The sequence below is a fragment of the Danio rerio genome, chromosome 8 (assembly GCF_052040795.2).
Source record: "Danio rerio strain M-AB ecotype USA chromosome 8, GRCz13ab, whole genome shotgun sequence".
In the NCBI taxonomy this organism is placed as follows: Eukaryota; Metazoa; Chordata; class Actinopteri; order Cypriniformes; family Danionidae; genus Danio; species Danio rerio.
The window spans coordinates 37,875,987-37,945,658 of record NC_141028.1 but is presented as its reverse complement, the minus strand read 5'-3'; the positions used below and the strand labels follow the sequence as shown (position 1 = coordinate 37,945,658).

Below are 69,672 nucleotides of genomic sequence, written 5' to 3'. Positions count from 1 at the left end.
CAGTCCAGCCTGTGCTACTACTCCAGCAGGTGAGCGTTCAGACACTGACAGGTTTGCTTTGTGAGAGATGTCTGAGCTGATTCTCATGGTTCTGATGTTCACTAGTGAGGCCATGAGGCTGCTTGGGATCCCGGGACACCACATTAGGCACTGCCCCACTAATGTGGTAACTGGGTTTTCCAAGCTCACGGTTGCTGTGAACTTGAGCTCTTGTCCTCATCAGTCAGATTGTTTGCTCCGAGTTTGACTGTCACTCCTCAATTCACAGGGCAGCCGCTCCGCGCCGCACAAGCGCATCCGGAAGAGCACAGGGATTCCCCGCAGCTTCCTGTTGGAGGTGGACGACCCAGACCGAAAGGGAGTCATGATAGACGGCAGCGGCAGATACGTCATTCCCATCATAGACCCGTGAGTAAACTGTACTTGGCATAGCCGCATGTTCTAGTGTTTGTCCAAATCTCACATGATGTCTGCTTGTGTGTGTTTGCGCTCGATCTGTTCAGTGAGGCCTATGCTGCTGAGAAGAGAAAGAGGCCGTCCTTCTCCTGCCAGACCGAGCCTTTGCCCTCCTCGTCCTCAGCAGGTGCGGCATCTTCGGTCCGGGACGCCGGAGGGAAACGGTCCCGCTCCCCATCTTCACCAGAGACGCGCGGCGACCAGAAGAGACCACGTCGCTGAGAGACCTTCATCCAAGAGACCTGGAGCCGACGTGTAAATATTGTACATAGTTTATTAATAAAAGATAATAAAGATTATAGCCGCATGAACTGTGTGGACTGGTTAACCTTCACTCCAGCAGTGCAACACACACATACACACACACACACACACACACACACACGAATGAATTCATAAACACAATATCATGAAGTTTTGCTTTAATTTAGGAAAAGAGAAACTCTTCTGGGCTAAAATCTGATGGGTTTTTTTCAGCGTTCTTACTTCAGTCTTTAATGTCAGGTGATCCTTCAAATGTCAGTGTAAAGTGTTGAGTACACTATTAGTACTCAGTCGTGTTTTTCATAGTTACCAGTGCCGATGGAGTTTTTTGAAGCGTCATATTCTGCTGGAAACGTTTCATTTGAATGGTAATGTCCCATAAGCGGAGGTCTTGTGAGTAACTTCACAAGTCGGTCAAAGTCTACACCGGTGACAAGCTCATCTACTCCCAGAACCTGCTACTCTCTACCTACACGTTGTCAGCTGATGTTTCAAAACCTCAACACTCGCATACAGAACAGCCTCAGCGTCTGCACCTCTTATCGGCACTAGCTGCAAGTCTACACCCCCTCTGTCCAGAAGTGAGCACAGCCTCTTGGTACCATCCCAGCAAGCATTTTTTTGGGGTGTTTAAAGGTGCCAACTGACCATCAAAAGTAAAAATGACTCATTTTATCTCATCCCAACAGGGAAACCACCAACAATAAAGAATGAGTTACTATCTTGTGTCATGGCTTTGCAATTAAAACAAGTTTAGTTATAATGGAGGTCATTGGGGGCAAAAACAGCCACTTGAACAATATGAACAATACATAAGGGTTAAAAGTCTAATAGACGGCTTGGTTAAAACCAGGCTAAATCTAGGCTGTCAGTGAGTGTGCACCCCTAACCCCGCCTCTCACAGTGACCTCACTAGCTCCGCTGAGTGCTTTGTGTCTCAGATTGCATGCAAGTCTGCAGCCAGATACTGCTGGAAGCTAGTCATCAAATACACAGGAACGAATGACTACACGTGTCAATCTGTCTATTAAACTATCTAATCTGTCTAGTCAGTCTTTTATTATCTTTTATATGCAAAAATATTCATTCATAAAAACATATGTATATATGAACACTGGGTCAAATAGGGTCCGTGCATTTTAAATCTAATAACAAAAATAACCCAATGTTGGTTTTGTCCATATTTAAATGAACGTGTGTAAACGCACGCTTTGATCAAACCTTTTATTCCCCTTGATGATATTGTGCTTTTTTTTCCCCTCAATGCCCTCCAAAGTTTCAATGTTTGGCCGTGTCTGCCATATCTGTTTTGTTTAAAAAAAAAAAAGGAAAAAAAAGGAATGCATCGGTTCCTGCATGTAGAATTCAGAAATCTCATGGCATTAAAAGAAAACTGGCAGCAGTTGAGTGCCGAGGTCAAAGGTCAGATGAGCAGGCATCACACCTGATAAACACCTGGGGCAACTGTACAGTAAAAAAAACCAAACAAAAAAAAAAAACAACAAGATTAAGAAATATTGCTTTAATTTGAGAGAGACAAAAAAAACTCTTCCGTGTTAAAATTTGATGTTCCTCCAGCGTTCTTACGTTGTGGTGTTTTTCAGTTTAAATATAATTTTGATATGTTTTCCTTGCATAAGAAGTCTTTAATGATTGATCCATAGGGTGTTGGTTACTATGAAATCGTCTGAAGGGTTAACAGCCATATTGTGAGCACGGTATAGACCAGTGTTACATCCTGTTATTGAATATAGGTGCGAGTTCTAAGAATGACAGGATGTATGAGCCATGTGTGTGCTAAGAGGAGACATTTGCCTTAAAAGGTTAACTCTTAAGAGAAGATGCACGGAAGACAACTGTGGTATAAAAGGATGTGTCTCTGAAGGAGAGTTTTGAGAACTGTACCTCTCCTGCGCAGTGTATTGCTTTTGGTTTCTTTCCTGCTTGAGCAAATAAAACTTATAATTTTTGACAGATTGACTCCGAACCCATTTTTGAACATGCACTGGACCCTTTGAAGTCCAACAATTTTGGTGACCCACGACGTGATGGGAAAAGGAGGAATTTTGCTGGACAGAGGGATGAACTGAATTCAACACAAAGGCGCGCCTAAAAAATAAGGTAAGCAGAAACCTTTTAAATAAATTCTGCGATTGAATACTTCAAATTAAGTGTTGAATTCAGCATAATCCTGATGTAAGTAAAAAACAGAGAAACCAAAAGTAATATTTAACATTTTTGACATTTTTGAAGAGTTATTGTGAGACGTCTGAGAGAGGATATCAGGGTAAATTGCTAGAATTTAAAGAGAAAGTCCTTGTCCCTGCAAGGCGAGAATGAACTAGGGTGAATTACTAGAATTCAGGTAAATCCTTGTCCCTACAAGGTATAAGGGCGAATTTTCGCGCAAGAGAATTCGGGGAAAATCCTCGTCCCTTAGGAGGTAAAAAATTAAAGGTGACCTTACTCTTGACGAAGGTAAGAAGCTTTTAATACCAGGGACAAAGACCGAAAGTCAGGTCTTTGTAAAAGTGGAAGTCCTCCTCCCTGTGGAGGCATTTTGGAAGCCACTCCTGTTTTGACGGAAACTGGAAACTTTCGAATACAAATTTTATTTTATGAGATTGTGATTATTCCTGAAAAATTTGGCTAAGGTATCAGGAAAAGACAGAGTAGGGAACAAAATAAAAAATAAATAAATAATAAAAAAATAATAAAATAAAAATAAAAAATTCTGAAAAGACGTAGGGACAGCTTAGGTAGCCCCGGGCGTGGGTGACGCCATATACTGAGGGTCAGAGTAGGGAAAAGAGCTCAAAACATCTAACGCGCGAATACAGGAAAGACGTCGTGGAAGAAGAATACGAGAGGGAGTGTTAAAAGAAAAATAAATGAGATAAAAAGTTAATATTGCAATTTAAGGAACATAAAGAAAATATGATATACTGTATATATATGAACTACTATAGAAAATATGAAATATACTGTAGAATAGGGACTAGAAGAAAAGGTTCTAGAGAACCAGGATTAGGACAGTGTAGGGAAAAGCACTGACCTGACGAGGTCATGTGTTGGTATGAAGTGTGAGGATGAGTGACAACATAGCCTGAAAACAATGTTAATGTGAAAGTTAAAAGTATATGTGTAGTTGTGTCTTAAACAGGAACTAGCTAAGTCTCTTGGGTCCAAGAAAGGGAGGCAACCAGGAAGGAGACCACTGCAGAAGGAGGTGACACACTAACACATAAACATATACTGTAGGAAAAGACCAAAAAGAAAATTTCCATCCATCACAAAGTGTTCTACAAGATTTGCAATTGGTCCACAAAAGGCAGGCATAGCGACAAATTCAGACAAAGATACGGGGTTGACAAGGTAAAGGCAGACAGGGTTAGACAGACACGAAAAAAAAAAGGAAGTTAACTGGAGCCATGCCTTTTCATGAGGAAGAAACAGTTAGGCAGAATATAGTAAAAGAAAATATAAAAAATAAATATATATATTTGATCAAATACTGATAAATGTTGACATAATAATTAGAGATATATAAGGTACTAAATAAACAGATCTATTATAATGCAGGATAAAAAAAGACAAGTGAAATTAAAAATAATGGGAGATATACTTAATATAGTTATAATAATTGAAATGGACCTTGAAGCTATGTGAATAAATAAATAAATAAATAATGATAATAATAAATAATAAAGAGAAAATAAAATACAACACAAAGACCAGCTACTAAAGAAACATTAGAATAGATACATTAGAAGAAAATGAAGAACTGAAATAAGAAATAGAAAATAAGCTGTTAAACAGCAAAGAGATAAAATTGAGGAGTCTTCGGCCGATGGAGAGGAAAATTAGAAAAGAACATTTGACTGGTTGAAAATGGTTAACTGAAGTGTTACTGGCCAAATAAATAAGGAAGATAATAATATAATAAAAAAAAAAATAAGGAAAAATTAAAAGCAGAAAAACAGACTCCTAATTATTGTTTAATAGAAAGAAATGTCAAAAAGATTATAGTTTAAAATATGTCTAAAATATATATATATAAAAAAAAAGAGAGATATTAAACAGATGAGATAGAAACTAGAAAAAGCTATAACTCTTTAAGGAAGTAACTAGTTGAGGAACTAAGACTTGATATTAGAGGATGAAATTGTGTTTAGGTGCAAAAAAAATAATAATAATAATAATTAAAGAAGATTATAATAATAATAATAAAAGTTTGTTGTTATTCTAAGATTACTAATGGAGAATTGTGACAATTTTAACAGGTAGCTAATACAAATTAATGTAAATCAGACACTCCTTTTGGCAAAGTAGCAACTGCGTGGGGCACAGTAATAAGGAGAAAATTTTCTGCACCACCTCGTGCTATACATAACATAAAGTCCACCCCTAAGGCAGATGAAACATCAGCAGCATATGTATTGAGATGTAAACTGGAGTGAGAAGCCCAGACTGGGACACATATTCAGGCTAACCAATTCATAAAGGAGTGGTTGAGGATACTTCAAGCTGTGTTAAATGACTAAAATAATAATAATAATAAAATAAAAATACATAAATAATAACCCCTGACATACCAGGAAGTGCTTCGGCCACCTGGGAGAGACACTTGCTCCATTACATCAATAGAGCTAAAGATAAAGCTGATGAGAGTCAGTCTGAGATTGAGGAACTGAAAAACCAGTTAGTGAAATTACAAATGAACAAAGCCAGACAAGAAGTCAATGATCAAATGAGAAAGATAAAGGCAAACAATTGGTGCAGTCGCCTGACCCTGAACAATCTTACATGGCACCTGTGTACAAACAGCCATCAAACCAAACACCTAAATGCCAACCTCAATTTAGAAGACAGAATAGGGGAGGCATTAGGGTCAAGGGGGTCCCGGGGGCTTACAGAGAGTGTGGATTTGGAGAGGGTTGTTTCAGGTGTGGCCGCCTAAGTCAGCTACATCGCAACTGCCAGGCTAGTCAATGCTACACGTGCAGTCAGCTGGGACACATTTCGACAAGATATCGCAATGGAAAAAAGAGAGGGGGCGTGCAAGGAGGCAAAGGCTTTGTGGCACCACTTGCAGGGCAAGCTCCAAACCCTGGAGGACAGAACCCAGGGCAGGGTGGAACACTATCCACTCTGGGGAAGATGGGAGCATTTCTGAGGAGGCCCACAGGGAGACCCAAGCGAGGCTAAGGTGGAGCCACTGTTCTCTATGGAGGTCATAAAGACTGCCTGGACTTTTTTGGTCAACACGGGTGCGACCTATTCAACATTGATTAACCCCGTCAATCAGGACTTGATTTCACAAAAAACTGTGGAAGTAATGGGTTTCACTGAGGAATGTGAAAGACTGTCTTTAACTGAGCTAATACCAGTGTCTGTTGATGGACAACAACTGAAACATCACTTTCTGTTGTCAGACAGAGCCCACACGAACTTATGGGGCAGAGACTTGCTGATAAAGCTTGATGAATCATTCTATGGTGTGATGATGGTGTTATGGTGAGATTTCCTACAGGGACGACTAAGAACTGTTCACTGGGCACACCTCACCTGGGAGGACAATAGTTGCTGTCATCGATGCGAGAGCCTGTAGGAGCTGACATTTACTGGGGCAAACTGTAGCCTGAAACCATTCCGGGAGACGGCCTTCTCTCACTTTATGCTCAATGGAGACCTTGGGTAACTCTTATTGCACCATACATGCCTCCCACCAACCCACCGCATATGACTTTAATCTGTGACCAAAACTAAACTGAAAGAAAAAAAATTAATTAGAAGGGTGTGGTTGGCAGATTAACTAAACATATATGGGTCACAAGGTGGCATGGAAGAGAAAGAACGGATAATGAGGTGACGGCACCAATGCTGTACAGTTTACCAAGCCAATTATGGTCTACAGGACCAGCAGATGTGGGTTTTTTGCTCCTCACTCTCAGACATAAATTAAAGTTTAATAATGGAGTTAAATAATGAAAGGCCGATATGGCAGCTACAGTATCCTCACAAACCCAAAGCTAAAGCCGGCATTGCAGACACAATTAAAGAATGGTTGACTATAGTTGTGTTAGAGCCATCGACCTCACACCCAAACACTCCAATTTTACCTGTAGAAAAACAAAATACAGGAAAATACAGAATGGCTCATGATTTAAGAAAAGTTAATGCAGTAGTGAAAAACGCCACAATACCAGTTCCAAATTGATTCACTGCATTACCAGCTTTACACCAAGAGAATAAGTGATTTTAATGTCTAGACTTAGCCAATGAATTTTTTCTCTTTAACACTGGCACCAAATTTGAAGGATGTGTTTTCATTTACCTTTAGGGGGCAGCAATACAGGTACACCAGAGTACCACAAGAATTAATATTGTCTCCAGGGTTGTTAAATCATGCCCTGCGAGGCCCGCTGAGTGATTGCCACTTGACAGAGGGAGTGTTACTCTATATACGATATTTACGATATATTTTACTAGCTAAAAAATAGTGGACACCTAATTGATTGGAAGCAAGCAGGTGTTATGACACTTATAGGGAACCAGATTTAAAGAAAGTAAATTAAAATATAATTGAATTGATAACACGCCACAATATTGGGACAAATGGTGTCTAGGATAGGTGATAGGTGGAGTCAGATCGCAAAATAAATACGTCATTTCAAATAACCGTAAACTGGTGACTGTAAAAGACGTTAATAGGACTAATACAGATTATAGACTAAAATCATATTTAGAGGTATTAGAAACTGCAGGAGAAGAATGAGGTTAAGGTTATAATTGATTATAGAGATATGGGAGAACAGGTGAATAAAAAGATATCTGCTCGTCATGATTGACAGCTATACTGGATGGCTGGAGGACTGGTCAGCAAGCAAAGAGTACAGTCAGACAGTGATTAAGTGTTTAATGAATAACAATCTAGAAATAAATAGATGTTGTGGGAAAATTAGATTAGATAATGATAAACACTGGAATAAGGAATATTTTAAATTAGTGGAGTAGGCACTGGGCCTGAAACATGATTTTAGAAATGGTGTAAAAAATAATAATTACAGGGAAATGTCAAGAGAATTAATAGAAATTTGAAAACAAAACTGGCAAAAATCTGTACACAGACTAAAAGGAAATAAAATAAAAATCATATTAAGGGATATTAGTTAATTATGGAACAAAATGATGGAATTAATGATTTTTGAACTGTTTACAGGACTGCAGTTTCAGGGACCTGGTGCAGCTTTGATGTGCACTGAATCACTTATGTAGAGATTATGTTATGACAAATTAACAACATTATTCACAATTGTTTCTGAACAGGTTGCTGAAGGTGTGAAGCTGGCCGGATTAACTTGACAGTCAACATAGGGGTGTAAAAGCGGCCTGGACCTAGCTCCAGGCCGAAAGGGGGAGATTAATTAACAGAGGACTAATTGGGGACAATTGACTAACTGGAGTGTGTAAGCATGTATTGGTGTAGGAGATGAACATGCTGCAACACCAATGCATGAGGCCAACTGTATATTAGATACAGGCCAACACAAAAAGGGGAAACAAATACAATGTTAAATTTTAAAATAGAAAGAAAAAAAAAGACTGACTTACTAACACAAGACAATCTGACAAAGTGTGTGAGTGACAATTGTAAGGAAAACAACATCAAAAGCATCTCGATGCCAAAAATTGTAAAGAAAGAATGAAAAAAAAAAGGGAAATGAATGGGACAGGGTGTCAATAAATTGGACAGTGTTCTTCCAGATACTCCTGTTTCCCCCACAAATCCAAAAATTGGGTATGCTAAATTGGGCGTAGTGTATGTGTGTGATTGAGTGTGTATGGATGTTTCCCAGTGATAGGTTGCAGCTGGAAGGGCATCCGCTGTGTAAAAATATGCTGGATAAGTTGGCGATTAATTCCACTGGGGCGACCCCAGATTTAAAAAGGGACTAAGCCTTAAAGAAAATGAATGAATTAATTACACAAATTAGATTGAAAAAATTTTAGAAAAAATAAAATAATAACGGGTCTATAACCAGGGCCCTAGAAGAATTAAAATACTCTCAAAAGCGATGGCAGAACACTTTGGTATAGATAACCTTTTTGATGAATGGATGACCCGTGTGTTTTAAAATATAAAACTATGATAACTTTAGTTTTCATCTCAATTGCTACCTTTGTAGCTATAATGGTGACATGTGGATGTTGTTGTGTCCCATGCATCAGGTCATTGTGTAACAGGGTGATAGTAACAGCAATTGAAAAGAAAGATGGACCACCACCCCCTTACACAATGCCATTACTAATATCTGCTGAGGAGGAGGAAGAGGAGGAAAGCCGTGTGTAAATGTCTCTCTACTAACTGTGCTTCCTTGCAGATACTGATTCATCATATATTTTGTGTTATAAGAAATGTTAAGTAGATATTTTGAGTCTAAAAGGAATCTATCGAAAAGTTTAGCTTAGATTTTTTTTTTTTGTTGTTTTGTTTTGTTTTTTGTTTTGTGTGATTGACTCAGCTGACTTGTTGTGGTCGCCCACATGTCAATTAGGGGACCGACTGGGTGTCTTTCCCCACAGGGGTTTTCGGCCCAGTCCTGTCTGAGCACACTGGTTTAAAGGGCATTTATAGGGATTTTTATTTTTGAATTTTATGTGTGTACAATGTAGACAAGGGTGAAATGTTGATCTACAATAATAGTCTGATATGATGCCTCAGATGAACATGTGGTGGCTGCCCATAAGTCAACTAGGGGGTCGCATGGGTGTCTTTCCTCAGAGGTTTTCGACCCAGGCTCATCTGGAAATATTTGCTGAAAAGAGTTTTTAAAAATTTTATTTAACATATAGACCTAATTGTGGTAGTTTAAAGATTTATTGAATACAATAGGGTGTGGCCTCTTTCAGAGGCCAAGAGAGGGATTTGTGGTGTTTTTCAGTTTAAATATAATTTTGATATGTTTTCCTTGCATAAGAAGTCTTTAATGATTGATCCATAGGGTGTTGGTTACTATGAAATCGTCTGAAGGGTTAACAGCCATATTGTGAGCACGGTATAGACCAGTGTTACATCCTGTTATTGAATATAGGTGCGAGTTCTAAGAATGACAGGATGTATGAGCCATGTGTGTGCTAAGAGGAGACATTTGCCTTAAAAGGTTAACTCTTAAGAGAAGATGCACGGAAGACAACTGTGGTATAAAAGGATGTGTCTCTGAAGGAGAGTTTTGAGAACTGTACCTCTCCTGCGCAGTGTATTGCTTTTGGTTTCTTTCCTGCTTGAGCAAATAAAACTTGTAATTTTTGACAGATTGACTCCGAACCCATTTTTGAACATGCACTGGACCCTTTGAAGTCCAACAACGTCAGTCTTTAATGTCAGGTGATCCTTCAAATGTCAGTGTAAATTGTTGAGTGTACCATTAGTGCTCAGTCGTGTTTTTCATAGTTACCAGTGCCGATGGAGTTTTTTTTTTTAGAGCGTCATATTCTGCTGGAAAAGTTTCATTTTAATGGTAATATGCCATGAGCGGAGGTGTATGAGTAACTTCACAAGTTGACCATAGTCTAGACCGATGACATGCTCATCTACTCCCAGAACCTGGCAGAACGAAATGTTGCAGCTCGTCCGGTCTTCAATGATGAGCCCAAAAGAGGCCACTTCACAGAGCCGGCCCAAGGCTTAAGAGAACTGAGAGGCAGGACAAGATGGCGGGCTGGACTTGGTTAACTTTAGATTTTACACAAATCTCATTGTTTTGTTTTTCACCTAAAATAGTAATTAAAACATCCAAGATGTGTTTTGCCTCATCAAAATGTGGAATTTGATCAGCAAACTACTCATTCTAAGACAACTATGCCTTGGGCTAAATGACTTGGCTTCAAGTACGATGCCACACGATTCAGAAATGAAGGTACAGACTGCACAAACAGATAAACGACATGATGCATCTCATTTCACCACAACTAAAGGCAGCGACAAAAAAAAAGTCAAGCTCTCACGATGATGACATTTCTCATGCAACCCTTTAGCAAGCCTACATAGTATTTATGCCTAAAAGTCACTGCATGGGTAAATAAGAAACAAGCAACACACACACACATATATATATATATATATATATATATATATATATATATATATATATATATATCCATGGGCCACTGTAAAGTAATATGGTTCTGTCATAACGTTTTGAATGAAAATCTGCATTTGGATAAGACACCTTTAGTATAGTTTTGATTTTAAGGCATAATAAAGATCAAATGCAAGTACGAGTGGATTTACATTGAAAATTTAAAACGCATCAAGAAAACCATGTGCTAAGGAAATTTCAAACCATTTGGAACGCACAGAGACGAGCTTTTGTGCAAAAATGAACTTAAAGGTGCCTTTAAAAAAGTGTCAAAGTACTTTTGAAAACAAAAAAGCAAACCCCCAATAGGTGGCAGCAAGAGGCCGCTTTATTTGAGTAAAGCATTGAACGATTCATTCAGCCAAAGAAGCCAATAGGATGAACGGACAGTTGAATCAATCCCTGAATCATCGACTCACCCGAGTCTTCTTGGCGAAGGCCTGAATCGTTCGTGCAGGGAAACGTCGCTGTGTATTATTCAGAGATGGCCAACTGTTCTGCTGTTTATTTTATTATACTTATCGCAATGATTTTACTACTACTATCAATAAAATTAATATTAATAATGATAATATTGCCGGAAGTTGTACAGCGCATGCGTCACGTGTTCATCATCAGCATCCATGACAACCGTCCTGTGGGTGTTGTTTGAATCTCGCTGTGTCGATTGGCATCTGATCTCTGCGTCCTCCGTGACAATTTTTCCAGATTATCGATATTATTGATCGTTGGATACGTCGATTGATCGCCTGCTGTTCCCATCACTCAGGTTTGACCCTTTTTATTACGCTGTGCTTTGTGTTTGTGTTCAGTATGTCTTGTGTTCACTACAGGTTCCAGAGTCGACTCACCTACGACTCGCTCCAGTTTGAAGGCCTCAACATCAGCGCGGGGGAGCTGAAGCGGCAGATCATGAGGAGCAAGAGGCTGAAGTTCTGCCAGCTGAAGATCAGCAACGCCCAGACTGATGAAGGTGAGTTGAGGAAAAGACACTTCAACTGTTCTACGCTAACATTAGATGCGTTACATCAGACACTTCTGGAAGCTGTAAGGTGGTGCTGATGCTGACATGTAGGGATGTTTTGGCTGTTTTAAAAGGCTAATGGCTCTCAAAGTATACCGTGCTCCATAATTATGTGCTGATTCTGATTTTATTTTGCTGTCAGAATACACAGATGATGCTCTCATCCCTAAAAACACGTCGGTCATCATCAGACGGATCCCTGCGGCGGGACTGAAGTCCTCAAACAGAAGATTTGTTGGGTAAGTGCTGTGAAATGAGCACACGCGTCCTCTGTTAGATGTTATATGAAGACTCCTGGTCTGTCCCTGGTGTTTTAGTCACACAAGCTCCTTTGTTTTGCAGACATCAAGCTGGACGCTGGCGTGAACCTTCACCTAGAGCTGATCCTTCACTCCTCTCACTGGAGCAGTTGTTGAAGGTATTGAACAAATGAATAGCACAATAGCAAAACGCAATGTAAAGCACACAATATACGCACGCACTCAGCTTCTTAGGGAGATTTGAGATTGTTTAAAGGGTTGAGGGTGAAAAAGATTCAAATGTGCAAATGCCTGTGAAACAGACTGAGAATCTGGCTGAGGCAAAGGCGTCAGAGGAGGACAAGCTGAAAGCGGTGATGTACCAGTCCAGCCTGTGCTACTACTCCAGCAGGTGAGCGTTCAGACACTGACAGGTTTGCTTTGTGAGAGATGTCTGAGCTGATTCTCATGGTTCTGATGTTCACTAGTGAGGCCATGAGGCTGCTTGGGATCCCGGGACACCACATTAGGCACTGCCCCACTAATGTGGTAACTGGGTTTTCCAAGCTCACGGTTGCTGTGAACTTGAGCTCTTGTCCTCATCAGTCAGATTGTTTGCTCAGAGTTTGACTGTCACTCCTCAATTCACAGGGCAGCCGCTCCGCGCCGCACAAGCGCATCCGGAAGAGCACAGGGATTCCCCGCAGCTTCCTGTTGGAGGTGGACGACCCAGACCGAAAGGGAGTCATGATAGACGGCAGCGGCAGATACGTCATTCCCATCATAGACGCGTGAGTAAACTGTACTTGGCATAGCCGCATGTTCTAGTGTTTGTCCAAATCTCACATGATGTCTGCTTGTGTGTGTTTGCGCTCGATCTGTTCAGTGAGGCCTATGCTGCTGAGAAGAGAAAGAGGCCGTCCTTCTCCTGCCAGACCGAGCCTTTGCCCTCCTCGTCCTCAGCAGGTGCGGCATCTTCGGTCCGGGACGCCGGAGGGAAACGGTCCCGCTCCCCATCTTCACCAGAGACGCGCGGCGACCAGAAGAGACCACGTCGCTGAGAGACCTTCATCCAAGAGACCTGGAGCCGACGTGTAAATATTGTACATAGTTTATTAATAAAAGATAATAAAGATTATAGCCGCATGAACTGTGTGGACTGGTTAACCTTCACTCCAGCAGTGCAACACACACATACACACACACACACACACACACACACACACACACACACACACACACACACACACACACACGAATGAATTCATAAACACAATATCATGAAGTTTTGCTTTAATTTAGGAAAAGAGAAACTCTTCTGGGCTAAAATCTGATGGGTTTTTTTCAGCGTTCTTACTTCAGTCTTTAATGTCAGGTGATCCTTCAAATGTCAGTGTAAAGTGTTGAGTACACTATTAGTGCTCAGTCGTGTTTTTCATAGTTACCAGTGCCGATGGAGTTTTTTGAAGCGTCATATTCTGCTGGAAACGTTTCATTTGAATGTTAATGTCCCATAAGCGGAGGTCTTGTGAGTAACTTCACAAGTCGGTCAAAGTCTACACCGGTGACAAGCTCATCTACTCCCAGAACCTGCTACTCTCTACCTACACGTTGTCAGCTGATGTTTCAAAACCTCAACACTCGCATACAGAACAGCCTCAGCGTCTGCACCACTTATCGGCACTAGCTGCAAGTCTACACCCCCTCTGTCCAGAAGTGAGCACAGCCTCTTGGTACCATCCCAGCAAGCATTTTTTTGGGGTGTTTAAAGGTGCCAACTGACCATCAAAAGTAAAAATGACTCATTTTATCTCATCCCAACAGGGAAACCACCAACAATAAAGAATGAGTTACTATCTGGTGTCATGGCTTTGCAATTAAAACAAGTTTAGTTATAATGGAGGTCATTGGGGGCAAAAACAGCCACTTGAACAATATGAACAATACATAAGGGTTAAAAGTCTAATAGACGGCTTGGTTAAAACCAGGCTAAATCTAGGCTGTCAGTGAGTGTGCACCCCTAACCCCGCCTCTCACAGTGACCTCACTAGCTCCGCTGAGTGCTTTGTGTCTCAGATTGCATGCAAGTCTGCAGGAAGCTAGTCTGCTGGAAGCTAGTCATCAAATACACAGGAACGAATGACTACACGTGTCAATCTGTCTATTAAACTATCTAATCTGTCTAGTCAGTCTTTTATTATCTTTTATATGCAAAAATATTCATTCATAAAAACATATGTATATATGAACACTGGGTCAAATAGGGTCCGTGCACTTTAAATCTAATAACAAAAATAACCCAATGTTGGTTTTGTCCATATTTAAATGAACGTGTGTAAACGCACGCTTTGATCAAACCTTTTATTCCCCTTGATGATATTGTGCTTTTTTTTCCCCTCAATGCCCTCCAAAGTTTCAATGTTTGGCCGTGTCTGCCATATCTGTTTTGTTTAAAAAAAAAGGAAAAAAAAGAATGCATCGGTTCCTGCATGTAGAATTCAGAAATCTCATGGCATTGAAAGAAAACTGGCAGCAGTTGAGTGCCGAGGTCAAAGGTCAGATGAGCAGGCATCACACCTGATAAACACCTGGGGCAACTGTACAGTAAAAAAAAAACAAAAAAAACAAAAAGATTAAGAAATATTGCTTTAATTTGAGAGAGACAAAAAAACTCTTCCGTGTTAAAATTTGATGTTCCTCCAGCGTTCTTACGTCAGTCTTTAATGTCAGGTGATCCTTCAAATGTCAGTGTAAATTGTTGAGTGTACCATTAGTGCTCAGTCGTGTTTTTCATAGTTACCAGTGCCGATGGAGTTTTTTTTTTTAGAGCGTCATATTCTGCTGGAAAAGTTTCATTTTAATGGTAATATGCCATGAGCGGAGGTGTATGAGTAACTTCACAAGTTGACCATAGTCAAGACCGATGACATGCTCATCTACTCCCAGAACCTGGCAGAACGAAATGTTGCAGCTCGTCCGGTCTTCAATGATGAGCCCAAAAGAGGCCACTTCACAGAGCCGGCCCAAGGCTTAAGAGAACTGAGAGGCAGGACAAGATGGCGGGCTGGACTTGGTTAACTTTAGATTTTACACAAATCTCATTGTTTTGTTTTTCACCTAAAATAGTAATTAAAACATCCAAGATGTGTTTTGCCTCATCAAAATGTGGAATTTGATCAGCAAACTACTCATTCTAAGACAACTATGCCTTGGGCTAAATGACTTGGCTTCAAGTACGATGCCACACGATTCAGAAATGAAGGTACAGACTGCACAAACAGATAAACGACATGATGCATCTCATTTCACCACAACTAAAGGCAGCGACAAAAAAAAAGTCAAGCTCTCACGATGATGACATTTCTCATGCAACCCTTTAGCAAGCCTACATAGTATTTATGCCCAAAAGTCACTGCATGGGTAAATAAGAAACAAGCAACACACACACACATATATATATATATATATATATATATATATATATATCCATGGGCCACTGTAAAGTAATATGGTTCTGTCATAATGTTTTGAATGAAAATCTGCATTTGGATAAGACACCTTTAGTATAGTTTTGATTTTAAGGCATAATAAAGATCAAATGCAAGTACGAGTGGATTTACATTGAAAATTTCAAACGCATCAAGAAAACCATGTGCTAAGGAAATTTCAAACCATTTGGAACGCACAGAGACGAGCTTTTGTGCAAAAATGAACTTAAAGGTGCCTTTAAAAAAGTGTCAAAGTACTTTTGAAAACAAAAAAGCAAACCCCCAATAGGTGGCAGCAAGAGGCCGCTTTATTTGAGTAAAGCATTGAACGATTCATTCAGCCAAAGAAGCCAATAGGATGAACGGACAGTTGAATCAATCCCTGAATCATCGACTCACCCGAGTCTTCTTGGCGAAGGCCTGAATCGTTCGTGCAGGGAAACGTCGCTGTGTATTATTCAGAGATGGCCAACTGTTCTGCTGTTTATTTTATTATACTTATCGCAATGATTTTACTACTACTATCTGTTGGGTATTGCCCAATTTAGAATGCCAGTTCTTTAAATGTTGCTGACCACTTCAGCACTCTGGTTAAGGAGTAGGAGTCAGGAGATAATTTCAATCTTTTATTTATGAGCAGGGAGGTAGTTTCCTGTAATAAACAATAAGTATACATAAATAATAAAATATCAAACACGAAAATATATATATATGTACTGACACAATAAATATCCCAAACCAAACAACACAGTATTTGCAGCTCTCTTAAAGTGCAGTCAATAGACTAATGTATGCTGAATGTAAACAGAATATAAATAGACATCAATGACTAAAGCTGCATTATATAAAGGGCATGTGACAGCATAAGGCATAACAAATGTAGAATATAGTAAACTGAATCATAATAAAACAAACGAGATCTCAACGAGGACATCGGGATTAGCCGCGATGCTGATGGTAGCAGCACTTTCACTTTTGGTTTACACGGAAACTAATGCTCGCGGCCGATCGCGGGTCATTAAAAACATCACGCACTTAATATCAAGCATACAAGGGTAATTACAAACATGATATGAAGGAACAAACTCACTTGGCAATAACTTTACCCCGCACTTCACAATATCTCACGGATGGCAATCGCGTCTCACTCAGATGAGTCAGCACATTCAACTTCTCATATATGGACTCAAATATGCATCCTCCGGAAGTTACATCCTACATTCATAATATAAGCCCTTTACAGAACACTCAGTAAATCGTGTTACAGCCATAGTATAAAGAATTCAGAACAGCCGCCCCCACATTTGAACAGCAAATGTGCAAGTCAAGAGAATTCTTTAGGAGTCTTTCCTGTCATCTTGAAAGGCTGGCAACTGAATAAGCCGGGCTACTGGCCTAGTGTACACTTTACCTTGAACATTTATGTTTGCAGATCTTACACAACCATCATCACTGATAACAGTCTCGGCCACTTTGCCAATGGGCCACTGAGCCCTGGGCAATTGTGGGTCAACAATCAAAACCACTGAACCCACTTTTAGATTGTCGGATGAAGTTTGCCACTTTTGGCGGGTTTGTAGTGTGGGCAAGTAATTCCTTGTAAACTGAGTCCAGAACTGATCCACAAGATTTTGACAATGGCGCCATCTGCGCCGTCCCATTTCCCCTGAAGCATAAGTCACTTGTGGGAGTGACGCATCCCGCCGCCCCATGAGGAGAAGGTTTGGTGTAATAGGATCTGGATCTGCAATATCCGTGGAGGCATATCCAAGCAGTTTTGAGTTTAAAATGCCCTCTACCTCTACTAATACAGTAGTGAGGACATCTTCTGAGACAGACTGGCCACCAACTGCTGCCCGTAGAGCAGTCTTTATGGAACGAACCTCTCGTTCCCAAGTGCCACCGAAATGCGGTGCATGAGGAGGGTTGAACTTAAATGTGATCTGATGATCAGCTAGCCGCTCTTTTAATGGGGATTCCATGGCAGCAAAGGCTTCTCTTAGCTCTCGATCAGCCCCACGGAAGTTTGTACCACAATCTAACCTAAGCTCCTTTGGTCTGCCACGTCTGGCTATGAATCGTCGCAAAGCAAGCAAGAAGGCATCCACATCCATGGAGTTGAGGAGCTCAATGTGAACCGCTCTTGTTGTGAGACATTTAAAAATGACTCCCCAACGTTTCTCCACTCGTCTGCCTATTTTTACCTGATATGGACCAAAACAGTCTACTCCAGTAGAGTAGAATGGTGGGCAAAGAATCCTGAGCCGCTCTGGTGGCAGGTCTGCCATTTTTGGTACCTTAGGCTGAGCTCTCCATCGTTGGCATGATGAACATTTAAGCTGGTGATGTTTGACAGCTTGCCGCCCCCTCAAGATCCAATATTGTCTCCGAAGTTCGGCGTACACTCTTTCTGTACCTGGGTGGAGCAGGCGCTCATCAAACTCTTTGATGAGAAGCTTTGTGGTTGGATGCTGTGGGTCTAATACTATAGGGTGAATTTCCTCAGCATTTAGGCTTTCCAGCCTTCGTAATCGTCCTCCGACTCTGATTACCTCCATCACCGGATCCCACTCGGGAGCAAGACATCTTAATCGACTGTGATTTGGTACAGGTTTGTGCATTTTGAGGGCTGCGGAAAGCTTTGAGCCTGACACCCTTTTATTAATTCCAATTCTGCTGTGCGATGGTCCATGAGTTGAGTATCTGGTTGACTACCTGTCGCCTTTCCATCGGCCTGTCGAGTCGCTTCCACTAACTCTTTCCATGTATGGAAATGAGTGGCATCGGGGAAACTATGATCTGGCACCGCAGTCATTAAACAACAGATGTTGGCACCCTTTAAATCAGGTAATCCTTCTGACCCTGATGGTTCAGGTCTTTTTGGCCAGTGCTCAGGACCCAGGTTTAGGAATGAGGGTCCCTGACTCCAGCGCCCAGGAATGGTAAAACTTTGGAGTGGTTTACCCCTGGTGATATCATCTGCTGGGTTTTGCTGTGTGTCAACATAGCGCCAAGTACTATGCTCAGTCAGATCCTGGATTTCTGAGACCCGTGTTCCAACAAAAACTTTAAATCGACATGAATCGGACTGGAGCCACTCTAGCACAGTTGTAGAATCAGTCCATAAAACTATCTGCTGGATTTTAAGGGTGATCTCCTCCTTCAGGAGCTTTGCCAGCTGTGCACCTGCTAATGCAGCACATAACTCCAGTCGAGGTATGGATTGTTGCCTCTTAGGTGCAATTCTTGATCTGGCCATGACAAAGGTTGAATGAATAACATCTGCATACTCCACCAAGTAAGCCACAGCCCCATAAGCCCGTTCGGATGCGTCACAGAACACATGTAGTTCGTACTGTTGTTGTGCATCGTGGGGAATAGATGAGTAGCAACGAGGTATGGTTATATCGCTGAGATGTTTTAACTCATTCTCCCATGTTTCCCAGGCCCTGCTGAGATCTTGTGGTAAATTTGGGTCGTCCCAATCTCGCTTTTTAGACCACAACTGTTGAATGAGCACCTTGGCTCGTGTGGTAAAGGGCACAATGAAGCCCAGTGGATCATACTGTGTGGCTAGTATTTGATACGCTGTTCTCATTGTCAGGGTAGCATGTTCTATTGGACGATAGTGGTATCCCAGTGTATCAGCAGCACAGTTCCACCTGAGGCCCAGAGTTGGTTCCATTGGATCAGTTCTATTTTGTGCAAGCCACTGTTCTGCAGCTGAAGATCTTGCCTCAGTGGGTAGATGTGAGATCACTGCGGGCTGGTTGCTAGCCCATTGTCTAAGGTCAAAGCCACCTGTAGCTAGTAGGCTGCGCAGTTGATCAACGGACACCCTGGCTTCCGATGTGGTGGGAAAACTCGCTAGATAATTGTCCACATAGAAGCTTTGCTGGATTGTCTGTAAAGCACTTGGGTAGCTCTCTTGATTATTGCGAGCATGCTGCTGCACAGCAAAAATGGCACAACATGGGCTACTGGTTGTACCAAATGGCAAAACCTGCCATTCATATACATCTGGACAATTCTCATATTGCAGATCTCGCCAAATGAAGCGGAGAAGAGGTCTGTCCTCAGGTAACAAGCGAACCTGATGGAACATTCCCCGGATATCTGCACTTACAGCCACATTGTATTGACGAAATCTTAAAAGAACGCCCAATAATGATGGACCAAGTGCAGGCCCTGGGAGAAGTTGATCGTTCAGAGACTGACCTTGAGACCTGAATGAGCAATTGAAGACCAGTCTTGGTTTATCATTGTGACACACCAGGTGGTGGGGTATGTACCAGGCCTCTTTGGACTGGCTGATTTCTTCTGGACGAATTTTAGTGACATAGCCTGCTTTAATGAGCTTCTCAATCTCACGAGAGTAGATGGTTGCTTTCTCAGGGTCTCTCTGGAGTTTCCTCTCAATACTTCTCAAAGTAGGCATGACGGATCGAGTCGTACTCAATAGTGTAGGAGCCCCAGGTTTGCGCAGGAGAGGGGTGGCATACCGCTGGACACCCTCCACATTAATTGTCTGTGTTTTACACTCAAGAAGTTTGATTGCTTCTTGGTCTTCCCTGGATCTAACCACCAGTTTCTCATTTCGATAAGGCAAGATGTCTAGTTGCCATAACTTTTCAACACTGCGATAAAGCAAGTCATTGGGACAGGAGGCCGATGTAAAAAGACACTGCTGTACTGAATTGTGGATTGGTGTGCTCCTCTCTGCTCCTTGTAATGCCCATCCGAGGGCTGTGTGTATTGCAACTGGGCCACCTTTGACTCCTTGGTGGACTGGCTTATCGGCTGTGATAAGATGAACATGATCTGATCCGATCAGTACTAGTGGGCGTACGTTGTGGAAGGACTGTAGAGGGAGCCCTCTAAGGTGAGCATACAGCTTTTGAAGTCTCTGTACTGGATATGATTACTCAACTAGATCCAAACCGGAAGCTGTGAAGGCGTCAAGTATCTGGAAACGTTTATTGGGTTCGCCTTTTGGGGAAATTTCCAGATTAATCTTGGATCCAGAAAGATGGGTAACATCTGCTCGCACTGTGCGTAAAGTCAGTACTTCAGGTTCACCTTTCAACTGAAGCATCTGTGCAGCCATTGGTAAGACAATGGTTCGTTGCGCTCCATCATCTAGTATAGCATAGGTTTCTACTGATTTGAACTTGCCATGTAGCAACACTGGAACCACTTTAAGAAGCACTCTACAGGTCACACTGGCAGGGGTGAGGTAAATACGACTCTCTGGCGTACCTGATGTGTTTGGTTGATCATTAGGTGCGATACGATGGAGCACCTGTAGATGTATTCTACCACAGTCACTGCATGGCTTTTTGAGGTTGCACATCTCTGGTGCATGAAATCGTGCACATTTCCAGCATCGCCTTCCATCTGAAATCCACTTATGGAGCTCTGCGACTGACTGCTCTTTGATATTGTCGCAGCGTGTAATGTAATGTTCTTTACTATTGCAGAACAGACATTGTACCTTAAGTGGCTTCCTTTGTTTGTTCTCTTTAGGATGGGTAGGGAGAGCAGTCTCATTTGGGGCCGCACCCTGATAAAGTACTAAACTTGTCCCCTTTGTTCTGGCTTGAGTTTTCTCCTTTCCAATACTTGAATGCCTTTCATGTTGATAGCGTTGCATTAGTCGATTAGACAGCCGCTGCTGCTGTGCTTTGACTTGTAGCCACCCAGCGAAGTCCTGCAGATTATAAGGGTTCAAACTTAAGGCATTAAGTTTTCCCTGCTGTTGAAGGAACTCAATGAAGCCATCTCGAAGGTATTTTGGTAGCTTGCTAAGCAAGCGGTCCACATGCGAGCAACAGTTAAGCTCCATCCCTCTGGGTCCCTCTAGTGACAGCAGCATACTGACCAGAAGATGAACTCTCAAAGCGAAACTCTGAAAGCAATGACCATCATTGGGCTTTACATCTGGTGATGTGAGGATGGCTGCTATTTCACTTTGAGCCAGTTGATGGGGCTGACCATACTGTAATTGAAGGGCTTGCATAGCTGCTGAATAGGGATATGGATGATGCCTACATGACTGCCCTATCATCTGAGCTTCAGGAAGTTTAAGATGCTCCAATAGTACATGGTATTTGTACTTTTCTGTTAGTTCAGGGTGAGGTTCAAGCAAATTGTCCAATGCTAGCTTCATATTAGCAAAATCTCGTTCACTGTCGTTTGTGAAGTCTGGAATTTTTGGTTTTGGGGGGCTGTATAGGGCACGTTGAGGCATACTACCATTGGGTGGTGCTGCTACCTGAGCTGTGACCAACTGTGGTGCGACTGCAGCCGTGCTCACTGAAGGCATTGGGCCTGAGAACATATTTTGGGGAAGTAATGTTGATGACATCATTGCTTGATACGGCGGGGCAAGATTGTGTGAATTGGGTGCATTCACCAACTGCATTTGTGAGTATGGTGTTGCAATATAGCCATAAGGTGCCATAGAACGTGGATAGACTGGTGTTGGCGAAATCACCTGTGGTTCAAGGGGGTGAAATGATCGTTCTGAATGAGCAGTGCTAGCTTGTTCCTGCCTAGGGAGAGGTCTGGGAGCCTGAGAGGACATGGGCTCATATAGCTGTGACTGTGGCGGATGGGGAACAGGAGATGCCATGCCAGATGAGGGAGGGGAACACAATAAACCTGTAGTTTGTGGACGACTCTGATTGACTGATTCATAAGCAGCATTATGGCTCCCCACCGTTGGTCTAGAAACCATAACTGACAGCTGATGTGACGACTTCTCTGGTCCCATTGATAAGCCTGCAGCAACTTGGTGCTCTGATTGTGGTACTGTGTCCCATGAGGGTAAGGGTGGAGGACTTGATGGATTAGAAGGTGCAGGAGAAGACTGTACTGGTTCATTGTTCTCATTTCCCTGTTCCTCCCTTATGAAAGACGTAATGTGCTCCATCATCTCCTCTCTGCGTTGTTTCCGTTTCTTGAGCTGCTCTAATTTCCTGAGAAGACTGTGCATTTCAGCATTTTCTTCTTCGTCCTTCTCGTTTATGGTTTCCATTAATTTAGTTAATGAGTCCATACTCAATAAGTCTGCTTGACTTGGACTGGGTGTGACCAGATGTCTACCTTGACTGGAGGTTACATCTGCTTGACTCGAATACACTGCGGCTGCTGCGCCTTTTGGCTCCTCCATTACACTGTGAACCGTACTAGAGGTGAGGGCAGGTCGGTGATGGGAGTCAAGGACATAATCCTCTAGATACCTGGGGGCTTGACATTGTCGTAATGGTCTGGCATGAGAAGGAGATGTTGGATTGCCATCTGCTGACATTCTGAAGCAGTCAGTGCTCCGGCTCGAAGGACCATTTGTTGGGTATTGCCCAATTTAGAATGCCAGTTCTTTAAATGTTGCTGACCACTTCAGCACTCTGGTTAAGGAGTAGGAGTCAGGAGATAATTTCAATCTTTTATTTATGAGCAGGGAGGTAGTTTCCTGTAATAAACAATAAGTATACATAAATAATAAAATATCAAACACGAAAATATATATATATGTACTGACACAATAAATATCCCAAACCAAACAACACAGTATTTGCAGCTCTCTTAAAGTGCAGTCAATAGACTAATGTATGCTGAATGTAAACAGAATATAAATAGACATCAATGACTAAAGCTGCATTATATAAAGGGCATGTGACAGCATAAGGCATAACAAATGTAGAATATAGTAAACTGAATCATAATAAAACAAACGAGATCTCAACGAGGACATCGGGATTAGCCGCGATGCTGATGGTAGCAGCACTTTCACTTTTGGTTTACACGGAAACTAATGCTCGCGGCCGATCGCGGGTCATTAAAAACATCACGCACTTAATATCAAGCATACAAGGGTAATTACAAACATGATATGAAGGAACAAACTCACTTGGCAATAACTTTACCCCGCACTTCACAATATCTCACGGATGGCAATCGCGTCTTACTCAGATGAGTCAGCACATTCAACTTCTCATATATGGACTCAAATATGCATCCTCCGGAAGTTACATCCTACATTCATAATATAAGCCCTTTACAGAACACTCAGTAAATCGTGTTACAGCCATAGTATAAAGAATTCAGAACAACTATCAATAAAATTAATATTAATAATGATAATATTGCCGGAAGTTGCACAGCGCATGCGTCACGTGTTCATCATCAGCATCCATGACAACCGTCCTGTGGGTGTTGTTTGAATCTCGCTGTGTCGATTGGCATCTGATCTCTGCGTCCTCCGTGACAATTTTTCCAGATTATCGATATTATTGATCGTTGGATACGTCGATTGATCGCCTGCTGTTCCCATCACTCAGGTTTGACCCTTTTTATTACACTGTGCTTTGTGTTTGTGTTCAGTATGTCTTGTGTTCACTACAGGTTCCAGAGTCGACTCACCTACGACTCGCTCCAGTTTGAAGGCCTCAACATCAGCGCGGGGGAGCTGAAGCGGCAGATCATGAGGAGCAAGAGGCTGAAGTTCTGCCAGCTGAAGATCAGCAACGCCCAGACTGATGAAGGTGAGTTGAGGAAAAGACACTTCAACTGTTCTATGCTAACATTAGATGCGTTATATCAGACACTTCTGGAAGCTGTAAGGTGGTGCTGATGCTGACATGTAGGGATGTTTTGGCTGTTTTAAAAGGCTAATGGCTCTCAAAGTATACCGTGCTCCATAATTATGTGCTGATTCTGATTTTATTTTGCTGTCAGAATACACAGATGATGCTCTCATCCCAAAAAACACGTCGGTCCTCATCAGACGGATCCCTGCGGCGGGACTGAAGTCCTCAAACAGAAGATTTGTTGGGTAAGTGCTGTGAAATGAGCACACGCGTCCTCTGTTAGATGTTATATGAAGACTCCTGGTCTGTCCCTGGTGTTTTAGTCACACAAGCTCCTTTGTTTTGCAGACATCAAGCTGGACGCTGGCGTGAACCTTCACCTAGAGCTGATCCTTCACTCCTCTCACTGGAGCAGTTGTTGAAGGTATTGAACAAATGAATAGCACAATAGCAAAACGCAATGTAAAGCACACAATATACGCACACGCACTCAGCTTCTTAGGGAGATTTGAGATTGTTTGAAGGGTTGAGGGTGAAAAAGATTCAAATGTGCAAATGCCTGTGAAACAGACTGAGAATCTGGCTGAGGCAAAGGCGTCAGAGGAGGACAAGCTGAAAGCGGTGATGTACCAGTCCAGCCTGTGCTACTACTCCAGCAGGTGAGCGTTCAGACACTGACAGGTTTGCTTTGTGAGAGATGTCTGAGCTGATTCTCATGGTTCTGATGTTCACTAGTGAGGCCATGAGGCTGCTTGGGATCCCGGGACACCACATTAGGCACTGCCCCACTAATGTGGTAACTGGGTTTTCCAAGCTCACGGTTGCTGTGAACTTGAGCTCTTGTCCTCATCAGTCAGATTGTTTGCTCAGAGTTTGACTGTCACTCCTCAATTCACAGGGCAGCCGCTCCGCGCCGCACAAGCGCATCCGGAAGAGCACAGGGATTCCCCGCAGCTTCCTGTTGGAGGTGGACGACCCAGACCGAAAGGGAGTCATGATAGACGGCAGCGGCCGATACGTCATTCCCATCATAGACGCGTGAGTAAACTGTACTTGGCATAGCCGCATGTTCTAGTGTTTGTCCAAATCTCACATGATGTCTGCTTGTGTGTGTTTGCGCTCGATCTGTTCAGTGAGGCCTATGCTGCTGAGAAGAGAAAGAGGCCGTCCTTCTCCTGCCAGACCGAGCCTTTGCCCTCCTCGTCCTCAGCAGGTGCGGCATCTTCGGTCCGGGACGCCGGAGGGAAACGGTCCCGCTCCCCATCTTCACCAGAGACGCGCGGCGACCAGAAGAGACCACGTCGCTGAGAGACCTTCATCCAAGAGACCTGGAGCCGACGTGTAAATATTGTACATAGTTTATTAATAAAAGATAATAAAGATTATAGCCGCATGAACTGTGTGGACTGGTTAACCTTCACTCCAGCAGTGCAACACACACATACACACACACACACACACACACACACGAATGAATTCATAAACACAATATCATGAAGTTTTGCTTTAATTTAGGAAAAGAGAAACTCTTCTGGGCTAAAATCTGATGGGTTTTTTTCAGCGTTCTTACTTCATTCTTTAATGTCAGGTGATCCTTCAAATGTCAGTGTAAAGTGTTGAGTACACTATTAGTGCTCAGTCGTGTTTTTCATAGTTACCAGTGCCGATGGAGTTTTTTGAAGCGTCATATTCTGCTGGAAACGTTTCATTTGAATGGTAATGTCCCATAAGCGGAGGTCTTGTGAGTAACTTCACAAGTCGGTCAAAGTCTACACCGGTGACAAGCTCATCTACTCCCAGAACCTGCTACTCTCTACCTACACGTTGTCAGCTGATGTTTCAAAACCTCAACACTCGCATACAGAACAGCCTCAGCGTCTGCACCTCTTATCGGCACTAGCTGCAAGTCTACACCCCCTCTGTCCAGAAGTGAGCACAGCCTCTTGGTACCATCCCAGCAAGCATTTTTTTGTGGTGTTTAAAGGTGCCAACTGACCATCAAAAGTAAAAATGACTCATTTTATCTCATCCCAACAGGGAAACCACCAACAATAAAGAATGAGTTACTATCTGGTGTCATGGCTTTGCAATTAAAACAAGTTTAGTTATAATGGAGGTCATTGGGGGCAAAAACAGCCACTTGAACAATATGAACAATACATAAGGGTTAAAAGTCTAATAGACGGCTTGGTTAAAACCAGGCTAAATCTAGGCTGTCAGTGAGTGTGCACCCCTAACCCCGCCTCTCACAGTGACCTCACTAGCTCCGCTGAGTGCTTTGTGTCTCAGATTGCATGCAAGTCTGCAGCCAGATACAGCTGGAAGCTAGTCATCAAATACACAGGAAAGAATGACTACACGTGTCAATCTGTCTATTAAACTATCTAATCTGTCTAGTCAGTCTTTTATTATCTTTTATATGCAAAAATATTCATTCATAAAAACATATGTATATATGAACACTGGGTCAAATAGGGTCCGTGCATTTTAAATCTAATAACAAAAATAACCCAATGTTGGTTTTGTCCATATTTAAATGAACGTGTGTAAACGCACGCTTTGATCAAACCTTTTATTCCCCTTGATGATATTGTGCTTTTTTTTCCCCTCAATGCCCTCCAAAGTTTCAATGTTTGGCCGTGTCTGCCATATCTGTTTTGTTTAAAAAAAAAAAAAGGAAAAAAAAGGAATGCATCGGTTCCTGCATGTAGAATTCAGAAATCTCATGGCATTGAAAGAAAACTGGCAGCAGTTGAGTGCCGAGGTCAAAGGTCAGATGAGCAGGCATCACACCTGATAAACACCTGGGGCAACTGTACAGTAAAAAAAAAAAAAACAACAAGATTAAGAAATATTGCTTTAATTTGAGAGAGACAAAAAAAACTCTTCCGTGTTAAAATTTGATGTTCCTCCAGCGTTCTTACGTCAGTCTTTAATGTCAGGTGATCCTTTAAATGTCAGTGTAAATTGTTGAGTGTACCATTAGTGCTCAGTCGTGTTTTTCATAGTTACCAGTGCCGATGGAGTTTTTTTTTTTTAGAGCGTCATATTCTGCTGGAAAAGTTTCATTTTAATGGTAATATGCCATGAGCGGAGGTGTATGAGTAACTTCACAAGTTGACCATAGTCTAGACCGATGACATGCTCATCTACTCCCAGAACCTGGCAGAACGAAATGTTGCAGCTCGTCCGGTCTTCAATGATGAGCCCAAAAGAGGCCACTTCACAGAGCCGGCCCAAGGCTTAAGAGAACTGAGAGGCAGGACAAGATGGCGGGCTGGACTTGGTTAACTTTAGATTTTACACAAATCTCATTGTTTTGTTTTTCACCTAAAATAGTAATTAAAACATCCAAGATGTGTTTTGCCTCATCAAAATGTGGAATTTGATCAGCAAACTACTCATTCTAAGACAACTATGCCTTGGGCTAAATGACTTGGCTTCAAGTACGATGCCACACGATTCAGAAATGAAGGTACAGACTGCACAAACAGATAAACGACATGATGCATCTCATTTCACCACAACTAAAGGCAGCCACAAAAAAAAAGTCAAGCTCTCACGATGATGACATTTCTCATGCAACCCTTTAGCAAGCCTACATAGTATTTATGCCTAAAAGTCACTGCATGGGTAAATAAGAAACAAGCAACACACACACACACACATATATATATATATATATATATATATATATATATATATATATATATATATATATATATATATATATATATATATATATATATATATATATATATATATATATATATATATCCATGGGCCACTGTAAAGTAATATGGTTCTGTCATAACGTTTTGAATGAAAATCTGCATTTGGATAAGACACCTTTAGTATAGTTTTGATTTTAAGGCATAATAAAGATCAAATGCAAGTACGAGTGGATTTACATTGAAAATTTCAAACGCATCAAGAAAACCATGTGCTAAGGAAATTTCAAACCATTTGGAACGCACAGAGACGAGCTTTTGTGCAAAAATGAACTTAAAGGTGCCTTTAAAAAAGTGTCAAAGTACTTTTGAAAACAAAAAAGCAAACCCCCAATAGGTGGCAGCAAGAGGCCGCTTTATTTGAGTAAAGCATTGAACGATTCATTCAGCCAAAGAAGCCAATAGGATGAACGGACAGTTGAATCAATCCCTGAATCATCGACTCACCCGAGTCTTCTTGGCGAAGGCCTGAATCGTTCGTGCAGGGAAACGTCGCTGTGTATTATTCAGAGATGGCCAACTGTTCTGCTGTTTATTTTATTATACTTATCGCAATGATTTTACTACTACTATCAATAAAATTAATATTAATAATGATAATATTGCCGGAAGTTGTACAGCGCATGCGTCACGTGTTCATCATCAGCATCCATGACAACCGTCCTGTGGGTGTTGTTTGAATCTCACTGTGTCGATTGGCATCTGATCTCTGCGTCCTCCGTGACAATTTTTCCAGATTATCGATATTATTGATCGTTGGATACGTCGATTGATCGCCTGCTGTTCCCATCACTCAGGTTTGACCCTTTTTATTACGCTGTGCTTTGTGTTTGTGTTCAGTATGTCTTGTGTTCACTACAGGTTCCAGAGTCGACTCACCTACGACTCGCTCCAGTTTGAAGGCCTCAACATCAGCGCGGGGGAGCTGAAGCGGCAGATCATGAGGAGCAAGAGGCTGAAGTTCTGCCAGCTGAAGATCAGCAACGCCCAGACTGATGAAGGTGAGTTGAGGAAAAGACACTTCAACTGTTCTACGCTAACATTAGATGCGTTACATCAGACACTTCTGGAAGCTGTAAGGTGGTGCTGATGCTGACATGTAGGGATGTTTTGGCTGTTTTAAAAGGCTAATGGCTCTCAAAGTATACCGTGCTCCATAATTATGTGCTGATTCTGATTTTATTTTGCTGTCAGAATACACAGATGATGCTCTCATCCCAAAAAACACGTCGGTCCTCATCAGACGGATCCCTGCGGCGGGACTGAAGTCCTCAAACAGAAGATTTGTTGGGTAAGTGCTGTGAAATGAGCACACGCGTCCTCTGTTAGATGTTATATGAAGACTCCTGGTCTGTCCCTGGTGTTTTAGTCACACAAGCTCCTTTGTTTTGCAGACATCAAGCTGGACGCTGGCGTGAACCTTCACCTAGAGCTGATCCTTCACTCCTCTCACTGGAGCAGTTGTTGAAGGTATTGAACAAATGAATAGCACAATAGCAAAACGCAATGTAAAGCACACAATATACGCACACGCACTCAGCTTCTTAGGGAGATTTGAGATTGTTTGAAGGGTTGAGGGTGAAAAAGATTCAAATGTGCAAATGCCTGTGAAACAGACTGAGAATCTGGCTGAGGCAAAGGCGTCAGAGGAGGACAAGCTGAAAGCGGTGATGTACCAGTCCAGCCTGTGCTACTACTCCAGCAGGTGAGCGTTCAGACACTGACAGGTTTGCTTTGTGAGAGATGTCTGAGCTGATTCTCATGGTTCTGATGTTCACTAGTGAGGCCATGAGGCTGCTTGGGATCCCGGGACACCACATTAGGCACTGCCCCACTAATGTGGTAACTGGGTTTTCCAAGCTCACGGTTGCTGTGAACTTGAGCTCTTGTCCTCATCAGTCAGATTGTTTGCTCAGAGTTTGACTGTCACTCCTCAATTCACAGGGCAGCCGCTCCGCGCCGCACAAGCGCATCCGGAAGAGCACAGGGATTCCCCGCAGCTTCCTGTTGGAGGTGGACGACCCAGACCGAAAGGGAGTCATGATAGACGGCAGCGGCCGATACGTCATTCCCATCATAGACGCGTGAGTAAACTGTACTTGGCATAGCCGCATGTTCTAGTGTTTGTCCAAATCTCACATGATGTCTGCTTGTGTGTGTTTGCGCTCGATCTGTTCAGTGAGGCCTATGCTGCTGAGAAGAGAAAGAGGCCGTCCTTCTCCTGCCAGACCGAGCCTTTGCCCTCCTCGTCCTCAGCAGGTGCGGCATCTTCGGTCCGGGACGCCGGAGGGAAACGGTCCCGCTCCCCATCTTCACCAGAGACGCGCGGCGACCAGAAGAGACCACGTCGCTGAGAGACCTTCATCCAAGAGACCTGGAGCCGACGTGTAAATATTGTACATAGTTTATTAATAAAAGATAATAAAGATTATAGCCGCATGAACTGTGTGGACTGGTTAACCTTCACTCCAGCAGTGCAACACACACATACACACACACACACACACACACACACGAATGAATTCATAAACACAATATCATGAAGTTTTGCTTTAATTTAGGAAAAGAGAAACTCTTCTGGGCTAAAATCTGATGGGTTTTTTTCAGCGTTCTTACTTCATTCTTTAATGTCAGGTGATCCTTCAAATGTCAGTGTAAAGTGTTGAGTACACTATTAGTGCTCAGTCGTGTTTTTCATAGTTACCAGTGCCGATGGAGTTTTTTGAAGCGTCATATTCTGCTGGAAACGTTTCATTTGAATGGTAATGTCCCATAAGCGGAGGTCTTGTGAGTAACTTCACAAGTCGGTCAAAGTCTACACCGGTGACAAGCTCATCTACTCCCAGAACCTGCTACTCTCTACCTACACGTTGTCAGCTGATGTTTCAAAACCTCAACACTCGCATACAGAACAGCCTCAGCGTCTGCACCTCTTATCGGCACTAGCTGCAAGTCTACACCCCCTCTGTCCAGAAGTGAGCACAGCCTCTTGGTACCATCCCAGCAAGCATTTTTTTGTGGTGTTTAAAGGTGCCAACTGACCATCAAAAGTAAAAATGACTCATTTTATCTCATCCCAACAGGGAAACCACCAACAATAAAGAATGAGTTACTATCTGGTGTCATGGCTTTGCAATTAAAACAAGTTTAGTTATAATGGAGGTCATTGGGGGCAAAAACAGCCACTTGAACAATATGAACAATACATAAGGGTTAAAAGTCTAATAGACGGCTTGGTTAAAACCAGGCTAAATCTAGGCTGTCAGTGAGTGTGCACCCCTAACCCCGCCTCTCACAGTGACCTCACTAGCTCCGCTGAGTGCTTTGTGTCTCAGATTGCATGCAAGTCTGCAGCCAGATACAGCTGGAAGCTAGTCATCAAATACACAGGAAAGAATGACTACACGTGTCAATCTGTCTATTAAACTATCTAATCTGTCTAGTCAGTCTTTTATTATCTTTTATATGCAAAAATATTCATTCATAAAAACATATGTATATATGAACACTGGGTCAAATAGGGTCCGTGCATTTTAAATCTAATAACAAAAATAACCCAATGTTGGTTTTGTCCATATTTAAATGAACGTGTGTAAACGCACGCTTTGATCAAACCTTTTATTCCCCTTGATGATATTGTGCTTTTTTTTCCCCTCAATGCCCTCCAAAGTTTCAATGTTTGGCCGTGTCTGCCATATCTGTTTTGTTTAAAAAAAAAAAAGGAAAAAAAAGGAATGCATCGGTTCCTGCATGTAGAATTCAGAAATCTCATGGCATTGAAAGAAAACTGGCAGCAGTTGAGTGCCGAGGTCAAAGGTCAGATGAGCAGGCATCACACCTGATAAACACCTGGGGCAACTGTACAGTAAAAAAAAAAAAAAACAACAAGATTAAGAAATATTGCTTTAATTTGAGAGAGACAAAAAAAACTCTTCCGTGTTAAAATTTGATGTTCCTCCAGCGTTCTTACGTCAGTCTTTAATGTCAGGTGATCCTTTAAATGTCAGTGTAAATTGTTGAGTGTACCATTAGTGCTCAGTCGTGTTTTTCATAGTTACCAGTGCCGATGGAGTTTTTTTTTTTTAGAGCGTCATATTCTGCTGGAAAAGTTTCATTTTAATGGTAATATGCCATGAGCGGAGGTGTATGAGTAACTTCACAAGTTGACCATAGTCTAGACCGATGACATGCTCATCTACTCCCAGAACCTGGCAGAACGAAATGTTGCAGCTCGTCCGGTCTTCAATGATGAGCCCAAAAGAGGCCACTTCACAGAGCCGGCCCAAGGCTTAAGAGAACTGAGAGGCAGGACAAGATGGCGGGCTGGACTTGGTTAACTTTAGATTTTACACAAATCTCATTGTTTTGTTTTTCACCTAAAATAGTAATTAAAACATCCAAGATGTGTTTTGCCTCATCAAAATGTGGAATTTGATCAGCAAACTACTCATTCTAAGACAACTATGCCTTGGGCTAAATGACTTGGCTTCAAGTACGATGCCACACGATTCAGAAATGAAGGTACAGACTGCACAAACAGATAAACGACATGATGCATCTCATTTCACCACAACTAAAGGCAGCCACAAAAAAAAAGTCAAGCTCTCACGATGATGACATTTCTCATGCAACCCTTTAGCAAGCCTACATAGTATTTATGCCTAAAAGTCACTGCATGGGTAAATAAGAAACAAGCAACACACACACACACACATATATATATATATATATATATATATATATATATATATATATATATATATATATATATATATATATATATATATATATATATATATATATATATATATATATATATATATCCATGGGCCACTGTAAAGTAATATGGTTCTGTCATAACGTTTTGAATGAAAATCTGCATTTGGATAAGACACCTTTAGTATAGTTTTGATTTTAAGGCATAATAAAGATCAAATGCAAGTACGAGTGGATTTACATTGAAAATTTCAAACGCATCAAGAAAACCATGTGCTAAGGAAATTTCAAACCATTTGGAACGCACAGAGACGAGCTTTTGTGCAAAAATGAACTTAAAGGTGCCTTTAAAAAAGTGTCAAAGTACTTTTGAAAACAAAAAAGCAAACCCCCAATAGGTGGCAGCAAGAGGCCGCTTTATTTGAGTAAAGCATTGAACGATTCATTCAGCCAAAGAAGCCAATAGGATGAACGGACAGTTGAATCAATCCCTGAATCATCGACTCACCCGAGTCTTCTTGGCGAAGGCCTGAATCGTTCGTGCAGGGAAACGTCGCTGTGTATTATTCAGAGATGGCCAACTGTTCTGCTGTTTATTTTATTATACTTATCGCAATGATTTTACTACTACTATCAATAAAATTAATATTAATAATGATAATATTGCCGGAAGTTGTACAGCGCATGCGTCACGTGTTCATCATCAGCATCCATGACAACCGTCCTGTGGGTGTTGTTTGAATCTCACTGTGTCGATTGGCATCTGATCTCTGCGTCCTCCGTGACAATTTTTCCAGATTATCGATATTATTGATCGTTGGATACGTCGATTGATCGCCTGCTGTTCCCATCACTCAGGTTTGACCCTTTTTATTACGCTGTGCTTTGTGTTTGTGTTCAGTATGTCTTGTGTTCACTACAGGTTCCAGAGTCGACTCACCTACGACTCGCTCCAGTTTGAAGGCCTCAACATCAGCGCGGGGGAGCTGAAGCGGCAGATCATGAGGAGCAAGAGGCTGAAGTTCTGCCAGCTGAAGATCAGCAACGCCCAGACTGATGAAGGTGAGTTGAGGAAAAGACACTTCAACTGTTCTACGCTAACATTAGATGCGTTACATCAGACACTTCTGGAAGCTGTAAGGTGGTGCTGATGCTGACATGTAGGGATGTTTTGGCTGTTTTAAAAGGCTAATGGCTCTCAAAGTATACCGTGCTCCATAATTATGTGCTGATTCTGATTTTATTTTGCTGTCAGAATACACAGATGATGCTCTCATCCCTAAAAACACGTCGGTCATCATCAGACGGATCCCTGCGGCGGGACTGAAGTCCTCAAACAGAAGATTTGTTGGGTAAGTGCTGTGAAATGAGCACACGTGTCCTCTGTTAGATGTTATATGAAGACTCCTGGTCTGTCCCTGGTGTTTTAGTCACACAAGCTCCTTTGTTTTGCAGACATCAAGCTGGACGCTGGCGTGAACCTTCACCTAGAGCTGATCCTTCACTCCTCTCACTGGAGCAGTTGTTGAAGGTATTGAACAAATGAATAGCACAATAGCAAAACGCAATGTAAAGCACACAATATACGCACACGCACTCAGCTTCTTAGGGAGATTTGAGATTGTTTGAAGGGTTGAGGGTGAAAAAGATTCAAATGTGCAAATGCCTGTGAAACAGACTGAGAATCTGGCTGAGGCAAAGGCGTCAGAGGAGGACAAGCTGAAAGCGGTGATGTACCAGTCCAGCCTGTGCTACTACTCCAGCAGGTGAGCGTTCAGACACTGACAGATTTGCTTTGTGAGAGATGTCTGAGCTGATTCTCATGGTTCTGATGTTCACTAGTGAGGCCATGAGGCTGCTTGGGATCCCGGGACACCACATTAGGCACTGCCCCACTAATGTGGTAACTGGGTTTTCCAAGCTCACGGTTGCTGTGAACTTGAGCTCTTGTCCTCATCAGTCAGATTGTTTGCTCAGAGTTTGACTGTCACTCCTCAATTCACAGGGCAGCCGCTCCGCGCCGCACAAGCGCATCCGGAAGAGCACAGGGATTCCCCGCAGCTTCCTGTTGGAGGTGGACGACCCAGACCGAAAGGGAGTCATGATAGACGGCAGCGGCCGATACGTCATTCCCATCATAGACGCGTGAGTAAACTGTACTTGGCATAGCCGCATGTTCTAGTGTTTGTCCAAATCTCACATGATGTCTGCTTGTGTGTGTTTGCGCTCGATCTGTTCAGTGAGGCCTATGCTGCTGAGAAGAGAAAGAGGCCGTCCTTCTCCTGCCAGACCGAGCCTTTGCCCTCCTCGTCCTCAGCAGGTGCGGCATCTTCGGTCCGGGACGCCGGAGGGAAACGGTCCCGCTCCCCATCTTCACCAGAGACGCGCGGCGACCAGAAGAGACCACGTCGCTGAGAGACCTTCATCCAAGAGACCTGGAGCCGACGTGTAAATATTGTACATAGTTTATTAATAAAAGATAATAAAGATTATAGCCGCATGAACTGTGTGGACTGGTTAACCTTCACTCCAGCAGTGCAACACACACATACACACACACACACACACACACACACACACACGAATGAATTCATAAACACAATATCATGAAGTTTTGCTTTAATTTAGGAAAAGAGAAACTCTTCTGGGCTAAAATCTGATGGGTTTTTTTCAGCGTTCTTACTTCATTCTTTAATGTCAGGTGATCCTTCAAATGTCAGTGTAAAGTGTTGAGTACACTATTAGTGCTCAGTCGTGTTTTTCATAGTTACCAGTGCCGATGGAGTTTTTTGAAGCGTCATATTCTGCTGGAAACGTTTCATTTGAATGGTAATGTCCCATAAGCGGAGGTCTTGTGAGTAACTTCACAAGTCGGTCAAAGTCTACACTGGTAACAAGCTCATCTACTCCCAGAACCTGCTACTCTCTACCTACACGTTGTCAGCTGATGTTTCAAAACCTCAACACTCGCATACAGAACAGCCTCAGCGTCTGCACCTCTTATCGGCACTAGCTGCAAGTCTACACCCCCTCTGTCCAGAAGTGAGCACAGCCTCTTGGTACCATCCCAGCAAGCATTTTTTTGGGGTGTTTAAAGGTGCCAACTGACCATCAAAAGTAAAAATGACTCATTTTATCTCATCCCAACAGGGAAACCACCAACAATAAAGAATGAGTTACTATCTGGTGTCATGGCTTTGCAATTAAAACAAGTTTAGTTATAATGGAGGTCATTGGGGGCAAAAACAGCCACTTGAACAATATGAACAATACATAAGGGTTAAAAGTCTAATAGACGGCTTGGTTAAAACCAGGCTAAATCTAGGCTGTCAGTGAGTGTGCACCCCTAACCCCGCCTCTCACAGTGACCTCACTAGCTCCGCTGAGTGCTTTGTGTCTCAGATTGCATGCAAGTCTGCAGCCAGATACTGCTGGAAGCTAGTCATCAAATACACAGGAACGAATGACTACACGTGTCAATCTGTCTATTAAACTATCTAATCTGTCTAGTCAGTCTTTTATTATCTTTTATATGCAAAATATTCATTCATAAAAACATATGTATATATGAACACTGGGTCAAATAGGGTCCGTGCATTTTAAATCTAATAACAAAAATAACCCAATGTTGGTTTTGTCCATATTTAAATGAACGTGTGTAAACGCACGCTTTGATCAAACCTTTTATTCCCCTTGATGATATTGTGCTTTTTTTCCCCCTCAATGCCCTCCAAAGTTTCAATGTTTGGCCGTGTCTGCCATATCTGTTTTGTTTAAAAAAAAAGGAAAAAAGGAAAAAAAAAAGATTTTTCGTTATTAAGTGGCTTTATACACTGCAAAAGTGATAGCAAATATGTTGTTGCTAGTCCAAATAAATTCTTAAATCAAGAATCAATTATTTCTTCAAACAAGACACTATGTTTTGCTTGTCTAGAAATTGCTTTTTGATTTAGAATTTTTTAAATATTTGGGCTAGAAACAACATAAAAAAAATCTAAGAAAGAAAAGCGTTTTACCAGTGTATTAAGTATAAAAGCATCTGCCAAAAGAATAAATGTAAATGCAAATATGTAATTTACATCACTTCTCACATAACTGTCCAGAGTATCCACACGGTTCTCAAAGTCTCTTAATGAAGTCCCTAGTGAATTAAAAACATTTTGCAAGCTGGTTGAAAGGTGGGAATGGGGCTATTACAGCAAACGTGGTTTACCATAATGCTGCATTTTTTTGTTGAAGGGGAGTGACAGGGGGTGGCTGAAGTTTAGCCGTCAGTATGACTCTGCAGTTCTTTAGAAATGTTTCTTCAGAAGTTCTTCATAAAAAACAAATAAATGATGAAATATGAAATATTTATTTGGTCTGATGATATTTAAATGGTTCAAATTTTAAACACTGAATTTCTGTACACCATAAAACAGCTATAAGGTCTTATAAAATGCTGGAACCTGCAAAAAGTTGAATAATCATTTTTGCTTGGATTTACACCACTCTCTGAAATAAAGATATACGCGAGCTGTCACTGGCGTGGTACCTTTTCAAAAGGAACATATTTGTAATTGAAGGGTTCATTTTGGTTACTCAAAAGTAAATATTAGTACCTAAACATTTTAGGAGGAACACTTCTGCACTTTTTTGCACTACCTTGAGGTATTAATATGGACCTTTACCTGTAGAAAAGGTACCACCCCAGTAACCGCTTGCATACCTTTATTTCTGAGAGTGCACATCTGCAAAATCATACAATGTTAAATCAAGAGTATTTTCACTCACAAAAAATAGGCAACATTAAAAACATTCAGAAACCTACTTTTAGAATGGACAAACTTTACTAATACACAAATTAAAAATCTGAGTCAGGTTTGGGCCAACTAAAAATATAGCAGTTTAAATAAAAGTAACATTTTGAAGAGAGAAACTGGCTGAACTAGTTAGGCTAATAAGCGATAAAGCTCCCATTTTACAGTGTAGACATTAATGCTGAGAAACTTTTAAACAATTAAAAGAAATGCATAAATAAAAAATCTGTCAATTTAACAGAGGTTTGTTTAACCTCTAACCTCAAACTTTTAGCTGACAGATGCGTATCAGTCTTCATGCATCAGAACTAATTTTTTTTAAGTTTAAAGTTTTATTATTGATTTTAAAACGAGTTAACAATAGATTGCATAAACATAGAATAACTTTAAACAAAAATACAGAGCTGGTGTTACAATCTGCATAATACATTTTAAAGAAAACAGAAAATTAAAAAAAAAAAACATATAGTAAAAAAATAAAGAAAGAAAGAATAAAAACGGCAAAATGATTTAAGGTTATACACTGAAAGCTCAAGATTTTTAGTTTTTTATGCCCATTAAAGACAAAACATATTACAAATAGCCAGAATTGGAGTCTTTTTCAAAAATAAACACTTGTGAGTAAAAAGCCATGAATGCAAAGATTTAGAGTTGTAATAAAAGAAAATGATGTCAAATGATTTAAACAAATTTCAACATTTGTCTTTTTTACAAAATAGAGATTTACAAAATACACATTTGTTTTCAATATCTAGCATATAGACATCAGAACTATAGCATGCAGACTCTCACTGAAGACTGCAAGCCCAACTCAACGAGCCAATGGAGTTGAAGGAACCGAGTGCCTCCTCTTTTGCATGCAGACAAACAGCAAACAGCAAAAAACAAAACTAAAAAAAAAACACAGCAATTAGTTACAGTATAAAACAGGCACATGTTCAGCGATCAATTATCATTATGGGTAAACCTATATTTAGTTTGGAGTTTTGGACTTATCCTTATTTGAAGACTGTATTATTCTAAAAAAATTATAATAATATGAGGGGGGGGGGGGTGTTTAAATTTATAAATAATACCTCCTTAATTAATACCTTGAACCTTAATACAAAATGTGTGGGTGGGTCCTTTAAATGGTGGATATGTAGTTTACACAAATATGTATATTGAATACTAACAGTCATAATAAAAATATTTTTTAAGTTAATATAAATACAAAATTGACCGCCCCTATAATGGTTGACACTTTAAATGTTCAATGGATATTTTTTCTTATAAAATATGTGTTTTTAACTATACATAGTTTAAATGTAAGTCGGATTAAAGCCTATTTCTAGTGGCTTTTTTAATTAATGAGCTGTCATTAAATTAAACTTATATATTTGATTCAATAAGCCTTGCTGTGTGCATATATGGTCTTCTACACAAACTACTACTACTACTACAAAAAAAAAAAAAAAAAAAAAACTCAATCTCAGTGGTCAATGTAGATTTCGCACACTGAGCATAACTAGCCTATATGGGAGCACCATGAGCACTTGAGCCTCTGGGCGGAGCCTCATTCAGAACTACAAATTCACATCTGCAGCATCTGCACTCACCTCTCCTCATTTCTGCACTCACTCAAGAAGAAGCCTGCAAAAACCACTACAACATGGTAAGGCACTGGATTTTATTTTAAATGAACAGTTTTATTTGCAAACTGACCAAAGAAACCTAAATCTATCCTATCTTTTCTTCCAGACATCGTACATTGACAAAGGAGAAAAGGTAAGCTATAATGTCATGATTTTTATTAATTTGTCTAAATGAAAATGTTTTTTCTCTCTATTTGTGAGAGAAACTTTACTTACTTGCAAACTCCATCATTTAAATTTAAGATTAACTTGAGAATAAGAATATACTTAAAAAGTTATATTTGTATGCACCCCAACAGCACGAGGAAGGCAAATTCATCTGCTTTGACCACATCACTTTCTGGGTTGGAAATGCCAAACAGGTAATTCTTAAACAACATATGTTTGTAGGATCTGTTTGTTTGAATGTTAGAGGAGTTGTTCTGTAGGGAGATGCTATTGGCTCTTTTCAGGGGTGGGAGAAAAACACCATCCTCTCCACTTACTAATTTGTTCCATATTGAGACTTTTATCGGCAATACTTTGATATCACCAGTAGATGGGGCAATTATCAAACTGTAGATCTACTAACGGGGGAAGAAAAAAAATGAAAGATGTCTGGGTCAAAGAGAAATTTTAGCATTTTGTTTCTGCATTATTACATTGATAGACAGAATAAAAAAAAATCTAAAAGGGCAAAATAAAATGTGAAATTATGGGATTAATAATATTAATTCACATAATTAACAGATAGCAGAAACCAAATGTCAAATTTAATGTTTCAAATTATGCACAAATGAAACAACATGTTTATAATGACATCTGTGTGTTCAAATATGTGAACCTGCAACACAAAACCAGTCCTGTGTGTTTTTTATACATCATCAGATGTAAACCATGTGGTTTGTAGGAATATAGGATAATATTTGGCTGATATAGAACTATTTGAAAATCTGGTATGCGATGGTTTCAAAATATTGAGAACATCACCTTTAAAGTTTTCCAGATTGATTTCTTAGCAATGCATGATACTAATCAAAATGTTCGGATACATTTGAGAAAGGAAATTTATAAAATATCTTTATGGAAGATGATATAAACTTAATGTTATAATGATTTTTGGCAGAAAATACAAATTTCCTCAAATATAATATAATCGTGCATGTGTGTATTTTTATATGCATAATGATTTTACATCTTTTATTTTGCATGCATTAAATCATGATTCATTTTTGCTCAGCACTAATATTGTATATACATACTCAGTTTCATTATCATTTAAATGATTTAAAACACTTTCCTGCAAATTGGCTTGAAGGCAAAGTGTATAGATTTAAAATGACAGTTACAGTAAGTAATTATTTGGAAGCTAAAATATGTCTCCTCAAACAGAGTCTTTACATATTAATTGACAATATTGTTTGGTGTATAAATTGCTGTTACACTGAGTGAAATTTCAGGGGGTGGTCTCCTGTGCATCATGGTAAAATGTATGAAAGCTAGCTATTATTTATGCTTAGGAAAAACAATATATAGTTTCACTTTTAAAGAATAAGTGAATAATTTCATTTGAACGTTCAAAATGTAAAGTTTGGATATAATTAAAATACAAATAATATTATTTTATTACTTAAAGTTGAAATCCCACCATCCTGCTGTCCTCTTTGTTTTCTTCTCTGTTCTACCTCAGGCAGCATCTTATTACTGTAATAAACTGGGTTTTGAGCCATTGGCGTATCGTGGGCTGGAGACGGGCAGTCGTGATGTTGTGTCTCATGCTGTCAAACAGGGCAAGGTGAGAGATTTCGTCATCGTTCTTGTCTGTCCCCTTTATACTTGAAGAAAGAGAACAGTCAGTTCAGTCAGAATAATAAAAAGTCATTGACTGGTCTGTTTTCTATTACCTGTAGATTATTTATGTCTTCACTTCTGCCTTGAATCCTGGTAATAAAGGTAAGGCTGATAAACTGATATTTTTGGGTTTTATCATTAAAACCACATTTGTTATAAAATATTATGTTGCTTTTCATGAACAGAGATGGGAGATCACCTGGTGAAACATGGCGATGGTGTTAAAGATGTTGCTTTCACTGTTGAGAACTGTGACTTCCTGGTAGAGGTGAATGATCATTATTATTAATACAGTTTAAAATCACTGGGGATTATTTGTAATAATCAGCATTTGTTTGATTAATTTTGTCGGTAGAAAGCAAGAGAACGAGGTGCCATCATCATTAAAGAGTCTCATGCTGTGGAGGATAAGTTTGGAAGGGTGAAAATGGCAGTGGTACAGACAGTATGTATTATCTTTGAAAATATGTATTATTTATTTAGCAGAGGTTCAATACATAAATAAAGATAGCAATTAAACTAACTTAATGGGTGACATTAAATAAATGTACAATTTTACAATGAATAATTTTGAAAAATATGAAAAAATATGGTCCCACTTTATATTAAGTGTCCTTAACATGTACTTGCATCAAAAAAAATAAATAAAAAAAATTAATAAATACAATGTACTTACTTTGTTCATAATGTATTTGAGAACACGTGGTGCTCTTGAGTTGGGATAGGGGTTGGGTTATGGACAGGTTTGGTGGTGTGGGTAGGTTTAGGGGTGGGTTAAGGTGTAGGGAATGGTCAGCAGTGTATTTACAAATGCAATTATAGAAGTTAATTACAAATGTAATTACATACAGGTTTTTAAGCAAGCATAAGTACTAAGTAAATACATGTATTTACACAATAAGTACATTGTAACAAACTATAAGTTCCTGTGTAAGTACAAATTAGTTAAGGCCACTTAATATAAAGTGGGACCAAAAATATGAATTATATATTTTTAATAATTATAACTTTATTATACACTTTTGTAATACTTTTATATGTATTAACAAATGATAACACTACTAGCACACTACTAACACTACTAGGTAAATAAACAACTAATCAACTGCTTATTAATAGTTAGTAAGGTACTAGTTGGGTTTAGGTTTTGGGTAGGATTAGATAAATGACATTTAAAACTTCTAATGAACAGTTAATATCTTAATAATAGGCAGGTAATAAGCTAGTGGTTTAATTGTGATTAAAAAAGTTAACAAAACCTATCAATTATTAATGGTTATTCCACCAAATATTGATTTCCTAACTTTTAAAATCATATTTATTCTATACTTTTTAAAAAAATACTTCATCTCTGATCGTTTTTTGTTTGTTTTTTTGCAGTATGGTGATACCACTCATACTTTTGTAGAGCGGACAGGATATAATGGTCTCTTTCTCCCAGGATTCCATGCTCCCCTGTTCTGTGATCCTTTCCTGGCCAAACTGTGAGTGGTGTGTTCAGAATGTGTGATCATTTATGAAAATTTTTCAATTTTGTACACAATTGTCTAGAAGAAAAATTGAGTTCACACCACTAGAATAACTGCAGCACCATAGAGGAACGAGATACACCGTATACATATTTAAGAATTTTTTTTTTACAAATCTGCAGCATGTGCTTAAATTGTCAGCTCACCCAAAAATGTTAATTGTGTTATTAATTACTCACAATCAATTGTTCCAAATCCCCAAGTCCTTTATTCAACTTCTGAACACAAATGAAGATATGCAGGTGAAATCAAAGAGCTCCCTCATCCTCCCTATATGGGGTGTCTGCAGACTTGCATCCAGGCACAGCAACAGGGGCAAATATATAGGGTGGATGGAGGTGACGTGTCCCCACCAATATCCACCGACCATAGAAATGTCCCCACCAATAATTTAATCATTATTAACCTAATTAACCAAAACTATGGAGACCTAGAAAATGTTAAATCACGTTCATTACTTGAGTTTTCCCGCCCCCAAAATGCATACAGACATTTTGATTGGCTGTGCCTTTCCCTGCTATCATGTGAGAGGCTGAGTGTTTTTATCCCGTGCTAGAGTATGTTGTGTTTGGTGACACACAAGTGAGGATGACGGCAGAAAAATAGGTGAACATAAGATACTTTTTTTCAACGAAAGTGTAAGTCACATACTGTAAATGCAAGTTTTCATAGTATATAGCTTAGAATATAATATACTATATGGCAGACTAATATAGTCTGTGAATAATATGCCCTGAAAACTAACTGCAGAATAAACAGCTAACATTAAAGTACATGATCCCGGCTAGTTCTCTTAATCTCTCAGAATAGCATGTCCAATTTTAGTTGAAACAATTTATCAGAAGAAATACAGCCTGTGTGTAGGCATAGACATGTTTCATTTGCACTATGGCTAAAATAAATAAAATCTTTATTAAACTCTCTCTTTATCAGTTAATAAACTTTTTTTTTAACATTGCATCAGGCCTGTGGCCAGCCTATTAAAAGGGGTGGCTAAAAACTGAACCTTTTTGCAGTTATTTGCCTGATTTAATTATGAGCTATTAATATTGCATTTTAGTGATATTTCAAGAACTAATTTTTGCTGGATTATCTTGTCGGATGGTTATCATAACCACACTTTTTGATGTATTAAAAAATATTTCCAACTACTTTGTCAAATTGCTTACCATACTATTTTAAGTGCGCATTTAATATAATAATAACAAACTGCCCAGAACATTCAACTTTCCTTAGTCAGAATTTGGCCATTGGAATAATAAAAAAAAAATCCAAAATAATATTAATAATAATCACATTTTTGGTCTTTCGAACCACCCGAATAATTTGTACAAAGAGAGGATTAATTATTAATATATTTTAATAGCAGTAAAAATAAAAAAAATAAATAAAATAAATAAATAAATATATATATATATATATAAATTTATTTATATATAGTTTGATTCACCCGTCCCCACCAATGTCAAGAGCAAACCTAGGCCCTTGAACAGAAAAGTTCTTGACTTTTTCAAAGAAAAGCATCCTCAAAATAGACCACATGGCTTCAGTGGTTCAATCTGAATAACATCAAGCTGCAAGAATACTTTTGTGTGCACACAAAATAAAAATAAAAACTTTACTCAGAAGTTTCTTCTCCTCAGTGTCAGTATATTGTGCATGTTCATGACAGAGCTGTGCTCTTTATGGTTGATTTTGGTATCTGACTTTTACCAAAGTCCCTCACTTGGCGACCATCTTTGAAACGCATCTCGGGCAGTATGCTCGGGGATTCTGTCTGAATGGGGAAACATCAAATTCTACACAATTGTTTGCCAAGCTTACGATTACATTACATATTTGGAATCACCAATGAAGTTAAGCAACAGCTGTCTCATAGTTTTCGGTTTTAAACATTCGAATCAAACAAAATCTGCATCAGGTTGCCAAGCTAAGGCACATGCACACACGAAAAGAAAGAGATCACGACACCAACCTCATTTATGGCCTTCTTACACATTATCATCCTCTGGATAATGGTCATCAGATTGCTCTGATGATCATTAGTAATTCACAACTTAGTCTTGATGGCGAATCTCTTTGTTTACAAATTTGTGGGCGTTTGAGTAGTTTCTGCTGTCATGTGATGTGGATTTTACAGGACGGACTGCACTTCGTGTTCATTTCATGCAGATTACAAAACCAGAAAACGTTTGTTTTCAAGTGGGTTTGTTTAAAATGTCAAGATTTATATGGATATATTTTTTATGTCAGTGAAGCAAGTATTCTAGTGTGTTTGTTGACCACATTAACTGTTGTAAAAACACACGTCTGGTCTGGGCTTCTCCCCCCGAGAACGTCAGTTAATAGCGATTGATGATGGCATTCGCCATATTGACCAGAAGCCTGTGGTGTCTGGGGTACATCAGTGCACAGTACTAATGAACACTCACAAGTTTTCTTATAGCTTCACAATATTCCAGTTTAGCTCTCAGATTTTATTCAAAATATCTTAATGTTTGTTCCAAAGATTATCTAAGGGGACTGGAACGACATGAGGGTAAATAAACAACAACATACTTTTTTCATTTTTAAGTGAACTAACCCTTTAAAATGACCTGAATTTTGTTAATTATTAATATGGATGCTGATATCGTTTGTTAGTTATTAGTACTCTCCATTCTTGGTGTAAGAATCATCCTCATGCTTACATCAAAGCTTTATATTTTAGATCGTGCATGGATGGTTTGTTTTCTACCAGTGTGTTTTCTTTTTAATGTGGCTCTTCTTTTACAGACCAAGCGGAAAGCTGGACTTCATCGACCATGTGGTTGGAAATCAGCCTGACAGTGAGATGGTGCCAATAGTGGAGTGGTAAAAAAAACTTTTCTGAAAACACATTGTTGAACTTTCTTCAGATCTGATCAGTCAGGCAGCATCAGATCTCAGTGCCAGGGTTGTGTAAGACTGAAAAGCATAAAAGAAGCCACAAGAGATACTCGCCTAGAATACAGTGCAAGTCTTTGGGGGGAAACTCCCAATCCATCCCATCCAGTCAGATCCACAGACAGGCCATCCCGAGAGATCAGGCAGCATCTCCATGGTGAGGATGAAGGAAAGAGAGAGACGAAACGTTGGGAGAAAGAGAATAGATGGCAGATGTGCTGCTTGTGTTTTAGTCTATGGAAAGGAGGACTGCATGTTACGCAACAAAACTTTTCAGTAATTATGACTCAGCAAAATGGCTTTTTAAAGGGTCTTCGACACCATCTGGAGATGGTTAAACACAGTGGGGAGGGGGAGAAAGAGGGAGGCGAAGGAATAACTGAATTATCTAAACCAGACCCCATCCCATCGCAAAAAGCTCTTGTGTGTACACTGAAAAAAAATAATAAAATAAATTATATATATATACACACACACACACACACACACACACACACACACACACACACACACACACACACACACACACACACACACACACACAGTATATTACCACAAGGTAATCGTTCACTCAAAAATAAGAATGACCTCATTGTTTTGTCTCCCTCAAGTGATTTTAAACTTTTATAATATTTTTGAACACAGAAGAAGATATTTTGAAGCATGCTGGTTGCTGCGACCCTTTAAACTGTACAAAAATGTACCATGTAAGTCAATGGCTACCATCAACCAGCATTTTTTAAAATTCATACTTTTGTGTTCAACAGAAGGAAGAAACTCGAATAGGTTTGCATTAAGTGAAGGGTGAGTACATGATGACAGTTTATTAATTTTTGGGTGAAATATCTCTTTAAGTTATTAAGTCTTTAAAAAAAGAAAATTATGGTTTAAGCAACAACACAAATTTGTTAAATGGATGAGAAAATTATACAGCTTTACGATTCATTTTCTCAGCCTTTTTACATCCCACTAACAGGTCAAGGAAAATCTCATTTCATACTGTGTGTGTGTGTGTATATATATGTTTATTTTTTCCCCTAATTTCTGTTTAACGGAGAGAAGAATTTCTATACAGCTAAAAGTGACATTTAAAAGTTATCGAAAACTATCGAAAACAAATACAGCTTAAAGGGGCTAATAATTTTGATCTTAAAATGGCGTTTAAAAAATTAAAAACTGCTTTTATTCTAAACAAAATAAAACAAATAAGACTTTCTCCAATGTTATCAGACATACTGTGAAAATTTCCTTGCTCTGTTAAACATCATTTGAGAAATATTTAAAAAAGAAAAAAATATATATATTTTTTCACACCTGGATTTGGAGATCCTCTACCATTCCTCCTTGCAGATCCTCTCCAGTTCTGTCAGGTTGGACGGTAAATGTTGGCAGGCAGCCAGGATTCTGCAGAGATACTCAATTGGGTTTAAGTCAGGGTTTTGCTGGGCCGTTCAAAAAGAGTTTATTTGCCAAAACAGATCATTCCTAATTTTTACATTTACATTTTCAGACGAAGATCAACATTGTATAAACATGATTTATGGAAATTACTGAAGGTGGACTGATTTATGTCCATAGGAGAATCTTGAGGGAACCAGCTGTAAATTAGTCTTCAGCTATTTATTTAGCACTGCTATTTACAGATATTCACTTGACACTTGCATTTTGCCAACTGCATCAGAATTAATTATATAATTTGTTTGTGTTTGTATGAAGGTATCAGAGGAACCTGCTGTTCCACAGATTCTGGTCAGTGGATGACAAGCAGTTGCAGACTGAATACAGTGCGCTGCGCTCCATAGTGGTGGCCAACTATGAAGAAACTGTCAAAATGCCAATCAATGAACCAGCCATGGGAAAGCGCAAGTCTCAGATCCAGGCACGTATTACAAACATGACATCTGCTTACAGTCACCTCTTCATGCAGGGATCCATCCGTTCATCTGACCGTCTTTTTATCTTTTAGGAGTATGTGGAGTACTATGGTGGAGCGGGGGTTCAACACATCGCTATGAACACCTCTGACATTATTTCAGCTGTGAGTAAACTACAGACAGATTTCACACTAATGGATTCATTGAGAAGACCCTATTATTCTTAGTGTAAAACCATTTTAAAGAAACACTTTGAAAATAGGCATATTTCTAAGTCCCCTAGAGGTTAACAAATGAGTGAGTTTTACCATTTTTTAAATCCCATTCATCTGTTCAAGTTTGGCAGAAGCATTTTTAGCTTAAATTGCATAAATCATTTAATCGGATTAGGCCATTAGCATCTTGCTAAAAAACATATTTAAAAAAAGGGTTTCAATAATTTTCCTGTAGGGGTTTCCAATAATTTTAATTCAGCCGACAAAATGATATTTCTCAGCACTATTACCTAGTTAACAACCTGGGGACTATTTTCAGTTACTGCATAAAATCATTGCACCTGCTGCAGCCATGATACGGTGGCCTTTTTATTCTACCTATCAGATTATGCTACCAACACTGTATTTGAATGGCTCTGAGGTTGGGATTAGGGATTAGGTAGGTTAGGGCAACTTCATATCACAGTAATCCACATTAAAATTTACACTGGTAGCAAAATCTTATAGTTAGCACATTGCGTCATAATAATGTGCTACCTACTTTTTCAATGGGAGGTAGGACAATCGGACAAGATAGGAGAAATCAACAGAACAATGGCAGCAAAGTTCCTTGATTATTCCTTGAATGAGAGTATAGTTCCTAGCCATATCTGCCTAGAAAATAGCTACTATTTTCTAACGGTTCTAATGGATGCTAATGGTCTAATCCGATTCAATGATTTATGCTAAGCTAAGCTAAAAGAGCACACAGCAGACCCAGAGATCAAATGAATGGATTTAGAAATGGTAAAAACAAACTGTGGTGTTGTGAAATGAGCCAACTTAATAATCTAAAGATTTTTTTTTTTAACTTTAAAAAACATTTTGTGAATGATGGAAAGGTTCCATGATTATTTCACCAATAAAGAATGCTTATTTGTTATGAATGTTAGAATTCTGATTCACTGACACAGGCCTGCTTTTAGATCCGTAACCTAAAGGAACGTGGTATGGAGTTCATGAGTGTTCCTGACACTTACTACCAGCAGCTCAAGGAGAAACTGAAGCTTTCCAAAGTCAGAATCATTGAGGACCTCAACATACTGGAGGTGGGATGAAAGTTTTTCCTGTTAAAATACAATAAAAAGTACAGTATTTTGAAGTAGCTTACTGTCAGTAGTATCTGCTACATTTGAATTGTCTTTATAGCATCTATCAAAAATGTATTTTAAGTGGCAGGTCTGAATGTAAAAATAACATGTTTTATTTTTTACAGGAACTTAAAATCCTGGTGGATTACGATGACAATGGTTACCTGCTCCAGATCTTCACCAAACCAGTGCAGGACAGACCTACTGTGTTTTTAGAAGTCATTCAGAGACACAACCATCAGGTAAGACACATGTCGTTTTTCCCGCAATTGTATCAGAACATGCATTAGCTCAGAAATGTCTCCCTTTATCTTCCTATGTAGAAAGTAAACAATGTATGTAAATAAAAATATGTATTCATCTGTCTCTTTCAGGGTTTTGGGGCTGGAAATTTCAAATCCCTGTTTGAGGCAATTGAAGCTGACCAGAATGCAAGAGGAAACCTCACCATTCTTACACCTAATGGCACAACAGAAACACTCTGAACAAGTGATTCAAAGCATGGTTCTCAAAAACATGCACAGTAAACTTGATAATGATTTACTTTATCAAGCGTGTGCCATTCATAATAATTAGTACCCAAATGTTTCTTGAACTACAGACGTATTTAAACCTTTTTTTTAATAAATGAAACACCATTTCCCCTTGACTCCCATATAAAAACTGATCATGGTTTTATGATAGTAAAGCTGTAGTTTTGCAGTATATTGATTACCATTTGAAGAACCACAAATTTAGTATTTTCTATTTGTAGTAAAATCATGGTTAATTTTTTCAAGAGCTTGTTTAAGCTAATTTCATTGTTTGCATTGTATGACTCCATATCCACTTAATTTGAAAGTCAAGCACAATAAAATACTATTTTTACTTTTAATTTCATCACACATGATGTCTTATTCATCTCAAACTTCGTCACTGGCTCCCTCTTCCTTAGGAAAAAATGTAGTAAGTATAGGATGTATAAATAGTTGTGAAAATAATCAGGTTGTGACAATAATTTAATGTTGCTTGCAATTAGAAAGTCATGCAATTTGAATAATTTTAATGTTCAAATTGCAAGCATATAAAAATATATAACACATATGTTTGTAGTTCCTAATACCACACACTACTGGTTAAGAAAATCTTCAATATGCATACTTACAATGAGATAGCGAGATTCACCTGCATTCACCAAAGACTCCCTTTTAAAACTTTTCACAACAAATAATAAAAGTCAGTTATCACCTACTGTACAATACCAAAGGATTAGCATTAGCTGATCAAACTGAAGTACCCTTCTCATCTTTCGGATGAGACGTTAAACCGAGGTCCTGACTCTCTGTGGTCATTAAAAATCCCATGGCACTTCTCGTGAAAGAGCAGGGGTGTAACCCCGGTGTCCTGGCCAAAGTCCCTCTATCGGCCCTTACGATCATGGCCTCCCAATCATCCCCTTCCACTGAATTGGCTCGATCACTGTCTCTCCTCTCCACCAATAGCTGGTGTGTGGTGAGCGCACTGGCGCCGTTGTCCTGTGGCAGCCGTCGCATCATCCAAGTGGATGCTGCACACTGGTGGTGGTGTGGAGAGACCCCCCTCATGATTGTAAAGTGCTTTGGGGTTTATGGCCATACACAATAAATGCGCTATATAAATACACATTACATTACATTACATTACCCTTGACATGAAGCACAAAACAAAATAATGCATCATGAAAATGTGACATATTGAACTGTGTCTTAGAGTATACAGTTTTAAACCAAATGGAAGATATATAAATATGTAGCCAGGTAGTTTCTTTTGCAGTAAAGTAAGTATTAAAGTGAGCAGAAATTCAAAACAAATTTGGAAAAATACATATATTTTTATTTTCATTTATATTTCACAATAAAACTCATGAAATTAAGCAACATGATATGAAAACCACATGTAACCACTGAAATAAATATGACCTGAAATTCTTGAACATTTTTCAAATGCAATCAACCAGAAAATAAAACCTGATCTTTTGACATTGACCAGGAATGTTATGCCTTATGAACACTCTAAAAGAATTCCTTAAAAACGCAGCCTAATGAACTGTACATTACCTGACAAATGTCTTGTTGCCTATCCAAGCTTAAGGAACAACAAATAATAACTTGACTTAGTTGATCATATGGTATCAGTAGTGGCTTATATGAAAGGCAAAAGCCCCTAGATTACACTTATTTTACCTAAATAAAATATGATCATGCCTTGATTTATAATTATTTAATTAGGACAGTAAGGTCTGACTAATAATGTTAAGTATAGAATATAAAATCATGGTGCAGTGGAAAAAAATTAATATTGTGTATGACTCCCATGAGCTTGGAGGACTGCATCCATACATCTCTGCAATGACTCAAATAACTAATTAATAAAGTCATCTGGAATGGCAAAGAAAGTAATCTTCCAGGACTCTCATCTTCAATGCCTCCTCTTTCATCTTACCCCATACATGCTCAATAATGGTCATATCTGGGGACTGGGCTGGCCAATCCTGGAGCACTTTGTCCTTCTTTGCTTTGAGGAACTTTGATATAGAGGCTGAAGTATAAGAAGGAGTGCTATCCTGCTGAAGAATTTGCCCTCTCCTGTGGTTTGTAATGGGCATCACAAATGTCTTGATACCTCAGGCTGTTAATGTTGTCATCCACTCAAGAGATGGAGATCTCTTGTACGCCGCCATACTGAATGTAACCTCAAACCATGATTTTTCCTTCATCAAACTTGACTGATTTCTGTGAGAATCTTGGGTTCATGCAGGTTCCAATAGGTCTTCTGCAGTATTTGTGATGATCGGGATGCAGTTTAACACGTTTCCTCTGAAAAATCTACTTTCTGCCATTTTTCCAAATGATCAACTAGAAGTCAGGTTAATATTTGTTTCTCTTACAACTGAGATCGACGACTTTTGTCAGGTAGTGTATTAATCTAAAGAAGGATTCTATGTTTTAATTTTAAATGATGTTTTACCAGTTCTAAATTGTGTTTTCCTTTGTGTAGTGTTCAGGGTTAAAGTAAATGTTTCAATACTTTACCTGAACAAAATGTTGTGCTTAAAAACAGGTTCATGTTTACTGCTAATACTTTGAATGTGTTAGATGAGCTCTTGTCTAGTTGAGGGTTCCTCTACAGTTCTCCGCAGCACACAGACAGGGGATTTTCTCATCCTCAATAGGAAATTTGTAATCGTAAGTGATCTCTTCATTTACAGTGATAGGTTGTCGTGAGTAGATGACAATCTTCTTCTGAGCCTCTACAGTGATGACTTTGGCATAGCAGTTTGGCTACAGAAGGAAAAGCACATGAATAAAACAGTAAGTTTAAAAAAGGAAATCAAATAGCCAAACAAGAAAATGAAACAATTGTTTGATTTTCTGACAATGACTAAAATATTTCTGGTCATACATTGCAACTGTGGTTGATGAATCTTGCCAGATTACCACACTTGGTTGCATCAATGATGGTGTCGTGGTCCACCCGGAAAAGATAGCTGCTTCCAATGCCTTCAGTTTCATAACGCCTTTCACGCATGTCTGCTATTACCTACAGACAGAATTTAAGAAATCATGATAACAATACCAAATGGTGATGCTCTGGGTAATTGTAAAGTGTTTTTGTTCAGATGAAAGTGTATTTGGGAGGCTATCATGTAGTTGCTAAGGTTTTTGAATGGATGTTAGGATGAGGCAATTGGGTGTGCGATATTAACAAAACAAAATCACAATATTTCGGGGTACTTTTATAGATTACAATAATTACAGTGTATATTTGTTATAGTACCTTTGGTGGTATAGGCTTTTTATGATTAAATAAACATGACACCAAAACCAGTAAATTCAGGTATAAAGCTCTGTAGTGTTGTTCTGAGATATATAAATATTTATTTTTCCTCAATCACATTCGCAGTCTCTCTTTTATGATATTACTTTAACTTTTTTTGCTTGCATATCTTCAATTATAGGCACATTTTCAAAAACAACTAAAAAAATAAACAGCAACTTTATATATATTTTTTATATAAAGTGGTTGCTAGGGTGTTGTTAGGATATTCTGCATGATTGTTTAGATGTTGCTATGCAAATGCAACTTGCTTAGCGAGTTGAAACTATTTTCTGTAGTGTGCTAAAGTCTCAAGTTATGCTGGGCTCACTTCACACCAAAGTAGATTACATACTAAGTTGATGCAAACACACCAATATAGGAAAAAATATTTGTTGCTCTGGGGTGCGTTTTTTTGTCGCAGATCCATCATTTGAACCACATTAGTTATAATGTAAAATGCCCATAATGATGCTCTAAACGGGGTGGAGTAACTACTTCTTTAGAGAACCCCATCATTTCTTTGTGCAAATTATTTTGTTTTACACAGACACGCATTTAAAATAAAATTCCAATATTAGTTTTGATAAAAACATGCACTCGCTTTCCATATTAATTGAAATGTATGTAAATGGCACAGATAGGGCTTATGTTTCCTTTACAGATATTATTGAGAACATTATATATTCTATTGTAAAACATAAAACCACTTACAAAAGCTAACACGTATTCTAATATCATACATAAATCATAAAAGTAATTAAACAATGAGGCTATTTATTAAAAAATTAAATTTTATATTTATTATTTATTAGGAAATGAAAAAAATCATACTTTAATAATAATATTAACGATAAATATGTATATAAGAAATATTATTATTATTATTAAGTAGGATATATATATATACGCTTTAAAAAAAAAAATTGAATTCTACTTTAAAATTTGACATGCAAACCACTGCAGAAAAGTTCTAACCAACAGGCCCATGTCACATACAGTACAGATACATTTCTTATTAAATAACCTACTATAAATTAAAAGCATTAACGTATGCTATCTATTTTTGTTTTCACAAGCTTTAAAGACGTAACATAAATTCCGTCATCATGAGCCACAGCTGTGTTCGAAATGACATTGTTGTTTTCAAAGTGCACTACGAAGGGTGCGCAATTGTCAATATGAAGATTACTAAAATTAAACTGTAAAAATACTTTAATTTGCTTTCTAAGAAGATAACTGGGAATAGAACACAGAAAGGAACTATCTGTTCTAACTACAGCTTCAGAGGTGTAGTTTCAAGTGTCCAAATCACACACTCATACACTAAGGTCAATTTTAGCATACCCAATTCACCTGTACCATGTCTTTGGATTTCCGGGGAAACCGGAGCACCCCAGAGGAAAACTCCACACAGAAAAACCAACTGACCCAGCCGAGGTTCTAACCAGCAACCTTCTTGTTGTGAGGCGAACGTGCTACCACTGCACCACTGCGTCGCCCATCGGAAAACTCAGTAAAAACTTCCTGTGATTAAACTAGAGCTAGTGATGCATTTCGTGGTTTCTCTTCGTGATCTCATTGCATTTGGTGTGAACCCAGCATTAGAGTTCTTTGGAGTACAGCTTTATATCTCACCTGCCGAATACTCTGGCCCACATATTCAATTATCATTTCATCTGCAGCAATGGGCTCCTCCGCAAAAAGCCCCCAGTCATGAATACGACTCTTGCCAAAACGGAGCCTCTTTTTGCGGAACTGTAAAGTGGACAACATATATTTAATTAAACATGTATGCTCCTTGTACCAAAAAAACGAGTAGGGCAAACTGTACTGTAGTAGAATCTTGATATTCAAGAACAAAGCTTTTGATGTTTTTAGATTCTCCATATTTTAAGACTGCTGGTCTCACCTTGAGCTGGTTGAATTTCAGGAGGTCACTGTCACAGCTGAATGAGGACAACAGGCGGCGCTGTTCTGCTCTGAGTTCAGAGCCTGATCTGGATGAATGTGAAACCTGTGCTGAAACACTCTTTCCCTGCATTGATCAGAACATAATTACTGTAAATGACTTTCAGTAGTGAAATAAGTATACAGTAAGATTATTAATATAAAGAGGTTTGTCTAAATTCTTAACTTTTATTCGTTGTATGTATATTGTTTTGGATTTAGTGTTTGTTCAAACAATTATTTTATTTTATTGCTAAGACGTTTGCATTTAATGTAAACTATGCAAACCATGAACTTTGCTTTGGTCCACACTGGACATGTTCTGTCAACTCTGTAAAACTAGACATACTAAAACTAAAACAGAAACTAACTATAGACAAAGCATAGAAATGAGTTCACAACATAAACTAAGGGTGCTTTCACACCAGTGAATCGATTCATTTGTTCTGAAACAGAAACTGTTAAATTGTTGCTCTTTGCTCTTGTTGCGTTTCGCTTTCACACATCAAAGTTTCTAAACGGACCAAAAGAGCTAAAACAAATCATGTATGAGTAAACTCTCCTCTAATTGGTCAGAGTTACATGGTTTATTTTGCAGAGTGCAGCTCAGCTGTCAGGAGGAGGTGGTGGTTTGGTGGTGTTTTACAAGGTGCGCGCAACGTGTCTGAAGAGCGAGGACGGATGCAGTGGGGAGGAGTGAGAAGGGTGCGCGACGTATTTGAGGACCGGCAGGGAGGCGCGGGATTTCCCGGAGATTATCACTTGTTTGCAGGGATCCGGGAGTCTCTGTGCATTTGCGTGAGACTCCTGAAACTTCCGGGAAACCTGGAATTTTTGTTGAATGACCTTCCGCCCTGCTCATAATTCTCTCTTCATATAGCCGTATGCCTATTACATATCCATAAAACACTGTGATATAACCGGGCTCGGATCGTATCGCTTTCTCACTACAATCAATCTGCTCCAGAGTTTGTTTTAATCGAGCCGAGACCACCTCATTCAAGTGATTTTGGAGCAATTGTTTTGGCGCGGATCCGAGAGCGATGGTGGATTCACAAATGCCAAACGAACCGCGCCAACTGGGCAAACAAGACAGGTTCCGAAGCAAAAGTCTAGGTGTGAAAGCACCATAAAACAAACAAAACCATTAATGAAAAAACTAAAACTAAACTGAAATGTACAGCAAATTTTAATATAGTTACTGAAATAAACAAGTTTCTCACCTGAGAATCTGCAGTAAACTCTTCTGAAACAGTGCGCTCATTACAGAGATACTGCAGCTTTTCCCTCTTGCTGATGAAGTAATAACCCTCACTGCGTGCACAACCTGTCAAATGATTCCTGACCCCATCCAACCATCTTCTCGGCCTGTCGTCAGAAGTGCTGGTTGGTGCACCAGAGTCAAGAAACAAATAAAAGAGTAATGTACATTCATAAAACATAAAAAATATACAAAATAAAAAACAAAAAAATCACACATTTAAATACTTTCACTATGGCATGTATTATGCTTTTAAGGATATGAGGATGTGGGATCCAGCGAGTTCGTCTCAACCAATCATATTCGTTATCCTCCACCACAAGCCTCTCATAGGAGGCCTTCAGGTGCCGGATCTCCTCTTCATTCACTCCTTTAGTCCACACAGCATGAAGGACCAACTTCTCTCTTCTCTTAGAGCGTGGAGTGAAGATAAGATGAGGAGTCAATGAGGAATCTCTCCTCACATAGGACGACTCTGAAAGCCTTTGAGTCTCAATCTGCTGACTATTGTTTGATTCTTCTGTCCTGATGTTTGAGACTCTGTCCAAAGGCTCCAAACTTTGATTTGTAGGTTTTGTTGTCGCACTACTCACTTGTAAAGATGAATGAGTATTTAGATCAGTGCATCGTCTTGACCGTTGTAATTCAATCATTCGTTGTCTTTTTTTAAGACGCTCTCGTCGCCTTTTCAAGCGTGCCGTGTCTGAACGAGGTGTGTGACTATTATTTTTACTAAAATTGTTTGTTTGTACGTCTGACTGTGCAAAATCACTGTTACGATGACGCTGTCCATATTTCAACAGCTCTCTGTGTTGAACATGTCTTTCTCTGTGGTTTAGCACAGGTGGAGACAGAGACATGTCTCTCCCTGGGGTCCTTGGAATCCCGCTGTCAGCAAAAGAAGACAGAAAGGGATTGCAGGGGCTTTCCAGTGTTCGTGAAGGCTCTTGTGGTGGTGTTATTCTTTCAGAGTGAAAAACAAAACCTGGATCATTGACTCTGCCTGGTGTTTTTGGGATTTCCTCATATCCAGGATATGATGACAGGAGAGGAATACCGTAGTAAAGGGGTGAGGATGGAAGTTCTTTTATGCCTGTAGGAGATGGAGGAGGTGGTAGTGGTGTCGGTGGACCTGGTGGTAGAATGTTATTTTCATCATCCTCTAGTTCCAGACATCTACCAGGAGTGTGTGGCAGATCTACCTCCTCGATGGCCGGAGGAGAAAATTTCCGTCCCATCTCTATGTCAGGGTCACTGTCGGACAAGAATCCAGTGGGTGTGATGGGTCTGAGGTGCACGGGATCCTCCAGCGCTTCCATGATGACTCTCTGGTCCTCTGAGTCTGTAGTGTACTGGGTCTCCAAATCATCTGAAAGCACAAAGATACATGATGCAACTAACAATTAGTTGAAGATATGATATTCAGTTTGATTTGATTGATCTGATATGCCAATTATGCACATGTTGGTCTACTGTATGTATAGGTCTATTTGTTTATGCTATAATGTAGGGCTGGGCGATTTGGCCTAAATTCAAATCTCGATTAATTAAATATTTTACCTCTAGTCCAATTAATGAACGATTATTTAATTTTTTGGCCTCATAGTTCACTGACAAGCTTTGTACATTAAATATGCTCACATATTACAAGTGATTGATTTCTGAGTGAAGGGCGCATTACTTGATTTTAAAATAATTCAAGGAAAAGCACAACAATCTATGATTATTTATTGAACATCATAATAGAATAAATGCTGTCTCAAGGCATCTCTGGCATGTAGTAACATTTTTTAAAGTGGTGCGCAGGTATACAAGCGTATACAAGGTGTTAACGAAGCGGGGTCACGTGACTCCACACACGGTAGGGAAATTAATTGAAAAAATTGACATGGAAAAATTTGATCGATTATAGGTTATGAATGTCGATTTCTATTACTTTTCGATTAATCGCCTAAGCCAAATTGGGTAAATTTTTTTTATGTAAAGATTACAATATGACATAAAAAGAACATTTAACTGAGAAATATAGTTATAGTTAGTTAGTTAGTTAGTGAGATAGTTAGTAAAAGTTTATTGTCCCTGACAGGAAGTTTGTTATGGACATCACCATATTGCTGCAGACATTCCATAAAAACAAACAATAAAAACAATACAAAATAAAGTAGTTACAATAATTATAATGCTAATTAAGATCAACTTTTGTTAAGTAAACCCACTGAAACTGGTACCAAGAATTTCTTATATCGGTTCAACTTACACTTTGTGACTCTGTATCTCATACATACCAGATTCATATTGTGGAAACAAATAAAAAATGAGTTAGATCATTTAGAATCCTTTCCACCTGATGGAGGACACAATTCTCATATAAAACTTGAGGATTAAAATATTCATCATGCCAAACAATTTTCCATCATGTGTTTAAGTGATGCATCAACGTAGATTTACACTGTACAGATACTGATACCACACTGTGATACCATATCTTTCAAGAACAGCTTTATGAAACAGCATCATAAGCTTCTTGTTAACTCTAAAAAGTCCCCAAAGTTAAAATGGCTAATGGAAATGCACATATTACCATAATATAAGAGTGCTGTTTAAATGAAGAAGTCTTTTTAAAAATTGTTATTAAAGCTCAAAAAAAAATTTTTATAATGCTAAAAAAGTATAAATATTTCCAGATTATACCTAATGACTGTCTCAACAACATTATAATCACATAAATGTTCAATTTCAGTTTTTCACACCACTCTTTGTATATAAGTATATAACTTAATAAAATAAAAAGTAATTACAGGAATGAAGACCTTATGAAAATCACATTTTTATATAGATTTAAGATTAAGAGCAATTTTGTTCAATCTTTTATAGGACTTTTGTCTCACAAAATTTACTCACACTTTACTTGTTCCAAACATGTTTGAGTTTTTTTTCTTCTATTGAACACAAAAAAAGAGATTTTGAAAAAGATTTGGAAACCTGCAAAAGCACTGACTTCCATAGTATTTGTTTTTCCTACTATGAATGTCAATGGTTACATGTTTCTTACTTTTTTCAAAATATCTTTAGTGTTTGACAAAAGGAAAAAAAATAAAAAGAATTATTGCAAAAAACTCTGGTTATATGTTGAAAACAAAATTGTAAAAAAAAAAAAACAATTATCTTAAAAAAATTATTTATAACTACAGAAAGTTTATTTTGAGGGATCTGAAACTAGGACATATTTGAAAAGAGTGATTACTCAGGTAAAAAAAAAAAAATAACACCCGCACCTGATAATCCTCTGTATGTAGGAGAAGGTGGGCTTGGCAGCTCTGATTCCTGATCTGAGAAGAATATCACAGGGTCTGGAAGCTTCAGTTTGTTTGTCAAACAGTGTTTCACAGGGTCCTGTAAGGTGTATCTGAGAGGCTCAGGCAGTTTTAGTCCCTGCATATACACTCGTACACTCAGTTCTTCCTCTGGGTCTTCCATTTGAGCTGGATCCAAATCTGAAGCAGAACCACATATCATATTGTTTAACAATGATGATTAAACCATGAAGATGAAGATTTATTATTATTATTATTTATTTTAACAGCTGATTGCTACAACTTAAAGATAACTATGAAAAAAAGATATTAATTCTCAAAAACACAATAAATGAAACATGTAGATCCATTTTAAATAGTAAAATCTGTATTATTGGTCTGCATATTACAGGATTTTAGGTGGTGAAGGTATAAAAGGTTCATTAAATGATTAGCTCTTTTCAAAATGACCTCTGTTTGCCTTAACCATTTACTTACCATCACATCTTTACAAACCCATAAATCTTTTGTCAAACCTTAAAACAAATAGAGATATTTTCAATTAAATATGAAATCTGTGTCCTTCCATTAAAAATGTATTCATCCTAAATTATGATGCCTAAATATTTTGTCGTATCAAACAGCTTGAAAAAAAAGAGTTTTGAAAAAAATCCTACAAATATGACAAAAAATATAAAGACTTATAAACATAAATCTAAATAGAAATTTGTGTTCCAAATATGAAAATATTTGTGGTATGTTTGAAATGACATGAATAAACGATGACAGGATTTTCAGTGATGAACCCAGTACATCTTGTCCATTCAGTGGCCTCTAGTGGAAAAAAATATTATTTATGGTTTTGTTTTTATTTTGGACACATGGAGGCTGATTTAGGCTTAATATCAAAACATCATTATCATTGATAAAAAAAAAAATCAATGAACTAACCAAAAAAGTCATTGTCTACATCACTTTCGATTGAATCTGGAGCTGATGGGGTCACAGGGGGTTGGAGATCTTCTTCCGAGTGCGGTGAAGGTAAGAAAACAGGAGTGTGAAGAGTCTCTTGGTTTTCATCATCATCCTCATCTGAAGAAATCCATATAGTCTCTACTACCCTTCTGTCCTCACGAGGAGTTTCAGGAGAACTTTGACCATCTGACTGATCATCCTCAGCAGAAGACACAGATGAGGACTCGTCGCTTCTGTCATCTGAGGAGACAAAGACAGGTCTAGAGGAAACTGGGGAGTCGATAACAGACGGAGAACAAGCTGAGTAGTGAGAGGCACTTCTGGGAGAGGCTAAAGAGTCGTATCCTTGGCTTTTAGAAGCAGATGAATTTGAATGGCTGAGAGTTTCTGAGGGATAAAAAGAGAAATATAATGAAGTTGTAAGACCAAATGTATAAAAACAGATATTTTATTAAACTACAGTATAATTGTTGAATAAGTGCATATTTGAGGACGTTTTTGTTTATATTTATACTGTGCCGTACAAAAGTATGGAGTCTGTATTTTTTGTTTATGAAAGAAAAGTCTTATGCTCATAAAGAAAGACAAATTTAATATATTATAATATAAATTAATTTTTTTAATATATTAAATGTAAATAATGGCAATAATTTTATGTAACAATGAACAGAAATGATGAATACCAGTATCTGTATCTTCATCATCAACGATAACACAGGGATCACTCGTCTGGTCTTTAGTAACTTTTTTAATGTCAACCTGCAAAAAACAAGACATCATCAAACTGTGCCTATCAGTACAACATTATCTAATTTTATATTATGAACAAATCTTTTATTTTATTGAAACAATACCCGATCACATGCATGAACTTGTTCTGGTTTTGGATCCTCCGCCTTCTCTGAATTCTCTTCATCATCCTCCTCTTCACTATCTAAGGCTAAAGGCCTGGAATGCCTTCGTTTGACCATGGTGTCTTCACTGGCATTTAAGACTGTAGTTTCATCAACACAATCTGGGGCTGTTTGCTGCTCTGACTCTTCATGAAATAAATGTTGGGAATATTTTGTCAGTGTATACAATCTACTTCATACAGTTGCTTTGTTAATGATATTGCAAACCTGTAAAAGCCTGTTTCCTAATAATTTCTAAAATAATTCAAACTGATATTGTTTCCACACTTGAGCATCACTAAAGCCAAATGAAAGAGGCATAGGCTGTTGGCTTAAAAGCTTAAATGTGGACATATATTAAAGCAGTAATATATTAAACCAGTAAATTAAACCAGTAATATATTAAACCAGTAAAACTGTGTAGGTTTAACCCAATACTGAATAAAGTTGTTCCTTATGATCCCACATTCTGTTTATTTTATACAAACCTGGTCAATTTAGTGGTAAACACTAATATATGACAACTAATTGGGTTTGCTCTTATGTGTTTGTCTTTCTCTTTTTCTTTCTCTATCCTTTATTTAAAACAAATGCAAATAATATTAATTAAATTTCTTTTTGGCTTAGTCCCTTTATGAATCTGGGATCGCCACAGCGCAATGAACCGGCAACTTATCCAGCACATGTTTTACTTAGCGGATGCCCTTCCAGCTGCAACCCATCACTGGGAAACATTTATACACACCCATTCACACACATACACTATGGACAATTTAGCCTACCCAATTCACCTATAGTGCATGTCTTTGGATTTGTGGGGAAAGCGACCTTCTTGTTGTGAGGCAATCGTGCTACCCACTGTGCCACTATACAAATAATATATATATATATATTTTTTAAATATATTAAAAAGTCAATGCCAAGCTAACCTTCATCTTCAGAGTGTTCAGGACCAGGAGAAGGACATATCCTTTTAACATCTGTGGAGCCCTGACCTGATGGACCCTTCCTCTTTAACCAAGCATAAAGACAAAAAAATTAGAAATCACCATTCATTATCATGAAAAAAAGCATATTTTATACATTTTGAATACATTTTTTTCTTGATCAAACAGTGGATCCCACGATCATAACACATAGCCTAATGTTAAACTATATGGAAAAAGTAATTATTTATTTGTAAGAGAAAATCAAGTATTTCAAAGCTATTTAATTATAAAAGTTGCAGGGCAATTCAGACAGGACATTGAATAATGTTTATATAAATGTACATACTGTAAAATAAATAAGTACATAAAAAGTATCATGTTTGTACCTTAAACGATGGCAATTTAATGGCACCATGTAGACTCTTTATTTTTCCTGAGTCCAGTATACAGCCTTCACCCCCAGCAGTCCCTAATCTCAGGCTCTGCTCCATCACTCTGAGTTTAATGTCTTTATTTCCCACCGATTTAACAGCTGGGGCAGATACCTGGAGGTGCAAAACATGATTTAAAGAGTTAGTTCACCCAAAAAAATTGAATTACATTGTTAATTAGCCACTCTCGTGTCATTTCACTCTCCTGAGACTTTGTTCATCTTCAGAGCACACAATAAGATATTTAAGGGTGCTTTCACACCTGTAGATAGTTTGTTTTGTTCTGATACAGAGATTAAAATTGTTACAATGTTTATTTTTGTTCCTGGTCGGACCAAAATACTTTAAACAAGTCATGTGAAAGTAAACTTTCCTCACACTGGTCATTGGTTCCTCCGCTCATCTGTCATACATTTTTATTTTTATTTATGATGATAAGCAATAAGATAAGCCAAAAGGTGCACTTTAATTTTGACACCCACATCCTCACCAAATAAAAGGTCAGACTTTCTCATATATAGCTTATTTCAGTTGTCAAGTTTTGTAAAAATATATCTATTATCTATCTATAAAAAAACGTTGGCTTAAATTATGCATTATATGCTTAAATTATAGAGAGAAATATAAGATAAACCAAGACTGCAGTCAGACAATGAAGCAGATCTATGTTGATCTTTCTTTCCGGGGTGTCAGTGCAGAAATGAACAAAACAACAGGGCAAATACAAAATATAATAAGATTAAAATATGGAAAAGTTATCAGGTGTTAACTTCAGGAATATATATATGGCAATTACATATTAATAATACACTGTGATATAGCCTGGTTCGTTAGTTCAGAGGATTGTTTTTCTTTCTCACTACAATCGCTCCGCTCCGGAGATTGTTTTGATGCAATTGATTTGTTGTGAATTCGAGCATGATTGCTGGATTCACATATGCCAAACAAACCACGCTAACTGGGCAAACGAGACAGGTTCCGGAACAAATGTCTAAATGTGATAGCACCCTTAGATGAAATCTGAGAGCTCCCTCATCCTCCCTATTCTGTAAGTGTCCTGAGACATTCAAACTCCAGAAAAAGAACCAAAAACATTGTCAAAACATTACTCAGGGTAATCATACAAAGCTCCAAAAACACTTTTTTGTGAACACTTTGTTTGCCAATGTCACTCGTCAAGTCGTCAGGATGTTAATTTACTATGGGCAATACGATGCAGTGTGTTCTATAAGTAATCATACTGTATAATTACAGTTTGAACCTATCAAGTCGCATGTAATGTCAGGTCCTATGACCTTTTCTTTCTATGTACAGTCAGATATCTTTCTGATTTCATTTGCTATATTTTAATTTGCCTTCAGAAGATGAACAAAAATCTCAGGGGATTGGAACAACATGAGGATGAGTAAAAAATAACAGAATTTGAACTTTTAGGTAAACTAATACTTTAAGGAAAGTAATATTTAAATCACATCATTTAGTTCAACATTACATCTAAAATAAGTAACAAATCCCACCTTGGCTGCCTGTTCTTTGTCATCCCACCACTGATCAAATGCTTTGAAGGCCATAATCTCAATCATCCTGCGATGTATGTCTTTCTTCACGATGGCCCGCAGTTCAGAAGCAACTACAGCCAGAACTCCATCAACTGTGGCCTTATGTGGTGACTCTTTTATGGGGACGTACCCTGGTGGGGGCACTGAAGGGTCAAACCTGGGAATGGGGGGAGGAGGAGGCCAGGGTGGCCTGTACCTCAACATAGTAGATGAACATCCAGGAGAAGGGTAAGGTGGACGATGAGTCATAAAGCTGAAGGACTGAGGGAGGAAAGAGGGTGACAATGAGGTTTGCCCTTGTGTTATTCTAGTTGGAATAGGAAGAGGCGCCAAACTAGTCGGCCAGTTTGATCGCCTGCAGACTTGCTTGATGATTGAAGGAGGATACAATGAGCAAGAAGATGTAGGCAGAGAGTACCCAGGTAAAAAGGGGTAGTGAACAGATGGCATTGGAGGTGGGGGTATTTCAGACATAGGAGGTGTTGAAGTGCTCCTGTTGGTGCAGATCACTGGTATACTAGACGGCTGGTCTGAAGTATCTTGATCTTCATTTGGATTGACCTAGAAAAGAGTTTGGTACTGATGTGAATGTGTAAATGCTCTATTATATAAAAGTAACCTTAATGTAAAGGAGTCTTAATGTATACATATAATTCAAACCCTGTAAATGTACTAAGTACTCAGAAGGGTTGTACACTTTTCAGAATTTTTTTATGAGACAGTCTGATCCCAAATCCCAAATTTAAATCCCAAATTTACTCAAAACTTTTATCTGAAGAAGCAAAGAAGATGCAACTGAATTAGAATGTTCAGTAGAATTTAAAGTAAGCTGAAATTCAAAGAAATTCATAGAAATTTTAACTAAGGTACAAGAAATTACCTAGCTTGACAGTAACCTTAAATGGTAATTTTACTCACAAATGGAAACAATATATAAAAATATCCTGAATATACAAGAATTTAAACTTTTTTGTGTTCCAAAGATGACTAATACCTTTCAAATTTGGAACAGCATGAGTTTACTGTAAGTAAATTATTAACTTAATTTATTGACACATTGTTAAGTGTCAATTTTAAAATTTTAAAGGTGTATTGGCTATGAGATGAATGAGCGGGTGGATGGATGGATCAATTACTTACAATGGTGCTGGAGGGCATCTTGGATAAGGGCTTCTTTGGTGACGGAAGTTCATGTTTGTCTTCTGCCACATCATACAATGCAGTGGGATTCACATCCTCCATTCCAGATAAATTTTCTCTGGGATAGGAACTAGTATCTCTAACAACAGAGGATATATCATCATAATTTAAAGAAACACCAGTGGTCAGTGACTGAGTGGGGCTGGGGGCTCTGGACGAGCGCTGATGATGATCATTCTCTTCAGTAGACTCTGAGTCTGAACTGTCTTGGTTCAGAAGAGGCAGAACTGGACTACCAGCACTTAAAAGCATCTGGATGCGAGTGTCCAGACTGTCAGGTTTTGACTCTGGAGCAGGAAATTCAGGAAAAGGACACTCAACTGTGGGCTCTGAAATATCTTCAGTTGTTTCAGGAGAAGAGCACAGTTTTGGGACATATGAGTGAGAAGACTGGGCTTGTGATGGATAATGATTTTGGTTCACATCGTAAGTTGTCTTGCTAGGTACCGGTGAAGCAGTTTGAGTTAAAGTATTTTCCGAAGCATACACATTTTTCTCTATATCAGGATGAATGTGATTATTAGTCTTCTCAGGCAGTTTCTCTGAGTAAGGAAGAGATAGTGGATCTTCAACAACAGATATGTGATTAACACAGAGGCCCTTGATTGAGTCGGTAAAATTTCGGCCTGTGAGCTTATCTGAATATAAAGGTGTGGTTGGAGTTTCCTGAAATCTGTTCAAAGTGACTTGATTTGTAGCAAGTGCACGGTGGTAGTGACCTCTCCGATACACAGGTCTGTGTATATAGTGGCGGTGTTGTGGCCTCCGGTTGTATGCATTTTGGTACTTGCTTTCGAGAGGTCTGACTCGATGTCCTCCCCGTACATGATTACTAGGATGAGAATTGCCACCTGGGGTTCTCTGCCTATTTGAGAAGATGCCGTTATGAGAGGGAGTCCCACTTAGCATCCAAAAGTTTTGCACAGCATGTTGAATAGTGCTAGGTTTATTTATAGCTGGTTGACCAGGCTGAAAATGTGAGATGTTCAGGGTGGATTGTTGAATAAAAGGGACAATGGGGCCAGTGTTTATCAGTGTAGATTCATTTGGAGTCCTCTCACACTGAGATGGTGTGCCTGGTCTACTGTGGGTCACAGAAGGGGTGCGAGGAGTGTCTTGGTATTGAGGTGTTTGCCAGAAGCTACTGGGAGTGTCCTGATGCATGCTGGAGTAGGCGGTATCCATAGATAAAGGAGTAGAACAATCCAAAGAAGGGGAGCCATTACATATTGAGGATGAGGAGGACAATGTATATGTGAGCTTCTTTAGTGATTCACACTCCTGAAAAAAACAGAAAAGACTTTATAACAACCTGCATTCTTTGTGTGGATCTCTAATTCTCGCATGTCCGGTATGATGTTATACACATGATGTTGTGTACATCTATATATATATATATATATATATAGTCCTGATTTTAGGTGAGATTAGGGGCTTTTGCACTGGGTGTTTACAAGAACTTAATTATAGGAACTAGCCCCTAGTTCCCCGAGAACTAAATGTACATATCATCATGCTGAGAAAAGATCCCAACATTAACTTCAACTTTCTATATGTGAATGTCTTGTTAGACTTAAAACAGCTTGCCAGTGTTTTGTATATTTTTTTATATATTACACCCCTGTAGTTCCTACTCTTCTATAAAATAGGAGCTAATTTAGCTGACACAAAATGGTCTTCACAGAACTAAAATCATTCCAAGTTCCTGCCATTTGACCATTTATTAACATCACAAAATGTTTGGTATTTGGTCTTCGACTCACAATTAAGGAGTCTGTGATGGAAGATGGTGACTGCGGCCCCCAGGCCTCTTCTTCAACAGGGAGAGTAAAAGGTGTATATAAACCATTAACAATCATCTGGAAGTATCGATGCCTCTTCAAGCCTAAAACCAGTCAGGAATCAAGCAGTGAATGCAAACACAGTAAAAGTTTAAATTGCAAATAATTGCATAGAGATGTTGATGAAAGCTTTTATTTGCCGGATTTTCATAGGAAGTGGAAATGTATTTACCTTTAGGGTCAAGCTCCACATGAATGTTGTTTCCCATCACAGAAGTTTTGTGGAGATTTTTTACTGCATTATTTGCTGCTTTTACAGATTCAAAAACAACCTTTGCTAGTCCTAAATGTTTCTTGTTCTTTGGATTATAAAAAACTTTCAAATCTTGAATCTCTCCAAAGCATTTACACATTTCAGATAGGAATCCATCTCTGATGTTGTCATTAAGTCTTGCAAATGTCAACTCCTTAGGTGCTCCGACATAATACTCATCAACCTAAAAAAAGAAGGATATTGACATTATTTTGTACTTCTGATACAGATGAAAACAACTTATAAATAAAATTATAAACTTGAACTCTGAATGTTGTTAAATTACTTGTTTGGCATCTCAGAGGGCTATGGAATAAAATATAATAACAATTTGCAGAATGAATAATCAAATGTTGTGCAAGCTGTACTTTTGATCCCAAACACAATGCTGCTAAATTTATATCGCAACAATGTTTCTAAAAATATTTGTAACACTTCAGTATATGTATATAGGGTGTACCAGATTATATTGTAATAATAAATAGTAAATGTTTAAAAACTAAATTAATAAAACAATTATATTTAACACATTTTATTTTTTAAGTGAACCTGTAAATAAAAAAATAACATAATTTGTTAATATTTAAATTTGTGCTATGTATTGGCTGCACAGTGGCGTAGTGGGTAGCACAATCGCCTCAAAGCAAGAAGGTCACTGGTTTGAGCCTCGGCTGGCTCAGTTGGCGTTTCTGTGTAAAGTTTGCATGTTCTCCGTGTTAGTGTGGGTTTCCCTCTGGGTGCTCCGGTTTCCCCCACAGTCCAAAGACATGTGCAATAGGTGAATTGGGTAAGCTAAATTGTCCATAGTGTATGTGTGTGAATGGATGTTTCCCAGTCATGAGTTGCAGCTGGAAGGGCATCCGCATTGTAAAAAATATGCTGGATAAGTTGGTGGTTCATTCTGCTGTGGCAACCCCAGATTAATAATGGGACTAAGTCGAAATGAAAATGAATGAATGTTATGTTTTATAAGATGTATTTAAAAAGCAAACTATTATTTGTTGTAAATTTAATTTATGTTATAACCAGTACTAACCTTGAGTTTGGGGACTGGAAGATCTGCGTTTTTAAATTTTGCCCAAAAACGAGTAATTCTTGGATCTCGTACAACATCCACCGGAAAACATTCAGGATGCTAACAGACAACAGTTAAGGTTTTATTTGTACAATTCAGAATACAACTTAACTCCATAATGAAAATGAACCATGGTTATATTAAAGTAAAAACCTAGTAAAAATATTGTTTGGCAGACTGTTAAACATACCCTTAATATACGGTAACTTTTTTTCTTTTGTGCAGTAAGTTACATGGTAGTGTAGCAAAACTATAAAGAATTAGTTGATATCCATGTTTTTTTTTTTGGTTGTAAAAACCATATGGTTCATTTTCATCAGTTTTTTTATTTTTAGCTCATTCAGTCTAATAACTAAAAATGACATTACATAATATGAATATTAGCAAAATATCATTAATGTCCTTGAACTCAGATGTACTCACGGGTTCGCTGAAGTGCTGTCCATCATATCGGTACACTTTCTGACTTCCGCTGGTCAAACCCGGATCAATAATCAGTTTATAACAACTCCAGTTTGGAGCTGCATCTTCCAAGGGATGGAAGCTGTCGTTAATTATCAAATCATCTAAAACAGAGTATCACAGAACACGGTAAAAAATCGTGAGTACGCGACGGAAGCTGACTCATGAATGAAAACAGTATCGTTACATAAAGGCCTAACGATACAAACAGAATTTCTTACCGTTAACTTTCCGTTGACCCTCCTTTTCGACGCTTTCGCACATGATTCGCAGTCATTGTACAATGTTAGAAATGTCTCTTTATGTGGCGCTGATTAAAACGATATTTCCAGTAATTATTTGAGAGGCTGTTGTTGTCAGGAGTACAGTGTGTGTCTTGCGTGTCTCCCAGGAGGAGCAGCTCTCATCACCGCAGCACAACAGGTGGGAGGAACCTGCCGCCACACCCGCGCTGCTCAGGACACACACACACGCACACGCACACACACACACACACACACACACACACACACACACACACACACACACACACACACACACACACACACACACACACACACTCTACATCACTGCAGAACAGCGATTCTCCTGCTGTTCACATCAGAGAAAGCAATGCATTTAATAAATAAGTGGAAAAAAATGGGTTGTTGACGTGACGTTGCATTATCACTGCATGTCACACATGAAAAAAAAGAAAATAATTGGAATATAATTAATGTCATCGTTTAAAATTTAAATGGTTAACTTTGTTTTCCAATGGACCACTTGTTATAAATCCTGCTATTATTTTTATTTTACAGTTTTGGCTTGAGCCAAATCTCAAAACTGTCCTATAATGTGACTGTCTCAAGCAGTTTAATAAATAAATTACTCTTAATGATTTTACAAGCTAATTTAGTAAATGACAAAACATTTCTCAAGTTCATAATTTACTTTTTTGGAACCACTATAAAAATATTTTGTTGGTGTGACTCCCCTTGTTGAAAATATCCAAGATGAAGAGCAAAACTATTCATAATTTCATATAACTTTTATGTGTCCAACAATAAAGATAAATCACTTTCATATTACTGTCTATAATATGATATAATTCTTTAGATGGTCATATAGACAAATTCTGCAATACCTC

General features: G+C 38.8%; 7 protein-coding genes across 12 annotated transcripts in view; 6 read left to right on the top strand and 1 right to left on the bottom strand.

Moving 5' to 3' along the window:
• The window catches only part of LOC141375871 (E3 ubiquitin-protein ligase RBBP6-like), a 1,772-nt gene extending 1,009 nt beyond the window's left edge, over positions 1-763 (top strand). The window contains exons 4-6 of one of the 2 annotated variants that reach the window (XM_087265058.1): positions 1-29; positions 269-408; positions 504-763. The exon at positions 1-29 is cut by the window's left edge and continues 60 nt beyond it. In XM_087265058.1, coding sequence (XP_087121184.1) covers positions 1-29; positions 269-368 — 129 coding nt within the window. In that variant the 3' untranslated portion in view covers positions 369-408; positions 504-763. The other variant, XM_087265059.1, reaches the window with a different exon arrangement.
• A 10,738-nt stretch (positions 764-11,501) lies between these two features.
• On the top strand, positions 11,502-13,271 carry LOC100007049 (E3 ubiquitin-protein ligase RBBP6-like). 2 transcript variants are annotated; one of them, XM_087262594.1, is made up of 7 exons: positions 11,502-11,835; positions 12,029-12,125; positions 12,229-12,304; positions 12,449-12,537; positions 12,614-12,674; positions 12,777-12,916; positions 13,012-13,271. In XM_087262594.1, the coding sequence occupies exons 1-7, from the start codon at positions 11,676-11,678 to the stop codon at positions 13,184-13,186; spliced, it is 798 nt and encodes a 265-aa protein (XP_087118720.1). In that variant the 5' UTR covers positions 11,502-11,675; the 3' UTR covers positions 13,187-13,271.
• Positions 13,272-23,825: 10,554 nt separating this feature from the next.
• LOC147842756 (E3 ubiquitin-protein ligase RBBP6-like) lies at positions 23,826-25,597 on the top strand. Of its 2 annotated transcripts, XM_087265062.1 has the most exons (6): positions 23,826-24,159; positions 24,353-24,449; positions 24,553-24,628; positions 24,775-24,863; positions 25,103-25,242; positions 25,338-25,597. In XM_087265062.1, exons 1-5 carry the CDS (start codon positions 24,000-24,002, stop codon positions 25,200-25,202), a joined length of 522 nt encoding a protein of 173 aa, XP_087121188.1. In that variant the 5' UTR covers positions 23,826-23,999; the 3' UTR covers positions 25,203-25,242; positions 25,338-25,597. The 2 variants fall into 2 exon arrangements, with proteins under 2 accessions (XP_087121188.1, XP_087121189.1); XM_087265063.1 differs by lacking the exons at positions 23,826-24,159; positions 24,353-24,449; positions 24,553-24,628; positions 24,775-24,863 and adding an exon at positions 24,870-25,000.
• A 2,721-nt stretch (positions 25,598-28,318) lies between these two features.
• On the top strand, positions 28,319-30,374 carry LOC147842755 (E3 ubiquitin-protein ligase RBBP6-like). 2 transcript variants are annotated; one of them, XM_087265060.1, is made up of 6 exons: positions 28,319-28,936; positions 29,130-29,226; positions 29,330-29,405; positions 29,552-29,640; positions 29,880-30,019; positions 30,115-30,374. In XM_087265060.1, exons 1-5 carry the CDS (start codon positions 28,777-28,779, stop codon positions 29,977-29,979), a joined length of 522 nt encoding a protein of 173 aa, XP_087121186.1. In that variant the 5' UTR covers positions 28,319-28,776; the 3' UTR covers positions 29,980-30,019; positions 30,115-30,374. The 2 variants fall into 2 exon arrangements, with proteins under 2 accessions (XP_087121186.1, XP_087121187.1); XM_087265061.1 differs by lacking the exons at positions 28,319-28,936; positions 29,130-29,226; positions 29,330-29,405; positions 29,552-29,640 and adding an exon at positions 29,649-29,777.
• A 2,516-nt stretch (positions 30,375-32,890) lies between these two features.
• Positions 32,891-35,151, top strand: LOC141375867 (E3 ubiquitin-protein ligase RBBP6-like). Of its 2 annotated transcripts, XM_087265056.1 has the most exons (6): positions 32,891-33,713; positions 33,907-34,003; positions 34,107-34,182; positions 34,329-34,417; positions 34,657-34,796; positions 34,892-35,151. In XM_087265056.1, exons 1-5 carry the CDS (start codon positions 33,554-33,556, stop codon positions 34,754-34,756), a joined length of 522 nt encoding a protein of 173 aa, XP_087121182.1. In that variant the 5' UTR covers positions 32,891-33,553; the 3' UTR covers positions 34,757-34,796; positions 34,892-35,151. The 2 variants fall into 2 exon arrangements, with proteins under 2 accessions (XP_087121182.1, XP_087121183.1); XM_087265057.1 differs by lacking the exons at positions 32,891-33,713; positions 33,907-34,003; positions 34,107-34,182; positions 34,329-34,417 and adding an exon at positions 34,428-34,554.
• A 3,907-nt stretch (positions 35,152-39,058) lies between these two features.
• On the top strand, positions 39,059-49,469 carry hpdb (4-hydroxyphenylpyruvate dioxygenase b). The gene is given in 14 exon segments (NM_001003742.1): positions 39,059-39,104; positions 39,191-39,217; positions 39,384-39,446; positions 40,754-40,858; positions 40,974-41,016; positions 41,100-41,182; positions 41,270-41,359; positions 42,295-42,398; positions 45,219-45,296; positions 47,085-47,247; positions 47,335-47,406; positions 48,423-48,545; positions 48,713-48,829; positions 48,962-49,469. Coding segments are annotated over 14 exon segments (1,182 nt in total). The 5' UTR covers positions 39,059-39,101; the 3' UTR covers positions 49,073-49,469.
• Positions 49,470-50,416: 947 nt separating this feature from the next.
• On the bottom strand, positions 50,417-69,154 carry setd1bb (SET domain containing 1B, histone lysine methyltransferase b). The gene is made up of 19 exons (XM_087264891.1): positions 68,765-69,154; positions 68,505-68,647; positions 68,043-68,141; positions 66,926-67,190; positions 66,676-66,797; positions 64,853-66,193; positions 63,671-64,273; positions 62,109-62,267; positions 61,723-61,804; positions 60,755-60,939; positions 60,584-60,659; positions 59,877-60,287; positions 58,908-59,126; positions 55,895-57,001; positions 55,595-55,761; positions 54,334-54,459; positions 54,060-54,179; positions 52,008-52,145; positions 50,417-51,886 (listed from the first exon to the last, which is right to left on the bottom strand). Exons 1-19 carry the CDS (start codon positions 68,805-68,807, stop codon positions 51,713-51,715), a joined length of 5,580 nt encoding a protein of 1,859 aa, XP_087121017.1. The 5' UTR covers positions 68,808-69,154; the 3' UTR covers positions 50,417-51,712.
• Positions 69,155-69,672: the final 518 nt, after the last annotated feature.

Excerpts from the sequence above, each read along its gene's own strand:
- LOC147842756 (XM_087265062.1), top strand. The coding sequence starts at position 24,000 with ATGTCTTGTGTTCACTACAGGTTCCAGAGTCGACTCACCTACGACTCG. Across the intron at positions 24,450-24,552 it reads TCAAACAGAAGATTTGTTGG|ACATCAAGCTGGACGCTGGC; the intron begins GTAAGTGCTGTG and ends TTTGTTTTGCAG. Across the intron at positions 24,629-24,774 it reads CACTGGAGCAGTTGTTGAAG|ACTGAGAATCTGGCTGAGGC; the intron begins GTATTGAACAAA and ends CCTGTGAAACAG.
- LOC147842755 (XM_087265060.1), top strand. The coding sequence starts at position 28,777 with ATGTCTTGTGTTCACTACAGGTTCCAGAGTCGACTCACCTACGACTCG. Across the intron at positions 28,937-29,129 it reads CAACGCCCAGACTGATGAAG|AATACACAGATGATGCTCTC; the intron begins GTGAGTTGAGGA and ends TTTTGCTGTCAG. Across the intron at positions 29,406-29,551 it reads CACTGGAGCAGTTGTTGAAG|ACTGAGAATCTGGCTGAGGC; the intron begins GTATTGAACAAA and ends CCTGTGAAACAG.
- LOC141375867 (XM_087265056.1), top strand. The coding sequence starts at position 33,554 with ATGTCTTGTGTTCACTACAGGTTCCAGAGTCGACTCACCTACGACTCG. Across the intron at positions 33,714-33,906 it reads CAACGCCCAGACTGATGAAG|AATACACAGATGATGCTCTC; the intron begins GTGAGTTGAGGA and ends TTTTGCTGTCAG. Across the intron at positions 34,183-34,328 it reads CACTGGAGCAGTTGTTGAAG|ACTGAGAATCTGGCTGAGGC; the intron begins GTATTGAACAAA and ends CCTGTGAAACAG.
- LOC100007049 (XM_087262594.1), top strand. The coding sequence starts at position 11,676 with ATGTCTTGTGTTCACTACAGGTTCCAGAGTCGACTCACCTACGACTCG. Across the intron at positions 11,836-12,028 it reads CAACGCCCAGACTGATGAAG|AATACACAGATGATGCTCTC; the intron begins GTGAGTTGAGGA and ends TTTTGCTGTCAG. Across the intron at positions 12,675-12,776 it reads GGCACTGCCCCACTAATGTG|GGCAGCCGCTCCGCGCCGCA; the intron begins GTAACTGGGTTT and ends CTCAATTCACAG.
- setd1bb (XM_087264891.1), bottom strand. The coding sequence starts at position 68,807 with ATGTGCGAAAGCGTCGAAAAGGAGGGTCAACGGAAAGTTAACG. Across the intron at positions 59,127-59,876 it reads TGTAGACAATGACTTTTTTG|ATTTGGATCCAGCTCAAATG; the intron begins GTTAGTTCATTG and ends GTTCTGCTTCAG. Across the intron at positions 55,762-55,894 it reads TCGCTGGATCCCACATCCTC|CAACCAGCACTTCTGACGAC; the intron begins ATATCCTTAAAA and ends ACTCTGGTGCAC.